This window comes from Bidens hawaiensis, unplaced genomic scaffold, assembly GCF_021521415.1.
Source record: "Bidens hawaiensis isolate Kalapana, Puna unplaced genomic scaffold, B.hawaiensis_p1.1 tig00011868_1, whole genome shotgun sequence".
In the NCBI taxonomy this organism is placed as follows: Eukaryota; Viridiplantae; Streptophyta; class Magnoliopsida; order Asterales; family Asteraceae; genus Bidens; species Bidens hawaiensis.
Window position 1 is genome coordinate 288461 of NW_027491949.1, and position 71427 is coordinate 359887.

Below are 71427 nucleotides of genomic sequence, written 5' to 3' on the forward strand. Positions count from 1 at the left end.
TCTTAAGTCAATCATTAGGCCTTATAACTCAATCAATCAAAAAACTAAAAAAAAAAACATAATAATAATTAGGAAATTCGTAAAATCATTCTTTGCCTCAGAGGTAGTGACAATATTTGAGTATCATCATAATTTTTTTTCTGATAATACGTGCAAATAATAATGCATCATTGGCAAAGTATATTTAAAAAAAAACTAAAAAAGTATCAAAACGAAAAACTAGATTATTTTCATATTATAACTCAAAAGTATATTTAATAGCCATCAAAGGCAACGCTCAACAAAATCAAATAAAAACATTTGAAAGAGCTTAGAATTTACAAAAACATATACATTTAAGATTAAGAATTGCATCAGAGAGATTCCCATTATAGACTTGGTCAATCACTGCCCGAATAAAAAATTCGAAATCTGATGTCCCTGTCTTTTTATCGTCACTTGCAATCAACTTAAACAAAATGAATGTGTTTTGAAGGGTTTTGGTGCCTCAGATTATGTTTGTTTCATGGCGTAAAAGCTCAAAGTATATTTAATAACCATCACAGGCACATAAATAAAATAAAATAAACACAAAGTACATCGGCGGCAGATCTATTGATCTAATTCAAAGCTAACCTGTTGTTCAGGAAGCAGAATTGTCTTTAAATAGACGGCGGTGGGAGTTTTTCTTGTGATGTCTGGAATGAACGAATGCATATGTATAGTAGTACTAAAACCCTAAAACTGAAAAAACCAGGCTTTTTTTCTAGCTGGGCTTCAGGCCCATTACCTGAAAATATGGGCAAAGTCATTGACAAATGACAACAGGAGTGATATGTATTGTATCTTGTAAGATAAGATGATAATCTTACTGATTTATATTTTAAAAGTAAATATTTTTTTACAATTATTTTCTATACACATTTTCGTCTAGATTGATAATGATCGAGCAGAATCCTTCATCTCCTGAAGAAACACAAATCGACCCTGGGCAGATTACGGATAATCTGGGGGTTAAATAGATGTTTCCCACGAGGGGTTAGATCCGGCAAAGATGGTTCTTCTGATAACCTGCAAAACAGACACCGTGAGCTCGTCACTGAGAAGGGGGGGTACCTCCTTGTGACCACCCTCCGGCGTGAGAATCAGACTAGATTGCTCTTGAATATAAGTGTATATTAAGAGATTGCTAGAGCAGATATCAGGTATAAGATATAAGATACAAGATAAGATGAGATGATCATACCATTTGGGGTATTTATAGCCGAATGTAGGTTTCCAATAAGGTGTAGCCGGCTGAACAGTATTCCTGTTCTACCAACTGTGGCCTACGCACGTGCCATGCTGGCAGTTGGTGGGTAGGCAGCGGCTGACAGTGACCAGGCCTGCTGTGTACTATTCCTTTTCCACCAACTGCAGGCTATGCACGTGGTATGACAGGAGTTGGTGAGTAGGCAGCGGCTAATAGTGACATACAGTACAAGAGCATGCTGCTCGCCATACTGTTGTCAATGAGCTGTCGTATCTCTGGTCAGATCTTTTGCCCATACCTCGTCAGGTACAGTACAAAAGACCCTCCAGTATCGTACGGACTGGCTCATTTGGGCGGGAGTATTCCCCCTCCCGCCTTTGTGCGGGATTGTTCCCCGCTTTGCTCATTCCTTCAGGTGACACTGAATTATTTTGAGAGCTAAGTGCCTTGTGCGTGTAGCCTTGCTGCGCGGGTGGCCTTCCCTGATGGCTTGTATCCGTAGCTGCGGGAACAGGCGGAGTACTTCACCCTTGGGAGGCATTTCCTGCGGGAACAGCTTGCGTACTGCGCGTAAGGACGTCACGTCTCTGAGCATGGTGGGTCCTGCGGATTCTGCGCAGACGTCTCTCTTCAAGGTGAGTCCTGCGGGTCCAACTGGGCTCTGTTGGGACCTACCTCTTCAAGTCCCCCCAGTCCAATGTTCTTCTCATGAATGTTTAATAAGTGAGGTGAACTTTTGGACTTAAGCAAAAGGGTTTTTGAAAAGGGTTTAGTTTTAAGGTTTTCCATGGGGATTCTTCCCGCGGAAGTCCTAATGTCACTTGCAGAAATTCCCGACTTTCCTGCTTGATCTTTGGGTATGATGCGGGTAGGTCTGTAACCTCCTCGCAAGTCAGGAGCTTTGAGTCCCACTTGTGTAGATTCTCCCTGAGGTTTTGGTAGTTTTGAACATAGTGATCAATTATGTTAAAACCACCAATTCCATCTTGGAGCTTCAAACAATGTAGTTCTCGACGTTCCCGCTATGCGGGGATGTTATTCCCGTTTCCGCAAGCATGGCCCAGAAGATCCTTCTTGGTTTCAATTCCCTGCGGAGCGCTAGGTATGTGAAGGGTTTTGCCTTGACACTGTACCCGCACTCGTCTTACTGTTACTTTACTTCCAAGGTATTCCTGGCGTCAATTCCCTGCGGGTGCTCAGTATGTGAAGGGTTTTGCCTTGACACTGTACCCGCACCCGTCTTATGGTTACTTAGTTGCCAAGGTATTATTGGCTTCAATTCCCTGCAGGTGCTAAGTATGTGAAGGGTTTTGCCTTAACACTGTACTCGCACCTGTCTTATAGTTACTTGGTTGCCAAGGTAAGGGGTATTTTCCCGCTTTTGAATCTTTTTTAAATTTTGAAATTCGAAGAGTTGGTGAAAGGATAAGAACAGTCCAAACTGTTGAAACGTCGTCCGACGGTTTCTTCTGACAGTGTCAGGACGTGCAGGAAGTTATGGCGACGTGACAGTATATGGTCATTCCAGGCGCTTTTTCAGGCGTGTGGGCGCGATTTTTCGGGCGCGTGGCCGCGAAATTAATGGCACGCGTCCGTTCAACAGCTGTTGCCAGCTTGCTCTTTGCCACGTGTCATAGTTTCATTGCACCTGCGATTTCTCTCTCTTCCGCATTAAATTCATCGCATTGATTGCGATTAGTATATAAAGGGGGAGAGGGTCCTTTGTAATCAACACTTTCACTTTTCTCTTCATCTTCAAAACGATTTCCGGCGAATACTCACCTTTTCAGTCGAGCATTCTCTTGAAATCGTTCTCTTCTTTCATACCTGCAAGATGTCTTCTGCTCACGATATTGAGGCTACAGCCGAGGAGGCTGGGGTGTACGCCGAGAACCCGTCATCCACGTCCGACAAGGATGACAAGAGTACTGCTGGCGAGTGCCAGTGTGCTCTGCATGTCGATCTATATCAGTACATCGTCAGGAAGTTCATGCTCGAGTCTTTCGAGCCTGAGTTTCCTGAACCTCACCAGACGGTGTATGATGCCCCCAGAGGCAAGATCGGGGTATATGCCGCATTCTTTGTCTATGGGAATCTTAGGTTCCCCTTGACGAAGTTTGTGTACCGTGTTCTGGAGAGGCACGGTGTACACCTGACCGAGGTACACCCGATGGCGATCGCGAAGATTCGCCACTTCGAGTGGGTGTGCCGGATTCTGGGCGTTGAGCCCTTCGTCGACCGCCTGATGACCTTCTACTCTTGGAGGTGCATCCAGGGGTGGTATACTCTGATAACCCGGATCAAGGGTTTGAAGATTTGCGCAACCGAGCGCAGTCTTCGTTCATGGAAGCGGGAGTTCTTTTATATCTCCGCTCGCGCCATCCCCCTTGCCATGAAGTTCAAGAATGGGCAAGCACTCCCCAGCCTTCACGCCTCCAACTAACAGGAGGCGGAATGGTTCTCAAAGATTTCCCGAGTCCAATCTCCGGTTTACCGCTTTGCGGAGTCCGGGATGGTGATGCTCGGGATGAGCCGGGTGTGGAAGGATGCGGAGGCGCAAAAGATCCCGATCGTCCTTGAATACGGTTTGAACTCTGTCCCTTACGGTATGCTTCATTTCTTTTTGTTGATTTAGAATCTCTTCTAACTTCTTTCCTGTTTATTTTCAGAGGGAAACGATTTGCAGTCTCTCCTGCAGCCGCGGGAGAGTGATGGTCCCGCTCGGATGGGTACTCGTGCTCTCGATGAGAACGAGTTGCCCATCTTGGAGCAAACGAGGGATCGGTTTGTGGAGGTCTACCCGCCAGGCCACCCTATTCTGAGCGCCACGCGGCCAGGTAAGGCGTTATTCAACCCTCGACCTCTCAATGCTGAAACCTCTGCTGGAATTCCTCTAATTTTGTCATCTTCTGATGAGGAATCCGCAGATGGTCCTCCGTTGGTGCGGAAGAAGAAGGCTGCCGGCGGGAAGGGGAAGGCGAAGGTTGCCTCCACTGCCGATCCGGTGCATCGGTCTGATTCAGAGACCGAAAGCGAGGAGGTGGCGGGGAACCCTGGTGGTGCTAAGACCACTGCTCCGGAGGCTGAGACGACCGTCACCTCCGAGCAGCCCAGGACAACGACGGTGAGCGGCGTTAAGAGGCCGGCTCCATCGGGTTCGTCCCCGCCTGTTCGCACTTTTAGGCTCAAGAAAACCCGTAAGTACAAACTTCATTTATTTTTTAACTTCATATCTTTCCGCCAATATACTTATATCTTCTTTGTACAGGAGTGGATGCTGCCGCATTCCAGGGTGGAGCGGGGAGGAGCACCTCCGGACCCATGACGGTAGGCTTGGTCAACCTACCTGAGGCGATGACCCAGGCGGCTGCGCCTGCTTCAGTTGGTTCAGTTGCTCACCCAGTTGAGCCAACTGTTCCAACTGTGATGACATCTCCGCCGGCTGTCAGTGCCATATTTACTGAATCTTTCACTGAGCCGGCGGTGACTATTTCTGCGGGTACCTCCGCAGCGGCGACCACGGTTGTGAGTTCACCTCCGTTGGTTTCTACCGCGGCGGCGTCTATGCCTCCTCCGACGTCGGCAGCTACGGCCGATCCTTCAGGTATGCTTGGGGCTTCTCGCCAACCTCTGCCACCTTCCCATCTGCCTGACCTCTTGGATGGATTTCCCTTGGGTTCAGGTGATGGGTTTGGCGGCTATCGGCCTGTTGTCGACCCTACAGGTGCGTAGGGTTCTTTTGGCCTTTTTTTTTTTTATATCATCTTTTCCTAAGTGCTTTTTGTTTTTTGCAGTGTCGGATTCCAATGAAGTGTATGTTCCACGATGGAACATCCGCCGAGGAACAACCCTTCGCACGCCTGTGGAGTGCGTAGAGTGGGCTCGTCACGCAGCTCCCAGTGGTGCGTTGGGGGAAGCAATGGCTAGCTACCAGGAGGGTAGGCTAACCAATGAGCTTCGGATTCTCCTGGCCCGGATGCAGCCGCGCGTCGAGCTGCTTTGTCGTGAAAACGACAAGTTAAAATCAGCTCGTATTCAAGAAGTAGCTCAGGCGCGGGCTGTCCGGGAGGAGAACAAGAGGCTTACCGCAGTGGCTGCGGAGAAGGAGAAGGCCTTCAAGGCCCTTGAGGTTGATGTTCAGGCCCATCTCGAGGCCCGTTCCAAGGCTGCCCAAGCTGTTAACGAACAGCTTCGGCTGGCTAAGGAAACCGTACGGAACGCAACCGAGAGGGCCACCAAGGCTGAAGCTGTTGCTGAGCCTCTTGTAACACCCCGACCAAAGGCGGATTATACATCGGGGCGCCACATATTGTTTCATTACTCGTGACACTATTGGGTGTCAATATTTAATAAATATATTCATTCACGCATGCGCAACGTATACATAAGATATAAATAAACCAACTTAAATCAATATATTATAAATCAAAATATTCGAATAGCAATAACTTGTCTTGATACATTTTAATCTAGGTCCAAAAGTAAAAACGTCCTATGTGTCCACAAGCTCCAAAACAGCTACTGCAAACCTGAACATGTGTTAAAATAAACGTCAAACACTTACGTGTTGGTGAGAAATCAAGTTTAATACAATACATAGATAACAATAAATCTGCGCGCAACACGTGTATGTCTGGTGTTTAACAAGGGTGCAATCAGATTGTGATCAAGCCTAGATAGATCATAGCTCATAGTTCATAGTTCAATCCGTGCTCCCAATTGAGCACAAAAACGAGAAAACATCTGTGCAAGTGTAAACAAAGAAAACCGTAAACGATAGGTCTCCCGTGTTCATCTAATGGATCCATGAAAACTTCGGAATAGGCCGAACAAAGCGGTTAATGATACACACATACAAATAAACAGCCAAGTAAACGTCCTCAACACATGGGATACTGCGCGACTAAAGTTCATAAACAAGTTTAAGACTCTAAGTTTGTACGAACACATGAACATCCCAAAACATTAAAAGTAAAAAGGGATTAGATACGAGATTACTCACTTGATAAACGATGCGGTGTAAGATAAAGCAAGAACCAACTTTAAACAAGCACAAGTTAACCTATAAATAAGATTATTGTTTTAATGAATTGATTTAAGTCTTGATTATAAGTTAGCATAATTAATAAGTAAATTATTATATATAATATATATATATTACCGGAAAAGCAGGGCAGAACAGGGAGGAAGACGGAGGCAGAGAGGGAGGCGGCAGAGAGAGCAAGGAGAACAGGAGAGATTAAGTGTTTGTGTGTGTAGTGTTAAGAAAAATAATGTTATTATTTATAGAGAAAACCCTAGGAGACACAATCCCTAGAAAAGGGGAAAGGATCTCAAGACAAACAGAACAAGACAAAACAAAAGATAACAAAAGATATCAAAAGCAAGTAAAAGATATCAAAAGATATGACAGCTGCAGGGGGCAAGATAAAGCTGTCAGGGAACAGTAAAAAGCATGGGCGGGTCAGATAAAGGTACTGGTCAAGCATGGCAAAAGCAGATCTCAAAAGATAATGTCAGTCACTTTATCTGCCAACCAATGGGGTTGGTGCGCATGCTGCGCCAAAAGTGGCTTTTCAGACATAAAGCAGATTAGGTCAACAGCTCAAAAGATAAGACAACACAAAAGCAACGGCTAGATTCAACAGAAGAAAACTCAAAGGGTTCAGCGCGAGAAGGCTAAGGCGCGAAGGCAGACACAGAAGGTCAAGAGAGCGCGAGCGCGAAGGCAGACAGAAACAACCTTAACGCGTCGCGGAAAGAACTACATTCCTAAGCGCGTCGCGGGAAGAATCATATTTCTTAGCGCGCCGTGGGAGGAACTAGAATTCCTAGCGCGCCGCGGGAAGAACTATAATTCTTCGCGCGTCGAGGGATGAACTACGATTCTTAGCGCGCTGCGAGAAGAATTACAAATCCTTAGCGCGTCGCGGGAAGAACTACCGTTCTTAGCGCGCTGCGAGAAGAATTACAATTCTTAGCGCGCTGCGAGAAGAGTTCGTCTCGCGTATCGCTGGAACAGATGGTCTTCACGCAGGCTTCCTTGAAAGGAGTCTGGCGCGTGGAGCTGCGCAGACAACCTTAGGCGGGAAGGAACAAAGGACAAGCAAAGAGTTAGAAGAAAAAAGAGGGAAACAAGGCGGAAAGAGAGAAGGAAGAGGGACGGGACGGCGGAAAGAAAGAGAGAGAAAGAGGCGGGAAGGAAAATATATTATTATTATTATTATTAAAAGTAAAATATAAGTATAAATAAATATTAAATCATAAAAGAAAGAGATCGGGTCAGAGAAACGGGTACCTGGGTCGGGTCGGATCAGGGCAGATGTCACAGTCTCCCCTACTTTAAGAAATTTCGTCCCGAAATTTATCTCGAAGTAGGTTGCGCAGAGAACAGGTGCGGGTACTTGATCTTCATTTGATCTTCCCTTTCCCATGTAAACTCGGCTCCGCGCTTGGACTCCCAGCGAACTTTCACGATAGGGATACGACTGCGCTTGGTTTGCTTTACCTCGCGATCCATAATCTCAACAGGCTTCTCGACAAAATGTATAGTTTCATCAACTTGAACTTCATCAAGTGGAATGTGAAGGTTCTCGTCGGCTAAACACTTCTTGAGATTGGATACATGGAACGTTGGATGCACATTACTGAGCGCGGGCGGCAGGTCAAGTCTGTAGGCAACTTTTCCCACACGCGCGAGAATCTTAAATGGTCCAACATATCGAGGAGCAAGCTTACCCTTCTTCCCAAAGCGGACAACACCTTCTTCCCAAAGCGGACAACACCCTTCCAGGGCGACACTTTGAGGAGAACAAGATCACCAACTTGAAATTCGAGAGGCTTCCGTCTACGATCTGCGTAACTCTTCTGTCGGCTTCTGGCAGTCAGCAGATGATCACGGATCTTGGCGATTTTATCGGTTGTCTCTTGAACAAGTTCGGGTCCTGTGATTTGAGTTTCACCCACTTCGCTCCAACAGATCGGGGAGCGGCACTTACGACCGTAAAGTGCTTCAAATGGAGCCATACCGATACTGGAATGATAGCTGTTATTATAAGAGAACTCAATCAAAGGCAGGTGTGAATCCCAATTACCTCCAAAATCAAGAACACAAGATCGGAGCATATCCTCAAGAGTTTGAATAGTTCGCTCAGACTGACCGTCAGTCTGGGGATGATATGCCGTACTCATGTCCAAGCGAGTTCCTAGCGCAGATTGGAGAGATTTCCAAAAGCGAGATATAAAACGGCCATCGCGATCGGATATGATGCTCAAAGGAGTACCATGGCGGCAGACAATTTCCTTGACATAAAGCTGCGCGAGTTGCTCAACACGGTAGTTTTCACGAATGGGCAGAAAGTGAGCAGACTTAGTCAATCGATCCACTATTACCCAAATGCTATCATGTTTGCTTGCTGTCAAAGGTAACTTGGTAATAAAGTCCATCGCTACACATTCCCATTTCCACGTAAGAATTTCTGGTTGTTCGAGCAAACCAGATGGGCGTTGGTGTTCAGCTTTCACTTTAGAACAAGTCAGACATTTAGCTACGAACACAGCAATATCCTTTTTCATACCGGGCCACCAATAAGTAATGCGCAAATCCTTGTACATCTTATCAGCGCCAGGATGAACGGAATATCAAGATTTGTGCGCTTCACTCAGGATATCAGCGCGAAGATTCTCATCACAGGGAATCCAGATGCGATTGAGATAGCAGAGAATTCCACCCAGATTAGGGACAAAATGCGCTTCCGCGCCACACGCTAACTCGGCGCGAAGGTTACCATTACTGATGGATGCGCGCTGCGCGTCACGAATGCGTGATTCAAGATTGCTCTGAATCGGCGCAAAGTGAAGCTGCGTGCGCGGCAAGATACAGTTAAGCTGGCAGGGTTTTCGGCTGAGCGCATCGGCTACCACATTAGCCTTACCAGGATGATACCGGATCTCACAATCGTAATCGCTGATGAGTTCGTTCCATCGGCGTTGCCTCATGTTAAGTTCCTTTTGATCAAAGATATGCTGAAGGCTTTTATGGTCAGTGTAGAGGATACACTTAGTACCATAAAGGTAGTGTCTCCAGATCTTCAAGGCAAAAACAACTGCACCAAGTTCGAGGTCGTGAGTTGTATAATTCTTTTCGTGAACCTTGAGTTGCCTTGATGCGTAAGCGATAACCTTGCCTCGTTGCATAAGAACACAACCGAGACCTTGGTTGGATGCATCGCAATACACGACAAAATCTTCATTACCCTCAGGTAGCGCAAGAACAGGAGCTTCACACAACAAACGCTTGAGCGTTAGAAAGGCTTCTTCTTGCTTCGAGCCCCAAATATACGGTTTACCTTTGTGCGTTAGAGCTGTTAAAGGCAAAGCGATCTTTGAGAAGTTCGAAATAAATCGCCGGTAGTAACCAGCTAAGCCCAGAAAGGAACGGATCTCAGAAGGAGAGGATGGCGTAATCCAGTTCTTGATTGCTTCAATTTTGGATGGGTCGACATGAATACCCATCTTATTTACAACATGGCCAAGAAACTGTACTTCATCAGACCAGAATTCACAATTGGAAAGCTTAGCATAGAGCTGCTCGGTTCGAAGCTTTTGCAACACCAACCGAAGATGTTGCTCGTGCTCGGCCTTGGTCTTAGAATACACCAGAACATCATCGATAAACACAATCACGAATTTATCCAAGAAAGGCCTACACACCCGGTTCATTAGATCCATGAAAACGGCGGGTGCGTTGGTTAAACCGAAGGACATGACCAAGAATTCAAAATGGCCATAACGAGTTCGAAAAGCAGTCTTCGGAACATCTTCATCGCGGATGCGCAACTGGTGATAGCCAGAGCGGAGATCAATCTTCGAGAAACAAGAGGCACCTTGGAGTTGATCAAAGAGGTCGTCAATACGCGGTAAGGGATACCGGTTTTTAATGGTGAGTTTGTTCAACTCGCGGTAATCAATACACATGCGAAACGATCCATCTTTCTTTTTAACGAACAACACCGGAGCACCCCAGGGCGAAGAGCTAGGGCGAATGAATCCTTTAGCAGTCAACTCTTGAAGTTGGCTTGCCAATTCTTGCATCTCAGCGGGTGTAAGACGATAAGGAGATTTAGCTACGGGGGAAGCACCAGGGACAAGATCAATACGGAACTCGACTTCACGAGCGGGAGGGATACCAGGAAGATCATCAGGAAAAACTTCAGGAAAATCACGCACAACAGGGATATCGCGAAGCTTCTTTTCTTCAGCAGGTTTAACCACATGAGCTAAGAATGCAATACACCTTTTTCGCAAGAGTCTTCGGGCTTCGGCGCAAGACATAAGTTTAAGACCGCGGGAGGGTTTCTCGCCGTAGATATGAAGATCACCATTTTCTCGAGGTATGCGAATCATCTTTTTGGCGCAAATAACTTCGGCGCAATTATGCGTAAGCCAGTCCATACCAATAATAACATCAAAGCTTCCAAGAGGCATGGGGATGAGGTCGATTAGAAAATCGTTTTCGTTAAGGTTAAGCGTGCAATCCTTAATCACGGAGTTAATTAAAACAGTTTCACCATTAGCCAATTCAACTGAAAAATCTTCTTTTAAGTTATCGCGCGGTCGCGCAAGCTTCTGCTCAAAGGCGCGAGAGATAAAACTTCGATCGGCGCCAGTATCAAAAAGTACAGAAGCATAAAATCCGTTAAGCAAAAATGTACCATTAACTACGTCATTATTCGCTTGCGCTTGGTGCGCGGTTATGTTAAAAGCTCGTCCACGCGTCACTTGGTTTGAAATCTGGTTCACCGGATTCGCTTGTGTGATTTGCACTTGTAGTCTCGGGCACGCGTTCCGGAAATGACTGGGATCACCGCAGTTATAGCACGACCTGGGTCGTGGGTTTTGGTAGGTTGGTTGTGGGTTCTGCGGGTAGACTGGTGGTATTGGCGCAATTGGATTGGCGGGAGGGACTCTACAGTATTCGGTTGAGTGACCAACGCGGCCACATCGGTTACATTGTCGACACGGGGTCTGAGTTGGGTGGTGAAGTCTACAGGTTGGGCAAAAGGGTTGGTTTCCTGTGTAAGGTTTCTTAGGAGGCGGGGCAGGGAGTGCGGGATTGGTTAAGGCATAGTTGTGGACTACAGGAGGTGTTGGGTAGGCTGACAGTGGGTTAGGCGCATAAACTGGAGGTTGGTATGCGGGTTGCTGGACTATGGGTGGGCTGGTAAGCGCATAGGCCTTGCGCCTGCGCTTGAGGTTGTTACGGTTTGAGGGTTCTGGTTTGGTTTCTGTTGGTTCAGGAACAGTCTTGGTGAGTTTGGTCTTTTCTGTTCCCCGCAGGAACAGGGTTCCTGCTCTGACATGGTTGTCGCTGAGCACAGCGGCCAACTCGATGGCGTCAGAGAGGGTAACTGGGTTTCTGGCCCATACAGAATCTTGAATTTCCATGGGGAGACCCCAAGGAATTTCTCTATGGCTCGGCGTGAAGGGGTAACAAGGTGAGGGACCAGTAAGCTTAGCTCGTGGAAACGCGTCGCGTACTCGCGCGCTTCACCGCTGTATTGCTTAAGATTCCAAAATTCTTCCTCCAAGCGCTTAACTTCGTTGGGAGGGCAGAATTCTCGCGTCAGAATTTCTTTGAATTCCTCCCAGGGCATGTTAGAAGCAGTTTCTGCGCCACGCGCATGAGCTACTCCATTCCACCATGTAAGCGCTCTAGATTCCAGGACACTGGAAGCATACAGGGTTCGTCTGTCTGAGGGGCATTGGGTGTGGAGGAAAGTGTTTTCTATTTTCTCAAGCCACTGGAGCATCACGGTGGCTCCTTCAAGACCTGTGAACTTTGGAGGGTTACCCGCGTTAAAGGACTTAATGTTGTAACCAGAGGTGTTGGTATTGTTTTGGCTCAAAGCTTGGGCTATTGCGGCGGCCATTTCCTGGGAACGTTGCAGCGAACGTCTGCGCGAGGCTTCTTTCTTCTTGAGATGGCGAGCTGATAGCGGAGGCATTCTATAAAAGTTTTAATTTTAGTTAATATCTTGGTTTTATCGCAAAGTATAACCTCGAAAAGCTTGGTTTCACGGAGTCAGTTACTGTCCAAAGTTAAAGTAAAATAAATGACCCTAAATGCAGACTTAATAAAGGTAACAAATTCGAATCAAGAATCGACAATTCATGTATCACCATGACCTTCCGAATTCCCAATTTAAAATGTACGAGTAAACGAGTATTGGAGATTGACGATTCATGTATCACCATGACTTTTCAATCTTCAATATAAAATATACAAGAAAATGAGTATTGGAGGTTGACAATTCATGTATCACCATGACTTTTCAAGTCTCCAACCTCAGAACATAATCGTAAATGGAAATTGAAAATCAACTATTCATGTATCACCATGACTTTTCGGATTTTCAAATCCAACAAACGAATATGTAAGAAAAATCAATAAAAATCGAAATTCAACAAAAATCGAAATATCGCGTAATAAAACATAAAATCATATACTGCGCAAGCGCGAGCATATTCATAAATAACGAGTAATTAACAATAAGCGCGCAAACATGAGATTTCTCTCATGCGCAAGAAGGGACTCTTAGGTATTCTAGGCCGTTACGTCTAACCACCTATCCTAAAGTCAACGAGCTCTGATACCAATCTGTAACACCCCGACCAAAGGCGGATTATACATCGGGGCGCCACATATTGTTTCATTACTCGTGACACTATTGGGTGTCAATATTTAATAAATATATTCATTCACGCATGCGCAACGTATACATAAGATATAAATAAACCAACTTAAATCAATATATTATAAATCAAAATATTCGAACAGCAATAACTTGTCTTGATACATTTTAATCTAGGTCCAAAAGTAAAAACGTCCTATGTGTCCACAAGCTCCAAAACAGCTACTGCAAACCTGAACATGTGTTAAAATAAACGTCAAACACTTGCGTGTTGGTGAGAAATCAAGTTTAATACAATACATAGATAACAATAAATCTGCGCGCAACACGTGTATGTCTGGTGTTTAACAAGGGTGCAATCAGATTGTGATCAAGCCTAGATAGATCATAGCTCATAGTTCATAGTTCAATCCGTGCTCCCAATTGAGCACAAAAACGAGAAAACATCTGTGCAAGTGTAAACAAAGAAAACCGTAAACGATAGGTCTCCCGTGTTCATCTAATGGATCCATGAAAACTTCGGAATAGGCCGAACAAAGCGGTTAATGATACACACATACAAATAAACAGCCAAGTAAACGTCCTCAACACATGGGATACTGCGCGACTAAAGTTCATAAACAAGTTTAAGACTCTAAGTTTGTACGAACACATGAACATCCCAAAACATTAAAAGTAAAAAGGGATTAGATACGAGATTACTCACTTGATAAACGATGCGGTGTAAGATAAAGCAAGAACCAACTTTAAACAAGCACAAGTTAACCTATAAATAAGATTATTGTTTTAATGAATTGATTTAAGTCTTGATTATAAGTTAGCATAATTAATAAGTAAATTATTATATATAATATATATATATTACCGGAAAAGCAGGGCAGAACAGGGAGGAAGACGGAGGCAGAGAGGGAGGCGGCAGAGAGAGCAAGGAGAACAGGAGAGATTAAGTGTTTGTGTGTGTAGTGTTAAGAAAAATAATGTTATTATTTATAGAGAAAACCCTAGGAGACACAATCCCTAGAAAAGGGGAAAGGATCTCAAGACAAACAGAACAAGACAAAACAAAAGATAACAAAAGATATCAAAAGCAAGTAAAAGATATCAAAAGATATGGCAGCTGCAGGGGGCAAGATAAAGCTGTCAGGGAACAGTAAAAAGCATGGGCGGGTCAGATAAATGTACTGGTCAAGCATGGCAAAAGCAGATCTCAAAAGATAATGTCAGTCACTTTATCTGCCAACCAATGGGGTTGGTGCGCATGCTGCGCCAAAAGTGGCTTTTCAGACATAAAGCAGATTAGGTCAACAGCTCAAAAGATAAGACAACACAAAAGCAACGGCTAGATTCAACAGAAGAAAACTCAAAGGGTTCAGCGCGAGAAGGCTAAGGCGCGAAGGCAGACACAGAAGGTCAAGAGAGCGCGAGCGCGAAGGCAGACAGAAACAACCTTAACGCGTCGCGGAAAGAACTACATTCCTAAGCGCGTCGCGGGAAGAATCATATTTCTTAGCGCGCCGCGGGAGGAACTAGAATTCCTAGCGCGCCGCGGGAAGAACTATAATTCTTCGCGCGTCGAGGGATGAACTACGATTCTTAGCGCGCTGCGAGAAGAATTACAAATCCTTAGCGCGTCGCGGGAAGAACTACCGTTCTTAGCGCGCTGCGAGAAGAATTACAATTCTTAGCGCGCTGCGAGAAGAGTTCGTCTCGCGTATCGCTGGAACAGATGGTCTTCACGCAGGCTTCCTTGAAAGGAGTCTGGCGCGTGGAGCTGCGCAGACAACCTTAGGCGGGAAGGAACAAAGGACAAGCAAAGAGTTAGAAGAAAAAAGAGGGAAACAAGGCGGAAAGAGAGAAGGAAGAGGGACGGGACGGCGGAAAGAAAGAGAGAGAAAGAGGAGGGAAGGAAAATATATTATTATTATTATTAAAAGTAAAATATAAGTATAAATAAATATTAAATCATAAAAGAAAGAGATCGGGTCAGAGAAACGGGTACCTGGGTCGGGTCGGATCAGGGCAGATGTCACACCTCTACGCCTCGAGAATAAGGAACTTAAAGCCAAAATAGAGGCGCTCCAACAGGCTCATGATGCCTTGGCGATGGAAGACGCCAAGAAGCTCCAAGAGATCTTGGACCAGAGGGGCGTGCTTGACCACACTGAGCGGAAGCTAAAGGGCGTTGAAGAGGCTGCTGCAAAGGAAGTGTTGCTTGCCAACCTCAATAAAAGTGAAGCCGAACGCGCCCGTAACCAAGCTCAAGCCGCCCTCCAAGAGGCTCTGGTTGCCAAGGAATGGCTTCTTCGAGAAGCGTTGTCTCAGGTAAGCTTAACTTCATAATGTCTTTACGCTTTTCTTTGTAAATAGAAAAGGTTTTGATACTTGTATTTTTTCTTTTTGTAGGTTGTGCATCGGGTCTTCACAGATACGTCTTATGACGTTGCTCTGAGCGCAGCCCTCAACGCTTCTCATGAGGATGGGGAAAAGGCCGGCTTCCTGCTTGGTCTAGGGTTCGTTGAGAAAGGCATCCCGCCTTCCAACTTCCCTTTATTTGATGTGGATACTGAAGCTGTATATGACCAAGCAGTGAATCAGTATGCCGCCTTCCCGCATCCGGTGGTGGAGAAGGTAAATGAAGTTGCCGCTGCTGATGATGGGCTAGCTATCCTTAAAGCTTTCCTTGAACCGCCACACTCTACTGATGGTGCGGGTCCAAGTGGAAGTGGTCCTGAAGCTTGATCCTGAAGATCCCTTTCCACCATTAGAGTAGATTTTTATTTTTGTATAGCTTCTTTTGTATGCGGGTATGTACCCAGCAATCTTTGTAATATTTGAATTTCGATGGAATAAAGATTATTTGCCAATCCCTTGCCTTGTTTATTTCACGCATATTCTGATTTAACTTAGCAATTTCTTTAGTACTTAGATAATTTAACTTTTCAACGTGGTAGATAATAAGTTAAAGTTTTGCGTCCTCTTTCATGATTGTGCGGATAAGACCGTCACTTGCACTTAGTAGGATGGCTAAACTTTACCTATATCTGACCTGCGTGGAAGTTTTCCTCATCTTTTCCTTTGAAATTTTCTAAGTGTTTAGAATAAGTTAACCTTAGAACGTGGTAGATAATAGGTTGAAGTTTTGCTTCCTCGTTCGTGATTGTGCGGGTAAGACCGTCACTTGCACTTAGTAGGATGGCTAAACTTTGCCTACATCTGACCTGCGTGGAGGTTTTCCTCATCCTTCTGTTAGAAATTTTCTAAGTATTTTGAATAAGTTAACCGTTCGACGCGCGGTTGTCAATAGGTTAGTTCGGTTTCCTCTATCATGATTTGTGCGGTTAGGACCGGCACTTTCATTTAGTGGGATGACCAAAGTTTACCTATGACTGACCTGCGTGAAGGTTTGCCGTTTTTTGGGTTTATGCGGGTTTTGCCGCCTTCCCCACGCAACGACTTTCCAGGTAAGTATGCGGTGAATACCGGCATATCAGTGTTGAATAAATTAACCGTTCGACGCGCGGTTGTTAATAGGTTAGTGTTCAGTTTCCTCTATCATGATTCGTGCAGATAGACTGGCACTTTCAATTAGTGGGATGACTGAACTTTACCTTTAACTGACCTGCGTGAAGGTTTGCCGTTTTTTGGGTTTATGCGGGTTTTGCCGCCTTCCCCACGCAACGACTTTCTTTCACACTTATGTATGCGGTGAAGACCGGCATATCCGTGTGGAAAGTTCAAGTATAAATGTAAAATCATCAGCGTCAATGTGATAAGGAGAATCATTTTCATTAGAAGTGGCTCTGGGCCTTTACAAGTTTTGAATTGATCTACATGCACTGTGTAATTGAGCTCCCTTCCATGTTGTTGGGATGGGAGTGCCATCGAGCCGATATGCACCTGGTTCGGGATCTCGTTGTTTACGCAGTATGTAGTCTCCAACATTGAAGCTGCAGTTTTATTCGTGTTTTCCCCAACTGGGGTTCTACACGCATCAGCCTGCTCAGCGTTCGTTACGCCACGAGGTGCGCGAGCGTCCCATCTCTAACAAATGCTTCGACAATGTCCTTCACGTCTATGCATTCTTCAGTGTTGTGGCCTTTTGTCCTGTGAAAGTCACAGTATTTGCTCCGATCAGCATTGTGACGATGTCGGATTATTGGAGCCTTTGGCCATGGGAGCTCCTCAGTAGCGAATATCTCGGTAATGCTTTTGGTGAGTGGCGTCCATCTGGAGTTCTGGTTCGACTGTACGTTATCCCTTCCGCCTAACCGATGTTGCAAGCCGGATGAGGTGTCAAAGTTTACCCTTGACTGCCAAATGCCTAGCTTCCGCTTTTTGTTTAGTCGGGCGGCAAGGACGTTGTCTTCTCTTGTTTTCTGGGTGTAGAGGTTTGTGCTCTGGGGGAGATCTCTACCCAGTTGCTTCTCCGTTTTCGCAAAGCGTTTAGCTGCTGTCATGATGGCATCCCATGTGGATGGCATGCCATCTTTACCCGTTAAGGTGCGGATGAGCTCTGGGTCGTTCGCGCCCTGGATAAACGCAGCGCGAACAAGATCTTCGCTAATATTACCCAGACTTAGCTTCTTTGAGTTGAAGCGAGTGATGAAGTCTGGCAAAGATTCATCTTCCTCTCGAATGCATTTGAGGATTGTCCATTGCTCTTCGGTATACTTTCTTTGTTGGCTGAAGTGTTGGCTAAATTTCTGCTGGAAGTCTTCCCAATCGTAGATGTGATGGACCGGTAGACGATCGAACCACGCTCTAGCAGCCCCAACAAGCGTCATTTGGAATATGTAACACCACGTAGGTTCCGTCCAACTACTGACGGTTGCCCCCGCTATGAACCTGTTCAAATGATCGTCTGGATCAGATATACCATCGTAAGTGCCGATGTTGGACATCTGTTTGGCACTTTTCAGGACGATTGCTTCCGCAATGTCCCTTGCAAATTTGGACGTTCCCGCCTTTGAAGCAGTTGGTGTAAATGTTTTGGAGAAGTCACGTGGGTTTCCACCCGCGTTTTTTGGTTTGAAAGTTTCTCCAAAACGCCTTCTCGGTTGGGAGTCCGTTTCCTTACGCTTCCCTTTCGCCCTATGAAGAGGGTTTGCATCACTATCGGATTCCTCCGAATCATCGTACAAGTGCTCTTCGAATTCATCAGCCTGTTGGAGTGAACGTAAACGTTCATCCAACTCAGTTTGGAATTCTTTTTGACGTGCTTCCGCCCATGCTTTAACTTCATCGAGTGTTTGGCGGGGGAGCCTCGTTCGTTGTCTCTCTAACTGGGTATCGGTGAATCCCAGTGAGAGATTATTTACTGCACTTGCCCTGGCCTGGGTAACCGGGGTAGTGTTCGTAAAAACTGTATAGTTGCCGGTATTCCCCCCAGTAGCTGGGGTTGTGGTTACCGGGGCTTCTTGGTCACTCGTTGGTTTTGGGACCGGAGTACCTTTAACCATCTTTCCAGAAGTTTGAAAAAACTGAAAAGAAATGAAGTTCTAGCTTTTATGCACGGATGGCGCCAATGAAGAAACACTAATCGACCCTGGGCAGATTACGGATAATCTGGGGGTTAAATAGATGTTTCCCACGAGGGGTTAGATCCGGCAAAGATGGTTCTTCTGATAACCTGCAAAACAGACACCGTGAGCTCGTCACTGAGAAGGGGGGGTACCTCCTTGTGACCACCCTCCGGCGTGAGAATCAGACTAGATTGCTCTTGAATATAAGTGTATATTAAGAGATTGCTAGAGCAGATATCAGGTATAAGATATAAGATACAAGATAAGATGAGATGATCATACCATTTGGGGTATTTATAGCCGAAGGTAGGTTTCCAAGAAGGTGTAGCCGGCTGAACAGTATTCCTGTTCTATCAACTGTGGGCTACGCACGTGCCATGCTGGCAGTTGGTGGGTAGGCAGCGGCTGACAGTGACCAGGCCTGCTGTGTACTATTCCTTTTCCACCAACTGTAGGCTATGCACGTGGTATGACAGGAGTTGGTGAGTAGGCAGCGGCTAATAGTGACATACAGTACAAGAGCATGCTGCTCGCCATACTGTTGTCAATGAGCTGTCGTATCTCTGGTCAAATCTTTTGCCCATACCTCGTCAGGTACAGTACAAAAGACCCTCCAGTATCGTACGGACTGGCTCATTTGGGCGGGAGTATTCCCCCTCCCGCCTTTGTGCGGGATTGTTCCCCGCTTTGCTCATTCCTTCAGGTGACACTGAATTATTTTGAGAGCTAAGTGCCTTGTGCGTGTAGCCTTGCTGCGCGGGTGGCCTTCCCTGATGGCTTGTATCCGTAGCTGCGGGAACAGGCGGAGTACTTCACCCTTGGGAGGCATTTCCTGCGGGAACAGCTTGCGTACTGCGCGTAAGGACGTCACGTCTCTGAGCATGGTGGGTCCTGCGGATCCAGTTGGTTTCTGCGCAGACGTCTCTCTTCAAGGTGAGTCCTGCGAGTCCAACTGGGCTCTGCTGGGACCTACCTCTTCATCTCCCAAACGATGCAACTCTTTGGTTGAGAAAAGTTTAAAGTATGTAAATAGTAAAACGTTTGACTAGATTGTCTTGAAATGTAGTATAGATGAGTGAAAGTGAACATTTGATCTCATGTTCACCCATCTACGAAATTCGTGACAAAACCCTCTCATCACTTTGTTTCATAATTAAAAAGTTAAATAAAATATTATTTGGAGTTTTCTCCAAAACATTCACCCAAATCAAAACATTTCAATTACCAGCAGCAGCTACTATGCAAATCACCGGCGGCGTAGCCACCACACTCTTCCACCCGTCTTCATTGGGCAGTAGGTGCCATGACTTCCGGCACCTCCACACCTTTTCCTCCGACTCTAAACCCCTTCCCTTGCTCACCTTTACCTTTATTCAAGTAAGCAAGCAAACATTCAATTATTCTCTATTACGCTAAATTCATTCCATTACCTAACCTATCCTATCCTATATTGGACCGCATTTATTTGATCACTTCAGATTTCTCTATAATTAAATATTGTTTATCCAACTAATTTTTTATAACCAAAACCAAACTTCACTTGGGCTAGAAGATGAAATGTTAAGTATAAATACATGAAATTGAGGTATAAAAGCTAGAAAAATATCAATGGCTTGGTTCTGTTTGGTTAACCGAGGGTACAAAATAACCGATAACCGATTTTCGGTTAATTCTGTTCAATTTTGTTAGTTTTCACTTATTTTCTGTTAACTTAATCCACATACACTTAAAGATGAAAATTCACATGAAACAACTAGCAGGAATTGACCTAATGAATTATAGGGCTCGAGAGTCGAACCATCACGAACATGGAGCTGTATAGCCAAAGCAACATCCGGTTCAGGTTCTGGTCGTAATCTGGTACCGGTAGCACCGCTTGAGCTCGAGTCCCCGGTTGGTCAACTCCTGGAACAAATTCTGCAAACTCATCCTCATCTGCTCCCCGCAGCCATCGATCAACAGCTCGAAAACCTTCAAAATGAAAGAGATGCTCGAAAACAAGAGCCTGCTCCTTCATCTACCGATAGCCTTTATAAGTTAGTTTCTTTCTTTACTGTCATATAAATCGAAATCAGATAATATAATATGTAGCATTCACGAAATTTCAGGAGAATAGCCGAAGTGAAACGTAAAGATAGACAAAAGATACTGCAAGAAATAATTTATTGTTGGATAGTTCAAAGTTTTATTGACAAAGAAATTTCAATGATCCCAAAATTAACCGCCACATCAGATCCTACTGAACGGGTCGATTTCTGGCCAAACCAAGAAGCACTTGAGATGATACAGAATCGTATAAAAGCTGGAATCCGTGCACTCACCCGAAGCACTTGAGATGATACAGAATCATATAGCCCTGGTCCTCGGGGACCGCCTTGTGGATCCACTAGACTCGCTTGTCCAGATCAGCAAAGTCAAACTTGGAAAACTATACGCTGCTTCAATTATCTATGGATACTTTCTGAAACGCGTTGATGAAAGGTTTCAACTTGAGAGGTCCATGAACACGCTTCCGGAAGGTTTTAAGAAGGACCAGTCTAGTTTTTTGGAACCATCACCAGGCCCACAAAACCCGTTTTTGGATCCGGATTCGTTGATCCGGATCCAACCAGACTATGATGATGAGGGGTTAATGGGTTCATATGGTGATGGTAAATCGTATAGATTAAGATCATATGTTATGCATTTGGATGTTGAGACACTACAGAGATATGCAACAATAAGATCAAAGGAAGCGGTTTCTTTAATAGAAAAGCAAACTCAGGCTCTGTTTGGAAGACCTGATATTAAAATATCTGATGAAGATGGTTTGATAGGTGCAAACAGTGATGAAACGGTGTCTGTTTCATTTTCTGGATTGACAATGTTGGTTCTTGAGGCGGTTGCTTTCGGATCTTTTTTGTGGGATGCTGAAAATTATGTGGAATCTAAGTACCAGTTTCTGAAAAGCTGAGAATATTCATTTTGTTATAGCATGTAGTGATGTTTACTTGTTCAATTTGTTGTAACAAAAAGCACTCCAAACATTTTGATAGTCTAGAGTGTTTCCTTGTCCCATTCATTAGGCATGGTAGAATGACATCTAGATGCATACTTTTGATGTGTGAACCTAAAACACATGTTTGAGGTCATGATTCCCATTTGTTTTACCTATAAACGACTAAACGAGCCTGTATAAATATGCTATGCAGTACCCTATCAATGATATATTGAGGTACCATTGATTTATGATCCTTTTGGCTTTAGCAATCATATGTTTTAACCTGAATGTATGTTCCACCCATTTTGCAATTTTCCAATATAAATGGATTCTTTTTAGCTAAACAAAATGTATAACAAACGTCTTCCAACAATGTTGAACAGGTACCAACAGCATATTAACAAAACAAAACGTATTATCGGATTTACAAAACGATTCTCGGAAACAAACAAAAGAAAATAAGGGTTATTTCAAAGTTTCTAGCAAACCCGAAAACAAGTTTTGTTGGTTTTATTTATACGGCACGTGTTTGGGTCAAACCAGAAGAACTATGACCACAATGAGAATCACAATTGCCATAATCACCAAAAGAAAGCAAGTCTGCACAAAAGCAAAAATGCATAAGTGTGAAGAGAAAAGTAAAAACATGAGTCAAATATCTAAATTACCCAAATAATCACATGAGTTACGATTTTAATAGACGATATAAACCAAAATCATCTTAACCAGTTCTAACAAAACTTTACCATGGAAGAGTTTGACCTTTGAGCCTTCGATGCTTTTGCAAGATGAGATTTTGCCTGTGCAGTAGCAGCATGTGAACTCTCAATGTTGGACCCAATATCATCTGAAAAAAAATTACTAAAGTGTAAATAATGTAATGCACAACCATATTATAAGCATTTATAAGTAAAAACTAAAATTAAAGATAAACATACCAATCATAGTTCCTTGTTCGTGAACCAAAACAGCAAGATCTTTGAAAATTTCATTCACCTCACCGATTTGATTCTGAATTTCTTCAATTCCTTGATCTCTTTCTTCAATAATTGCTTCATTGAATGCAATCTCGTTCTCCAACAGCAAAACTTCCTGCCTGCAGAATACAGATCAAAAACAACTTTTTACTACTTAAGACTGCAACTTGTAACACATGAATCTCAAATAAGTTTAAAAAAGTTGCCTTTTAGAGTTCACAAGAAGAACTTGCTGTTCTTGACTTCCGTCTGAGCTTCCATCTGCTTCACTGGCTGGATCACTAAACACAAATAAACAAAATTAGCTAAAAATGGTCTGCTGAAAACTGAAATTGGGTTGCAAATTGCGATTAAACTACTATTAAACTTACCGTGATGGAAGAGAAGATTGAGGAACAAAAGGCGTATAAGCTGTTTCTCTTTCAGCCGAAAGGCGTTGCGCCTTCTGATATTCTTTTAAAACTGTATGGAAATCTTTTGCAAGTTTTGCATCTGTGATCTTTTTGCTGGCCTGAATAAAACAGAATCAAGAACAAGGATACTTTATGATCAACTGAAGGGTCTGTGTGTGTAGGGCTGTAAATGAACTGAACCAAACCAAGCAAGGCCTTTTTCATGTTCGTCTGTTAGGGGTGAGCACAAAACTAAATTAACCAAACCGAAACCAAATTAACCGAAAAAACCGAACCGAAGGCATTAACCGATGGTTATTTTTTGTTTTTTTTTTTTTTGAAAAACCAAATTTTCGGTTTCGGTTCGGTTACCCAATTTTAAAAAACCGAAAAAAGCAAACCGAACTGAAAATGAAGATTGGGACTAAACTTTTAGAGTTTTTTCATTAAGAAATTTGTTGAATTTTAAACTTTACTATTCTAGCAACTTTGTATTCGTATGGTCCCACGTAACACGTGTCTATTTTTGTTTTTTGAATTCAATATATATGCGATACTCTAATAAGTTCTTACAAGATAATCTACATTTTCATTTTTTGAACTTTTTTTGCAATGTCTACACAGAATTGAGAAAAAAACCCCGACTATAACCGAACCGAAAAACCGATCGGTTGGTATATTAAAATAACTGATGATTTCAGTTTCGGTTTTCACCTAATAATTGAACCGAACTGTGCTCAACCCTATTGTCCGTTAAGCTTTTATCGGTCAAACCAACTGTTCACGGACAACTAACAAAACAAAATTTCTTGTTTGTGTTTGTTCATTAAGGAAATGAACTTGCTCATGAACGGTTCATGAATACAAACGAACAAACACAAATGAACACAAACAGTGTTTTATTCGATTTGGTAAAGATTAAAAACTTCATTAAAAAGTGTTAAAAACCTTTAATGAGCAAACATAAACAAACAGACGTAAACGGACACGTTATCAAACATTTATGAACACAATTGAATGAACATCGCCTCTGTTCCTTATTCATGTATGTTCATTAATTAAACAGACCGAGATAAATGAAGTAATGTTCGGGGAGGAGTGACTTACACTAACACCAGCATTATGATCAGTTTCACTAGCTTGTTTAAGTTTATCAGAAGTATCCTTCACCAATTGCCCTATATGCAGTCTGGTTTTATGCCTACAGTTCTCATATATATATAAACAAGCATGCATTAATTAAATTCAATTTGTAACCCTAGATATTATTAAGTGAATCAAAACAAAGCGTATGTACGTACAGTTTCTCTCTAAGCTCGGGTGTGTCCTTAGGAGAACCTAGGGAATTGACTAGCCTCTGAAACGTAGCGACTGCCGTGTTGATCTGGAAGATTCCGGAAGCAACGGCTTGAGTCGGGTCCTGTTTTCGTAAGCCGTTTCCGCGTCTGGAATTGAGCGGACGACCAGCTTCAATGTCCTGAAAACTCATCACCAATAATAATATTGACTGATTGATAGCGATCGATCGAAGAAGAAGGTGGTGAAATTGGGAACGGAGAATGAATTCAATTGAATTGAATTGATCGGAAAATACGAAAATGGATGTGGACACATGGAAATCGGACACGTAGGTTGTATGTTTGAACTGCAAGTGGAGATGAATTTATTGTAACTTTGCATGGTGATATGCATCGAATTTTCTTTCCGTTAAATTTTAAGGATGTATAATAACCAAACAAACTTGGCATCAATATATTTATACTAGTCAGGTGGATGCAGTAGGCGACAACACTCTAGCTCAACTCGAACTTTATACCGACCTTGACTCATGTTCGTTTTAGATATTTATGTAACTTGAATACTTTTAATCCCATTTATATAAAACACGTAAGAAGGGAAAAAAATTAAAGTTGAGTAATATTTGGATAAACCTGAAGAGTCAAAGTTGTAAATATTACTTAAATTTTGAATTGAAACAAGTTAAAAAGATAAAGGGTTAGATATGTAATTATATGAAAACATGAGCTTGTAAGCATTTGTCCTTTAAGAAACTTGTACATTCATGCAGTAATGACTTGTACATTTAAACCGTCGATCTGTTTTGAAAAAAAATTATATTAAATATCAACAAAAATAAGCTCGTTTAAATAGGTATGTTCGGATTTTAGTTAACCGTATTTTTGTAAAACATATATGAAGAAAACCAAAAAGAATAAAGTTAGAGTAAAAAATGGGTAATCATAAAGGATTAAAGTTGTAACTAATTCTTAAATTTACAAAATATAAGTAAAGTTGAGGTATTATACTTGTAATTATTTTTATGGAAATTAAATGAATGTGGGTGACATGTGTAAAAGACAAACTTATCCCTCCTTGAACATTTTGAACATGTACTTTATGCATCATAACTTGTAAAACTCTTAAATTCTGGCGTCTTAATTTGCCCACCACTTACATATTATATATAGTATTGATAAGTGCCGAAAATGCTTGATTGTTAGGCCGTTCGTATTGGATCCTCAGTCCTCACGATCTAGTAGTAGAGGGTTTGGGTTCTTTAATAGAGATTCAAGTTCGATTTCCACTTATGTTATTTTTGGGTGGATATTGGCAATAGAGGATTTGAGTTAGGCCTTATATAAAGGTTGTCAGTTTGAACCCCAATCCCACCCAGATTTTCGTCAAACTGTGTGTTACACTAGGGAGTTCTGTTTTTGTGATGACATAACGACTGTCAATGGTAGCCGACGGTATGATTTACCAGGGGAACGCCCAAGCCAAACTCTGAAAGCCAACGTGGATCCGATTAACACAACATAGTCTGGCCAGAGTGGAACAACGAGGCTCTCAAAATTTGAAGAATAAGGTAGCCTAAATACAAGAAAGTCGTCATTCTAAAAAATAATAATAAAAAAAAAATTAACGATTAGAACGGGTTATCCGCTACAAACTTTCATTAAATCGGTTTTTAACAAGTATAAAATAATGATAATAATATTAAATTATTATATTAATAGGTTTTAATTCAATGGTATTTTTTAATTATTATGTTAAATCAAATTTTCACTTATTTATTACACTAGGTTAAGGACCTATGTATTACATGGGCGAAAAATGTAATAAGCTACAAATATTTAAAAATATTTATAGTATAATAGCTTTGGTAGAGTGACACTTACCATTGGTAGTATATATATATATATATATATATATATATATATATATATATATATATATATATATATATGTATTATAAAATAAAAATTAATGAATATAAATAAATAAATATTTTTAATAGCATAATTGAAACACCAATCTCTCCAATAACTAACATTCTTAACACCGGTACTTCTCTATGGTTCAAATAGTAATCCATTTTAATGCATTTATCAAATTTTCTAAAGACTCGGTTATAAAATGGGGGTTTGCCTCAACTAATGCAATATTTATCATTTATACTTTTTCATAGTTTGCACTTTTTGGTCTACTTTAACATAAAGCTCTTCATAAACTGAGCTAGAGCCGTCTCGAGCTCAAATTGAATATAAACCAAGCTTGTTCGTCTTGAGCACGAGTTCTGAACCGAGCTAAAATTGTGAGTTTAGCCTTGGCTCACCCTTAAAGAGAACCAACTCTACTTCACTCTTTTTGGAACAAATATTAAGAGTAAAATTCAATGTGAGGCTCTCAAATTCAATTATTTAATTTAACTTAACATGCAATAATTCCAATAGACATGCAAATAAGTTAAACCAAATTCATAACACAGGTCCAAATCAAGTTTAACCAAATACAAAATAAGTTTAGCTGCCCTAAATAAGTTTAAAGTTCAACAAACTATAAAATACGTTCAAAGACTTGACCCAAAATATAACGCCTTGTACTCCCTCCATATTTTTTGATGGAAATATAACGCCAGTGCCCGTTAGTTTTTTTCCTTTTTTTTTTTCTTTTTTTTCATTGGTATGAATATTAATTATCCATAACTGAAGATGAAAATAACAATGAAAAGATATTAGTTCAAAAGCCAAACGAAATATGAGAACGTAAATTTAGGAAGGATTATTTGCAGAAAACAAAGCACCCTGCATTAGGTATGAACGTTTTCGGTACGGGTACCGATTGGTACCGGTACCAATAGGTACCGAATTGGTACCGAATCGGTACCAAGTTTTGAGTTTTCGGTATCGGTACGGTAACGTACCAACAATTTCGGTACCGGTATCGGTACCAACAATTTCCGAATTTCGGGATCGGTACCGGGTACCATCCCAATCTCATCCCTACCCTGCATAAAAAAATAAAATCTAAGTCCTATGTTTAACATTCATTCTGATTCAAAAGACTAGATAGTGTTTGGTATAAATGAATGAGAGGTGGAATAAAATGATTTATTCCAAAGAAATAGAAAAAACCATGTTTGATTGTCATGTGATAATGGAATGAACCATTCCACAAGGAATGAAATTTCTCAGAAATATAGGATTTTTGTTCTTTAAGGTTTAGATGTTTTTTTTTCTTTCCTTTAAGGAATGGAATCAATAATAATAATAATATATTATTATTTATATTAGGATTATTATATTATATTATTATTACATTATCAAGGTTATATTATTATTATTAATTTTATTATATTATCATTATTTTTGTATATTATAATATAACAATTATTATATTAGACTTATTATCGTATAAACAATATTAGTATTATTATTGACGACTCAACGCTTCATAACAAGTAGGCATGGTTCAACATTTTCATAATTGTTTTTATTCTTTTAATGGTCTCGTTGAAACGCACAGGTCTTAAAAATGAGTTAATATGAATATTCATATTATTAATACTTATATTAATATTTATTATTATTATTATTATTACTACTAATGGTAATAATAATTATAATTAAAGGATGATCATTCCATTCCTATATGTTAACCAAACACAACAATGAATGGTAATGACTTATTTAATTCCTTTGTCTATTCCATTCGCACGTCCATTCCATTCGCTCATTCATTCCATTACGCCCTACCAAACAGACCCTAAGGGTATGTTTGATTGGAGGTAACAGAATGAAGAGGGAAAGGGATGTAAGAAGTAATGGAATGGTCAAATGAATGAAATGGATCATTTCATTCCTTTATCTTGTTTGATTAACCTATGTGAATGAAATGAATTATTACTTAATGTTGTTTGGTATAAAAAAAATTATAGGAATAAAATACAAATAATAAAAATATTCCTATCCCAAAATATTTTTTTTACAAAAAAAAAATCAATGGCGACTGTGGTGGGGTTAGCTCCGGCGACGAAAATGGTGGTGCCAGTGGTGACGGTGATGGTGGGGTGGCGATGGTAGCATTGGTTGTGATGGCGGCGATGGTGGTGGTGGTCAGGCATCGAAAGTGGTGGTGGCGGTGATGGTTAGGCGGCGTAGGTGACAATGTTAACGGTGACGATGGTGGCGGCGACGGTGAGGGTGGTTGCACTGGTGGTGGCAACAGTGGTGGTCGGGTGATGGTGATGACGATGGTCAGAGGGTTGTTTTTTTAATCTATATGTTTCTACTTTTTCCAAGTATGCATATACCTTGAACTAGTGTTAAATATAAATCCCATTCATTATCTTAAACTTTATAATTCATAAACAAAGACGTTGGTCGGTTAATTTTAAAAAAAAATTAAGTGTGTATTTTCGTAAATTGAACTCCTTTTTGAAAACAAAATTGTAAATAATGTATTTTCATATACGAAACACGACAATCAATAGTAAATTTTAAAAAATAAAAGTTAGAAGTTCTATAATTTCGTGTATAAGGGCCTCAAATTTCCCTTCGCTTTAGGCCCCCCAAAAGTGTTGGGCCGCCCCTGACCATTAGAACCATTACGTCCAGATTGAACTTTGAAGGGTCCTAACGTTGAGCTTCAGACCAATATTCCCATATTCATGATACTTGTACTATGAATTTCGAATCGATCATGACAATATTTAACTGCATAAACGTTAGTATTTAATGAAAGGTACTAGCATATAAGATGAAATATAGGGAATCACCTAATGAGCCATGACAATAGTTACTATGCATCAACACAAGACTCCACTGGTGATCGAATGGATCTTGTAGATAAAATAGTCGCTGACACAAAAAATAAAGAAAAAATGTAATGACATCTCGTACCACATTTTATTTGTTACCCAAAACATAACCACTATATATAATATACAATCTTGACAACCTAAAAAAAAGTTATCATTGCATTAACTAGTCGTATTCAATAACCTTTTTTAAGCAAAAAATACTTTCTAGAAAAATACCTTATCCATATGACAAGACTGATAGTTGTGTAACCCAAAATTGAAAGCCCATGCTCACCATCCTATCACTTTCACCATGGTTACAATACTCTTTAAAGTTATATAGGATTGTTGATAGCAACGACAAATTTTTAATAACAAAAACTGATAAGCGTCTATTGTTTGGTATTTTTTTAACACATATATTTATTAGCTTTACAAATATATATATTCTTTATGGATACAGAATTTTAAACATATTATTTTTTTAATGACCAACAAAAGAAAATTTATTAGGGATTTTTACATATTTTCCCTTCCTAAACATTTGAAATTACATATTTCCCCAGAATATAAGTTTTTAATGCACAATGCACAATACTTTTTAAGCATGGTTTAGGAAAATATGTAATTTTAAAGTTTAGGAAGAGGAAATATGTAAATGCCTCAATTTATTATAAAGAAACAATTGGGTTTAACAACACGCTAGCTACACCATCAAAATAATCACTCGATATTCAAACAAAACACGCCTATAACACCCATCCAAAACAGAACAGCTCCCAACCTTCATACATAGCAAATTACAAATTAAAAACACTTCACCTTTCCTCGTCAAGCTAATGGCGTTGATCACCCCAACTACACGGCATAAAAGGCCCGGCTTAGAATAAAAAAATATCGTGTTTCTCAACTTCTAAATGCACCAAATTATCATAAGACAAATCACATAAAACACTTTTGCATTCTTTTCTGAAAGCCGTAAATACCAATGCAATTTCAAAACATTCCAAGTAGAGAAAGCAAAAAATGTCGGTTCCTTACACCATTGAGTGATAACATAAAAGTCCAAATTGATTGAGCAAATTTTACTATTCTATTTTTTGGAACGACAAATTTCTTGTGTTTACGCTACCACACTCCTTAAATGGAGAGCCTCGTTGCCCTACTCTGGCCAGATTATGTTGTATTAACCGGACCCACACAGAGTTTGGCTTACACGTTCCCTAAAAAACCATACGCCGACTGACACTTAATAGCCGTTATGTCATCACAAAACTAAAACTCTCTGGCGTAATTGCCGTAACACATAGTGACCCGATATAATATTTAAACATATTACTTGTTATTTATATTTATTATACTAGCTTTTGAACCCATGTATTACACGGGCTTTGTCAAATAATAAAGATAAATAAGGTCAGTTATTTCAGTTGTGGTTCTCCAAATACTTATAAAATTAATTTAATGTAGACTTAAAGGAAAAAACAAATGGCGTTAACGAAAATACTAATATAGCATGATTTTGGAAGCGCCAGGTGTTGATATGCAAGAAAATTTAAATAATATACTAAAGTTGCGTAGTTGGTCAAACCTCATTTATAAAAATGACACTTAATTCAATAATAAATAAAATCCACACTATGTTATAACCCATTTGATAAAATGGTTTTGACCCATGAATAGCTAGAATGAGGAAGAAAAGATATTAGGAATTAGGATGAATGTGAGCTTGACACCTGAGCTTCAACATTTCTTTTATTAATGTAATAAGATAAGATTATAATATCATCAATGAATAGCTAGAATGAGTGAAAAAAGAGATTAGAAATTAGGATAAATATGAGCTTGACGGCTGAGCTTCAACATTTTCTTTTATTTGTGCAGTAAGATAAGATTATAATATTATCAACTAGATTTTATCCCCCGTATTACGGAGGTTGTTTTACATTATTCGTTTTTAATATTTATATATGTATATTTGGATTTTAATTTTTATTTATTGTAAAAAAATTAATTAATATACTTGAGGTTTGATGATGAAATGGTTTCACAAATAAATGATATGTTATAGTCCGGTTTAAAAGCTATCTGGGTTTGGTGATACCCATTACCCATTTATTTTTTTTATTATAAAATTGTTTCTTAATTATAAATAATATTTTTTTAAAAAAATAAAATAGGATATTAATTTTTACTATATCCCTGTTTTATAGGATTTTCATGTCAAATATTTTATGAGATTAATTTTTAATATAATGAGATGTTATAACCCGTTTAAGAGCTATATGGATTTGGTGAGACCGTTACCCGTGAATTCGAGTCAAATGCGTGACAAACCTTCATTTACAGATAAAACAATCTGATGGCTTGAGAAAATGGTTGTTTTACATTTTTCAATTTTTAATATTACCTTTTTGGATTTTAATTTTCTTTATTATAAGAAAGTTAATAATATACTTAGGGTTTCATGATGAAAGGTTTCATAAAAAATGATATGTTATAACCCGTTTAAAAACTATCTGGATTTGGTGACCCATGACCCGCTTATGTTTTTTACTATAAAATTGTTTATTAATTATAAATAATATTTTTTTCTTTTTAAATTGGATATCAAATTTTAGTATATCCCTATTTTATAGGATCTTCCTATCAAATAATTGGTAAGATTAATTTTTAATTTATTGAGATGTTATAACCCGTTTAAGAGCTATCTAGTTTTGGTAAGACCCATACTCATAAATTTGGGTTAAATCAATGAGAGACATCTATTTAAAAATCAAGCAATTTGGTGGCTTTTATAAAAAAAAAGAGCGACCACATCGCGACACGTAGGATTTTAGGGGTTTCATTTATATATATTATAGATTTCAGAAAAAAAAAAAGTGAGAGCACTACAATTCTCGTCCAATTAGATCCACCGTATGTCACGTCGCGTTGCAATAACACACGTCAGAACTTGCCTCCACGTCTTCTTCCTACGTACAAATACGTCAAAGCGTACCACGCATCACAACTCGTACACTAGGCAACAAAACTTATACCTTCCCTTTATATAAATTCTCCAACTCAATAATCAAATCACAATTCTTCAATCTTCACAACTCCGTCAACGCGTGAAACCCGTTCCAAAACCCCTCATCCTTAATTTCCGGCCACCGTTTCCGTCCGTCGAACTCGTTCGTCCGTCTTATTTTTGATCTTCTAATCAAGCAATCACTATGTCGGTAAGTATCAATCTGTTAAAATGCTTATTTATCTGTTCTTCTTTGTTATTATCGCTGACTTATTAGAGCTTGGCTTATTATATTATTTTGAAACAGTGTAGATCTGGTTAGTTAATTTGATTATGTTTAGTATTTGAAACCCTATAAATTAGTCAAATACAAGTCAAAGACTGTTTTTAAACCAGATTCGTTTTGAGTCCATATAACGAATTGAATCTTATGTAGAGTATTCAAAATCATGGTTGATTTAATTATCATCAGGATCTGATTTAGATGTTTATTGTTAGGCGTATTACAAGTTGCTGTTGAATAACTTTAATTAACATAAGTTTGATGTATAAAATTTGATCATATAGATTCAAGTTTTGGAAATGGAATCTGTTAAATAAGACAGGCTCGGGCTCGGCTCGTGAGTCGCTTTTCTAGCTCAAGTCTGGCTCGTTTGTTATTTTTTAATTAGTTATTTTACATTTTAATTGTTTTTGTATATTTTGAGAATAAAGTAAATGAACCTAAGCTTAGCTCGAGCTCGGTTGTGCAGCGCGGAATTAATACATGGAATTATCATTGCAGATTAAAACTGTTAAAGTAAGCAATCTTTCACTAGGTGCTTCTGAACGAGATGTAAGGGAGTTCTTTTCGTTTTCTGGAGATATTGTTTATGTTGAGACACAAAGGTTGGTATATAAAAATAGCCTTTATCTTTCTGTCTTTTGTTTAATAATAAAGTTAAGACCATTGTAATTCTCTTGTTGCAGTCACAATGAACGTTCCCAAATCGCGTATGTCACGTTTACAGATAGTCAAGGAGCCGAGACTGCTGTTCTTCTCTCGGTAGTTTGCTTTTTTCCTTTAGATCTAGTCAACAGTTGATCTTCACTCATGTTTCACATATTTATATTGTGGTATATATTTTCTTCTTTAGGGTGCAACAATAGTTGATACGACTGTGACTGTAACTCTAGACCCTGAATACCAGCTTCCACCAGCTGCAACAGCCGCATCTCATGTAAGCTCACTTTCTACAAACCTTTTTTTATGTTATTTAAAGTCAATGATAATAGTAATATTTTTGTAGCCAGTTGGAAGCAACGCGCCAGCTGGAAACGACTCTGCCTTACGTAAGGCAGAGGACGTTGTAACCAGCATGTTTGCAAAGGGTTTCGTGTTAGGTAAAGACGCGATCGGAAAAGCAAAAAATTTTGATGAGAAACACCGTTTAACTTCCACAGCATCTGCTAAAGTCGCTTCCTTTGACAAGAAAATCGGGTTCACCGAAAAAGTCAACGTGGGTACGTCAATCGTGAGTGATAAAGTCAAAGAAGTTGACCAGAAACTTCAAGTTTCTGAAAAGGCCAAGTCGGCTCTAACTGCTGCTGAGAATACAGTTGCCAATGCGGGGTCTGCTATTATGAAAAACCGTTATGTGTTCACGAGTGCTTCGTGGGTGACAGGTGCGTTTAACAAAGTGGCAAAAGCAGCTGGGGAAGTTGGTCAACAGACTAAAGAGAAGGTCGAAAAGGCTGAAGATGAAAAGAGAAGGAAAATGGTTGATGATTATGCAGAGGTTCATTTGACCGAGTCCCCAACTGCTCCTGAAGAGCAGCATCACTCTTCCAAGCCTGCACCCGTGACAGGTTTGGTTCTGTAGGGCTGGTTATGGTTTGGTTTACATATTTTTATTTGGGGAATTGGATTTGGTACGCCCGTGATTAAGTGGTGATTATAGAACTTTATATTTGTTAGACTGTTGCAGTTGCAAGACAGGATTATCTTTCTGTTTACATTGTCATGAATTTGGCCTATGTGAAACTATTTGTTCCATATTTTTTATTGGTTTATTAGTTGGTGTTTATGGAACATGATCTTCATGTTATTAGTTCATGATTCATGTGGTTCATGGGCTAACTGAGGTGAACCAAACATATTCATGTGGTTTTCTTAATTTGGACTAGCATTTTATGCAATTAAGACGTGGCTAATTAGTTTATTAGCTAAATCTTATGTTACAACTTTAGGTGCTTTAAAACAAGTATCACATTTTTTATTAAAAAACATTTCATGTTACTTTTTTAAACTTTTGACGTTTGTTAGTGAACATTGCAAATGCTAAAACCAATGATTTATCCATAGATATTTTATTCAAGCTAGTTTGATTTGTCGTCTTAGTTGGACTATTGAGTTTGTCACGAGGGTTAGGCTTTGGCAATCCTTTTTCGTGAAAAAAGGTTTGATAATGTATATGTACCAAACCAACCCACTATTACGAAAAAGGTTTGATAATGTATAGCAAATTGAACGAGGTGGATCTTGAAATATCTTTTATCTACTAGTAACTAGACAAACAGATGTCAAATAATTTTCAATTTAAATTCAAATGGCGGACTTAAAATATGTCATCTTCGTTCAAAAATAAAAAAGTCATCTTTTTTGTATTTTATGGATATTCTTAATCACATTTTGTACTCGCTTTTCTCCTACTCGTGTATTTATGTGTAAATAGATTCTGTATTCATTTCAAATTTTCAATGGACACCTTCATAACAACATATACAGGAAGACTTTATTGCTGTTCAAAAGAAAAATAAAAAAGAAAGAAAATATTCAAATAAGAGAATTTTTTTTAAAGAACAGTGACGCTCTTGTATTTAGGTCACCGCACTCTGCAAATTCGAAGAGCCTTGATGCCTCATTTTGGCCAGACTATGTTGTCTTAACCGGACTCAAGCTAGTTTTAGAGTTTGGCTTGGGCGTTCCCCCGAGAAACCATACCGCCGACTGTCACTTGGCAGTCGTGCCATAACAAGAGAAGAACTCTCTGGTGTAACACACGGTGAGATGAAAACCCGGGTGGGCTCAGAATTCGAACTGACAACCTTTGATGCATATATAATAAGTTCAAAAAAAAAAAAAAAGAAATAAGTAGAAGGAACTTTGAACAAGTAAGATGATATCGTAATAAAATTTGCGCAAATCTCTAGTAATTCTTAAAAAATAGAAGTCAATCAAGCAACTTACCAAAAATATTGTAAATTGCAATGTATCTTTAATAATTTTAATGCCCGTGTCTTTCGCAAGGACTTAGTAAACTTTTTACAGACCATTGAATGTGAATTGACGAGAAATATTGGGGTAATTTCAGTTTTGGATTCCCGTAACTGAACAGTTACTCTTATCATGGTGTAGATGTAATATTTCTATCTTCTCGCTAGCTTTGTTAATAAAAAAGTTTCATTACCTTTAAAACAAAAAGAAGCAAAATGAAAGCGTCCTCTTCCTCTTGCATTCAATTGATTGTGGTTTAATAGTTTTGATAGATTCAAGTTTGATTCGTTAGAAGTTTGAATCTGAATAAACCCAACTCTAAATTATAAAATTATATCTTATTTAGTAAACAAATTCAAACCCATTTTGATTAGATTTGTAGCAAGGCAATTAATTATATAAATATAAACTTTTTATATAATAGAATATACAATTACATAATATATATAATGTAATATAATATATAGAGGACCTCTCTTACGTAAAACCACTCTATATGAGCTGTGGATTCTTGAAAACAAGACTTGATACTACATAATAGTAGATGATAATTATACGTCATTTTGTCTCAAGGAGATGATATTTGATAAAAGCTCTTGTCTTGAGAAGACCGGTGTAAGAAAAATCCATAATCATACATATGAATAATCTACTATGCTGTTAAAACAATAACTCTTTCCATAAATAATATTTATTCTTATAATTTCTTACTAATAAAATAATTTAAAATTATATAAATTACATTTAACTTAATTACATTCAACACATTCTATTATACTATAATACTATATTATTAATAACTAGATTTTATCCCTCGTATTACGAGGGTTGTTTTACATTTTCGTTTTCAAAATTTATATATGTTTATTTGGATTTTAATTTTATTTATTGTAAGAAAGTTAATAATTAATATACTTGAGGTTTGATGATAAAATAGTTTCACAAATAGATGATACGCTATAATCCGGTTTAAAAGTTATCTGGGTTTGGTGATACTCATTACCCGTTTATTTTCTTTATTATAAAATTATTTCTTAATTATAAATAATATCTATTTTTTAATAAAATAGGATATTAATTTTTAGTATATCCCTGTTTTATAGGATTTTCATATCAAATATTTTATGAGATTAATTTTTAATATAATGAGATGTTATAACCCGTTTAAGAGCTAACTGGGTTTGGTGAGACCTTTACCCGTGAATTCGGATCAACTGCATGAGAAGCCTTCATTTACAAATAAAGTAATCTGATGGCTTGAGAGAATAGTTATTTTATATTTTTCATTTTTTAATATTTATTTTTGGGATTTTAATTTTTTTTATTGTAAGAAAGTTAATAATATACTTAGGGTTTGATGATGAAAGAGTTTCATAAATAAATGTTATGTTATAACCCGTTTAAAAGCTATCTGAATTTGGTGACCCATGACCCGCTTGTGTTTTTTACTATAAAATCGATTATTAATTATAAATAATATATATTTTTTTAAATTGAATATTAAATTTTAGTATATCCCTATTTTATAGGATTTTCACATCAAATAATTGGTAAGATTAATTTTTAATTTAATGAGATGTTATAACCCGTTTAAGAGCTATCTGGTTTTGGTAAGACCCATACCCATGAATTTGGGTTAAATCAATGAGAGGCCTCCATTTAAAAATTAAGCAATCTGGTGGCTTCTATAAAAAGTCCCTCATCGCGACACATAGGATTTTAGGTTTTGGTTTATATATATTTTAGATACATGTGTTCCTTAATGAGTTTGAGTTTTTCTTTTTCAAAGTTTCATTATATTATTTGTTATATTTTATTTCATTATGGTTTTTTGTTCGGTTTTAGTTTTTTCTAAATTTGTTTTGTTTCGGCTCGATTTTTTTTAGTTTTGTTTTAGATGGGCTTAACTTTATTCAGTTTTTCGTTTTGGTTTTTTATTCGGTTTCAGATTTACCGGTTATAGTTTTTCAGTTTCATTTCGATTTTTATTTAGTTTTATTGGTATTTGTTTTTTTAGGATTTCGATTTTGATTTTGTTTTAGTTTTTTTTCAATTTAGTTTCGTTTCAATTTGTATTTAGTTTGTTTGATGTTTTGTTTTAGTGTCTATTGAAAAATGAAAAAGAATATGGAGGGCTCGCAAATAAAACTCACATGAGTTTCAACTTTCAAGTGTGTTGTAGTAATTGTAGCTTTATATTTTTTTGGATCTTCATAATTAGTAATAATGAACTCGCATTTGATATAAAGGATTTCAAAAGCTAAGAGCGTTGTATGTGTTACTCTTCATTTTTCTTCTTAGTCTTCAAGTGTGCTATTTCAATTTTCATTTATGAAAATGGGTCATTTAAGAAATGTTTTGATTTGCTTTGGCTCGGATCAAAATGGGTAATTTTAAAATGGTATTAGTTTAGTTCCGGTCAACGAGTCAATATAAAAAGGTATCGATTTCGTTCGGCGGGTCTTTTTAAAATCATATTGATTTGGTTCCGGTCATAACAGGTCAATTTTAGAAGATATCAATTTGGTTTGGGTTAAAATTGGTCATTCTCAAAATTAGGGGTGTTCATGGTTCGGTTCGAAACCGCGAAACCGCCCAAACTGGCCATCGGTTTGGTTTCGCGATTGGATTTTTTCTTTACTCTCGGTCGGTTGGTTTGAAAATTTCCAAACCGTAGTGAACAGTTTGGTTTACGGTTTGAACCGAAAACTAACCGTGTAAAACCGGACCGGACCGTATGATTTATTTATATGTATTTTTTAAATATTTCATACTATATATGTTTATATAAATTTATAACTAGACATATATAGTATTTTGTTATATATATATGTGTGTGTGTGTGTGTGTGTGTGTGTGTATATACACTACTAAATATTAACAAATATTGATAGTAAACAAAAAAAGCGAGCTAAGCCCAAATCGGAAATGCAAGAAACATTAATTAGCCTTTTATTTTCTTAAATGAGATCTTAGAAAGGTAAAAATAACTTGTTTGTTAAAATATATAAATTATTGTGAGTTGTATAATATTTACATATCATGAATTATTTTGGACATATTGTATAAAGACCGAGCAAGATCAAACCGCGAAACAAAACCGAAACCAAACGGTTTGGTTTGGTTTAAGAGTTCAACGGTTCGGTTTTGGTTTATGATGTTCGGGTATTTTGTATATATATTATTGTGTTAATTATGTAGTTTTGTTTAGTATATTGTTAGAACTTTGGTACTTCATACGTGCTTTTGTATTTCAGGTCAATGATCGTTAAAGATGCTAAATTGAAGACTTGTACGAGCATGGAATGATATCTTGGGAAGACTGAAGCATAAATTGAAGTCTTAGGAAGTGTTAGAAGGATTCAGGAAGAGTTTGGATGAGAAACCTAAAGCCGCCGCTAAAACTGAACAAGATGGGTTCACAAAAAGCTACCAGGAAGTAAAACGAGCATATCCTGGGCTAGAAAATGAGTTACAGAACCCATAATATATGAATTTTGGGTTTCTCGACAAGAGGAATCTAAATATGAAGTTGTCTTTGACCATCGCGTCCAGGGTGAGAAACCTACGCGATGGTCCCCACCGACGGGAAAGTTAGGGTTTGATGTTATATCTTGTTTTGACGACCTTAGATGCCCCCATTCGGTTTCAGGTAGTTTCTAGAGCAGCAAGAGGAGAAAACCTACATTCCTATTCGTCTCAAGGCCACATATATGATCCAAATCATCCGAATCGAAGACCGAGAGATGCCGAGACGCGGCTAGACCCTTCGAGTCATACCCGGGATGTATAGTTTGTTATCTTTCAGTTTATTTCTCATGTACTAGAACAACTAATTGTAATTGTTTTGATGTTAATCTATGAGTATTGATGTTTAGTATGTTCGCACAATCAGTCGGTTTAGGTTTATTTCGATCAGAACTATTAGTTTGTCGATTGCTATAATAATTGCTCATAGGATTGTTTGACCTGTTAATTGCAATAAAGCATACGTTTGCCCTTAGTTGAGTCACACTGACAAGGACCGTTTGATAACCAGTGCCGTGTGTTAGCGAGCGTGGATGCCTAAGGCTTAACCGGTTAGTCAGTCTGTAGTTGACACAAGATAGTTAATCTGTTAAGTTGCATGAGATTGCTGTTTGATTGCTTACTTGGATTCCCGGGTGTGATTTGCTTTATTTGATTGACTGAATCTTGAGTACTTGTTCGTTTCTTATACAACTAAATTGTTTGCTAGTGTGATCAGCACTTTGATAGAATTCACTTCATAATGTTAGGAATCGATTTCACCGCACACTGACCACATACTCCTCGTGGTTCGACACCCTACTTACCCTAACTAGCTTAAGGTGATTAGGACATTGATTTACTTGTTTTTGACTAGATAGCGACAGTCTAGCATCAAAATGGCGCCGTTGCCGGGGAGTTAGCGCGCTTAGTATTTTTGTGATTAATTGATTTCTTAGTTAATTTAGTTTAATTTAGTTGTTATTTTTATTTTTAGTTTGGTTTTATTTTCCCATTTTACGCGGGGTGTATTGTTTGTGTAGGTAACAGGTTTATGCACACCCGCTATTCAGGAAGAGGTTCTCCACTGATTTACGAGCCAGAAATTGAACGTGTAGCTCGGCAGAACCAAGCTCAGATCAAACAGCCAGATATGGAAGGTCAGAACCAGAACCATAATCAAAACCAAAACTCACCACCTGAGATCAATGTTTTCCAACCCGAACAAAATCCACCAAATAATCAAAACCCACCTAATACCCAAAATCCACCAAACAATGACCAAATGCCACCTATCAATACAAACCAACAACCATAAAATTCAGCCCGACAATCCAGAAACCGAAACCGAAACTATGACAGACCCGAACCATCAACCCCGAACAATACCCCTCGCCACCGAAAACCGATTATTCAAGATTGTGATCACGTTAGTATTCATACTGAAGATGAAAAAGAGGGAGATGAGGAAGAACAAGAACCGATGAATGATGGTAGTAATGGGGCTGATTGGAGGATTAGAAGGAATGACGGGTTTGGGCCGAAAAATTCAGATGAGGGCATACGGATTGAGGAGGTTGAAAAGGTAGAAGAATCGGTTAGAGTGAGAGGTAACGGGTGGAGAAACAGAAACGCAGACAGAGGTGGTATTGGAAGATATCGTGAGGAACGAAGACAGCCGATTCAGGTTAACTGGGGAGGTTTTGAGGAGCCAAGGGTCAGACGAAGGAATTATGGGCTACCGGATCAGGGTGTTAATAGTCGGTTCAGACCGGCTATTTCAGATGGTGCCTCACCGATTGTCCCACAGGCTTATGTACAGGGACAACAGACATTCAAATCCCGTCCGTCTTACATTAACATAGTTTCTCATTTCCATAGACTGGGATCTGAAGACTCGTATTTACACTTGTCAGATTTTTCAGCTATTTGCGGGTCTATCGGTGACGGTACATACGATCAGGATGAGGTTCGGTTGCGGTTGTTCCAGTTTTCATTAAAAGACAAAGCGAAACACTGGTTTAACTCGCTACCCGATGCACAATATTGAGAACTGGGGTGAGATGCAGCAGGTTTTCCTTAATGAGTATTATTCGTAGTCGAAGACAAACGAAGCCCGGATCGAGATTCGTCACTTTTCACAGTTACCGGGTGAATTATTTCATGAGACATTTACTCGTTTTAAGGAAATGATTAGAAAGTGTCCGCACCATCAGATAGAGTTGTTGGAGTTAGTTAAGAGTTTGTTGACGGGTTGACATATGAGGATAGGAAGTATTTGAAGGCATCATGTAATGGTCAACTGTTAAACCAACCCGAGGAAGATGATTGGGATTTCCTCGAATTTATGTGCCAAGATTCAAAAGCCGAAGCCTCTACTGAAAGAAGAAGAAAACACTTGACAACCAAATCAGTAACATCAACAGCGAGTGAATTTGAACGTATAGCAGCTTTGGAACGAGAATTGGCAATGTTGAAGAATGATAAGGGTAAAAAGGAGGTTGGTAAAGTCGGGGTAAATTTCCCAGTTTGTGAAGATTGTGGGGAACTGGGACACACAGCAGATGATTGCCCCGAGTATGAAGATGAAGAAGAGCCCGAAGAGGTTAATTATGCTTATAGGGATTTCAAAGGTCAGGGGTTTAATTCAAACACCTATCAACCCCGCCTGAGGAACCACCCTAATTTCATATACGGGAACGCCTCGAGTCAGTCGAACCCGAACTTTCATGGGTCCAGTCAGAATCGACAGCAGAACAGCTACCGCCAGGGCGGTTATCAGCAGGGTTCGAACAGTCAGAGTGATAGTCGGGGTTATAACAGAGATGGTTACCGGGGTAACAGTTCGTTGGGTAATCAGAATCAGGACCAGCAGAAGGGTAGTTCAGGAAATTCAAACGAGTCAATACATTCAAAACTCGATGCTTTGTTGAAGCTTGTGTCAGATAATCAGAAGGAAACGCAGAGACAGTTCGAGTTGATGGATAAGTCTTCAGAGGCAATATCAAAGCAGATTGGTCAGCTCGCAGCAGACGTGGCGAGATTTCAGAAGAATGCGGGCCAATTACCGAGTGATACTACAGTAAACCCGCAACATGCTAGTTCAAGCTCTAAGAAAGGTAATAGTGTGCACATCAACGCGGTAAGTCTTGTAACTTATTTTCAAATTACCTGTGTTGAAGTTGAGTCACCACCTCAGTTTGTTGAGGCGGTGGTAAATGATGTTAGTGATGAGAATGAATGTGTTGGTCAAATGAAATGGTTTTCCAAAATGAAGTGAAATTAAAAACAGATGAATCAACTTTTTGTGAAAATTGCACTTGTGAAAAATGTTTAAATGCCAAATTGACCAACACGGGAGATGAAGAGGTGGAGAATAATACCACTTCAAGTAAACTCCAAGACTCGGGAGTGCCATTTTTATCAATTCAAATTGGTGATTTTAAAACTGATCGGGCACTTCTAGATTTTGGAGCTTGTGTTAGTGTCATGCTCGACAGTTTATATGATTAGTATGAGTTTGGCACATTAGAAAGTGTAAACACCAGCGTGGTGTTGGCGAATCAAACTCATACACAAGCCCGGGGCATAGTCACTAATGTAATGGTTCAAGTGGATGAATTTAGTTACCCAGTTGACTTCCTTGTACTTGATTATGCTAAGGGTAATATTAAACAATCTGAAGTCATACTGGGTAGGCCATTCCTTGCAACAGCACATGTGGTAATTGATTGTGTTGAGGGATTTTTGGGCATTAAGTGCGGGAACCGTGTTAAGCGGTTATTATTGTTTGAAAATGCTACTAACCCTCTAGTTGACAAGTGTGTACCATCATGCACAAATCATACAGGAGAGGGATGTTTTGTAACTGACAGGAACGAGCTGAAAAGTAGCATGAAGAGAAAAGGATGGAATGAGAGAGTCATTAAGATGAAAGATGGTGAGAAACCGACAGAAAGGATGGGAAGGAGAGAAAAGGAATTGATGAGTTCCATGGTGACCTCATCGGCTTATGAAAATACTTAAGGCATTCGAGGCATTGTCGAGCTGTAGACACGCAATTCAGCGCTGACCGGGAGGCAACCCGGGGTTTGTAAGTGTGTTCTAGTTTGTTTTATTTTTGTTGAGTTGTTGTTTGACTTTTTTCTTGAGTTTTGTGCAGCAAATCCCAAGTGTGGGGAGGTTTTAGTGAAGTGAAAGTCATGGAAGTTTGGTAAGCATTTGGTTAGTTTCATGTCTATCCAGGTACGTGTATATTTTGTTGTATTGGAACTTTGTGGGTGTGGTTCACTATAAACCCTCACGAGATATCACTTGTCCACCTTGGCTACCGGGTGGTTTAAAGAGCTTGTTGCATACGCTAAATGCAACCGTGATTCCTACGAAAGTGAGTTAGGTCTTTTCTTATTTTTAATTAATTAACACGGCTTTTTATGGAACTGACTAACTCGGCTCGGTAATGATTTTTATAATATAATAATATTAACTCTCAAAAGACCTAAGTATGTATACTTGTGAGTGGTTTCTTATACATGTCTCGAGATTTGTGCAGATGTGGTTAGTCAGTATTGATAAGTTGTGGAGACGTGTGTCACGAGTATGTGAGAGTTGTGGGCCGAGTTTAGCATTGCATTGTCATTATTATCAGGTGATTTCGGTTTCATAAACTGTTTTGTTATTTTTTATATTTTCTTTTTAGTTTTTTAGAAATGTAATTGTAGAATTTGCGTAAACCTATTACATTTGTTCCCCGAGTTTTTAAGTAGTTAAATTGTCAGTTCAACCCCGTCCCTAAATGTTTATTAATTGTTTTATTATTTTAACATTGAGGACAATGTCAACCTCAAGTGTGGGGATGGAGGAAAATTGAAAAATTTTAGCCCGATAGTATCTCAAACAGTATTCAGAAACTTAAGTTATTAACTGTCACTTATTGCTATTAATGCCAAGTTAGAGGTTTTTGGTCATGGTTGGTTTTTCAACTTCTCGATAGTTTTCCCGACAAATGTCTTTAAAAATGAGAAGTTGAAAATGGAATCGTTTATGCGGGGATAACGAGTCAAGGGGACGGGTATACATGTTTCATATCGGCAGCCCTTATTTCTAGACATATTATGAGATTAGCCCCTATACTTAATACACATATTATATAGTAAATATAAAACATGTCTTGTCATTTATCGAGGGAAACCGATATGTTTTACAGAATTAGACCTTGTTTGTCTGTAACATCCTAAAATTTTAATGTTGAATAAAGAAAGTTATGTTTAGTGATTTCGCGTTAATTATTGGATATCGAGTAAGGAGCGGATCATGGACTTGGATTAATTGAGATGGGTTAAATGAGAATGGGCCTTAGGTCCATTGGATTTAAGGGATATAAATATCCCCTAAACTCTAAAATATCTTTCATTTCACTATATTCTCTAACACTCCAAAACACACACACCACACACCAACACCGCCGCCGGCCGAGGGAAGAACCGAGCCAGATCCGAGAGAGAGAGCGATTAGTTGTGATAACAAGTTAAACAAGATCCAAACAAGCTCAGAAAGGTATGATTCTTGATCTTTGAAGTTTAAAGATCCAAGTTTTATAGTGTAGATACGACCAAAAATGGTCGGGAAGCGTAGTGGGTGATGTCGAACCTTAACAAGGGTGTTAAAATCGCTAAAATGCTCAATAAAAACCAAAACAGCGGCTGATCTGGGCAACTTCGCCTGCAACTGGGCAACTTCGCCTTCAAAGCGATAACTTCGCCTTCAAAGCGATAACTTCGCCTGAGCCCAAGTTCGCCTAATTGATAACTTCGCTTACGGCTAAGTTCGCCTGATGACAACTTCGCCTAGAGCTAAGTTCGCCTGAGGCTTAACTTCGCCTAAAGCCAAGTTCGCCTGATGACAACTTCGCCTAAAGCTAAGTTCGCCTAAGGTTTAACTTCGCCTAAAGCTAAGTTCGCCTAAGGTTTAACTTCGCCTAAAGCCAAGTTCGATTAGAAAATAAATTAAAAAAAAAAAACCTAATGAAAAATGTGTTAAGACAGTTAATGTAAATAAAATTTTTCCAAGCTGACCTGGCAGCTCGACCCTAGCCAGGAGCTCTGCCCCTTGGACCCTGCTAGGGGCTGCCGCCCCTAGACCCCGCTGCCATGGGCGCTGCCCCCGGACCCCCGTTCGTTGTGGGTAGTAGTTAAGACTAGAAAGATGATATGAGTAGTGATAGTTGTTTGATACGTATGCTTGTTATACAGTCAGCCGTGCACAACTGAAGAAAGGGATTACGATTAACGGTGAACGTAACCGTGTTCAGGTGAGTTTCTAGCCCCATTCCTTGTTATGTTTTCGGGGTTGTGTGCATACTTGATGTGTTGATTAATACATTTATCCTAAGTGATAAGTGTATGCCATATGTGATATATGTGATATGAATGAATGATTGCTTGATGGTACGTGAACGATCTTCGGATATTGCACGTACTGTCAGGTTGTAACGCTAGGTATAAGGTAAGTATGTTATGTATGCTTATGTGTATGAATGTGATAAAGTTAATAAAAGAAGGAAAGGATGGTTGTATGGTAACGAAGAGGGAATCGAACCCTACTAATATTCGAGAACTAGGGAACCGAACCCTACTAATATTCGAGGAAGGAGGGTACCAAGCCCTAATAATACTCGAGGTATGATGTATGGTTGTATGGTAACGAAGAGGGAATCGAACCCTACTAATATTCGAGAACTAGGGAACCGAACCCTACTAATATTCGAGGAAGGAGGGTACCGAGCCCTAATAATACTCGAGGTATGATGTATGGTTGTATGGTAACGAAGAGGGAATCGAACCCTACTAATATTCGAAAACTAGGGACCAGACCCTTATAATATCTGTTATGTTAGGGACCAGACCCTTATAATATCTGTGATGTTAGGGAATCGAACCCTTCTAATATTCGAAAACTAGGAACCAGGCCCTTATAATATCTGTGAGGTTATAGGGCGAAAGGCTCTTTAAAACGTATGATTATGTATGTAAAGAAAGTATGAAGGTAAAAATGAAAGTAAAAGCACTTAGGTGTGTATGAAAGAAAGTTAAGAGGTTAAGTATGAAATGTAAGAATGTATTGTATGATTATGTGATTAACTAGAACTCACTCAGCGTAGCTGACTTTTAGTATGCACGCAGGTGAGTAGGCTGAGGCAGCTCGCTTGAGGAGACACGTGGCACGGAATAAGAGTCTGGCATCTGAAGACTTATGATGTTTTAATTTTAATGCTTTAATGTTGAAAGACAAAGGATGTTTTGAGACAAGTTATGAATTATGTAATGTTTTATGAAAGTTTTATATTCCGCGTAAATGTTTTAATTAACTCTGATATTTAGAACTGTGTTTAGGAGTAAATCCAACACGAAAGTAGGGCTACCGGTAAGGGGCCTTACATTGTCACATGCTTTTCGAGATCTTAATACCACCACCTGCATGGAGATTAGGACTTTAGAAAACCCGTTCCGTACATATTTTCCTCACTAAATAAACTCCTTACCTGACATTATCCCCTAGGAGCCCATTTGGACCTTATCCTTTTTCGTTTGCTAAACTGAACATTACACACCATTACAGCCTTGGCTTTTATTTTATTTTAACCCGTGATGAAATCCAGTTCGTTATCGAGTCGTATATATATATCGGGTTGTATTTAGTCAGACGAGTTGTAAAGCTGTAAAGTTCTGAGCTGTAACTATTAGTTATTGGTACAAAAAAAAAGAAAAAAAATTTGAAAAATCAGCAAAAAGACAAAAAGAAGTTATCTGTTTAGTTTGTTCAGTTGTAAATAGCAGTGACTGTGTAATTAGTTCATTTGTATTTGTGAGTCTGTTTATTGGTTTGCTTAACTGGGTTTCATCCACCCGAGTCACTAAATAAGCCTGATCCGCACCCGAACCTAAGCTTAAGCAAAAACTTAGTCCGAGTCTTTATGCAACCGGTGGTTAATGGGTGGAGATAAGATTGACTTGCAAGCAAATTAATTTGTAACTCATATTAGGTATTTTGAGGGCAGAGACATATACTAGCATATCTTTTGTCAGTCCAGATATTAAACCGAGTGGAGTGTTGATAGTGTGAAGGGTATAAACATGTATGTCCTAACCGGAAACAAAGTACACTTGTCTGGGCGATTCTATAGTTTTATTGTAGAATTAACTTTATTTGTGGGTTGTCATTCTAGAAAGTGTCAGTCTGAAAAACTGGGTATGACCTTAAACCTTGCTAGTATTAATGGTGATAATTGATATATCTATGATGGAGGTTGATGTTTGCTTTAAGGTTTTGCTTGAGGGCAAGCAAAAGATAAGTGTGGGGATGTGATGTTCGGGTATTTTGTATATATATAATTGTGTTAATTATGTAGTTTTGTTTAGTATATTGTTAGAACTTTGGTACTTCATACGTGCTTTTGTATTTCAGGTCATTGATCGTTAAAGATGCTAAATTGAAGACTTGTACGAGCATGAAATGATATCTCGGGAAGACCGAAGCATAAATTGAAGTCTTAGGAAGTGTTAGAAGGATTCAGGAAGAGTTTGGATGAGAAACCTAAAGCCGATGCTAAAACTAAACAAGATAGGTTCACAAAAAGAGATCAGGAAGTAAAACAAGCATATCCTGGGCTAGAAAATGAGTTACGGAACCCATAATATATGAATTTTGGGTTTCTCGACAAGAGTAATCTAAATATGAAGTTGTCTTGGACCATCGCGTCCAGGGAGGGTGACCATCGCCCCACCGACGGGAAAGTTAGGGTTTGATGTTATATCTTGTTTTGACGACCTTAGACGCCCCCATTCGGTTTCAGGTAGTTTCTAGAGCAGCAAGAGGAGAAAACCTACATTCCTATTCATCTCTAGGCCACAGATATGATCCAAATCATCCGAATCGAAGACCGAGAGATGCCGAGACGCGGCTAGACCCTTCGAGTCATACCCGGGATGTATAGTTTGTTATCTTTCAGTTTATTTCTCATGTACTAGAACAACTAATTGTAATTGTTTTGATGTTAATCTATGAGTATTGATGTTTAGTATGTTCGCACAATCAGTCGGTTTAGGTTTATTTCGATCAGAACTATTAGTTTGTCGATTGCTATAATAATTGCTCATAGGATTGTTTGACCTGTTAATTGCAATAAAGCATACGTTTGCCCTTAGTTGAGTCACACTGACAAGGACCGTTTGATAACCAGTGCCGTGTGTTAGCGAGCGTGGATGCCTAAGGCTTAACCGGTTAGTCAGTCTGTAGTTGACACAAGATAGTTAATCTGTTAAGTTGCATGAGATTGCTGTTTGATTGCTTACTTGGATTCCCGGGTGTGATTTGCTTTATTTGATTGACTGAATCTTGAGTACTTGTTCGTTTCTTATACAACTAAATTGTTTGCTAGTGTGATCAGCACTTTGATAGAATTCACTTCATAATGTTAGGAATCGATTTCACCGCACACTGACCACATACTCCTCGTGGTTCGACACCCTACTTACCCTGACTAGCTTAAGGTGATTAGGACACTGATTTACTTGTTTTTTACTAGATATCTACAGTCTAGCATCAGTTTATGAAAATAAAAAACCGTTACTAACGGTTTGGTTCACGGTTTGACCTAAAAACCGCGAAAACCAGACCGTTAACACCCCTACTCAAAATGTAGCGATTTGATTATGGTAAAAACATGTAATTTTAAGAAGGTTTCGATTTGGTGATGCTTTTAAACGCGCTTTGGGTATGCTTCAGTTTATTAGGGTGCAAGACTTTTCACATGAAATGTAAAAACAGTTTTCGTTGTTAGTTAGTTGCAATGTTTGTTAGATTGGTGTATGATTGTTTATGTCATTAACTGTGTTCCCAATCAAGTAATAAAAGAAGCCCGAATCATTATTGAATGTTTATTGGGAATCTTTCATAGATGCTTATCTTTTAATTTGCTTGCTTTCCACACTAATATTAGTGAACTTTGTTTGTTTTATGATAATATTAGTTTTTAAAGTTTATGAAGTTTATGTTTTAAAGTTTTAAATTTTCTTTGTAAAGATTCTACTATGTAAAATTATTCTTTGTAAGTTTATGTGTTTCAATACTTTGTTAGCGTATGAATATGAATTGCAATTAGAAATCATGTTGATGTCTCAAAAAATATATTAAAAAATAACTTGTCGTTTAAAATTATATATTTATTTACTTGACGATTTCTATATTTCCACCCGTGTCGTAACGGGTCAATAACCTAGTTCACACTATAAAACCTTCAGGTTTTGTGAATAAACATTATATTTGTTACCTGAAATTATTATCCTTTTGTTTTCATAAAAATTTTAAAGTTCATTAATTTGATTTAAGTCTGCAAGGTAGTGATTACATCGGAAAAGAAGACAAACGAGCAACAAGTTGCACCGCTAACCCTTCTTGAATTGCAAAATCCAATCTTTTAAAAACCAAATTCGCTGATATTGGAGTCATAACATTACTATGCATGACCTGTTGAACTCGGGTAAGTAACTCCACAGCTTCAGGCATGAGGAAGCCAAAAGTGTCAAAAGCAAAAGGAATAAATACATGTTGGTTGTCAAGACACGCTCTCATGTTTATCCATCTTGCCTGAAAATTTTGTAAACCAATGGACATGAATAAAATGAGTTGTCACCATGGTTTGGGCTGCAATGCTGCATCATGATCTGCCAACGCATATGGACCGGGTGAAAATTTTTAATTTGTCTACACAAATGGGCCGGGTCAAAATTTATCCCCAAATTACAAACTTTTTTTCATATGAATTCTTGGCGTATTTGTCTTCATTGTTCAATTCAACAACTACGTGAACAAAGAAAGATCTGGAAGCCCGCAATCTGAACCTTCAACAAAAACCCCAACATTTATAATCGGCAAACAAGTAAGTTTCTATTATTCCTTTCGTTATATTTTGTAAATTGATATAAAAATTATTAGGGTTTTGTAATTGAAGTTTCAGACATCACAATTGATTAATATGATATTGGGCTTAATTTTGTGACAGTTTCATGTCAATATATATTAAAATAATTCGGAAATTTGCTTTACTGATGATGTTGTAAACAGACGATAGAAAATTATTATTATTACAATTTTAGTACTTACTAAAGTATACTTGATTAGTTTAAGTATTCTTTACAAACAACACTAGGGTTGTTAAATGCTAGCGGTTCGGGTTAGGCTGGTTTTGACAAAAATGGCAAACCAAACACGCCGGGATAGTTCTATCATCTGGACCGTTCAGTTTGGCAGTTTGAACATTTTTTTCCCCTTCTATTAAGTTTTTAAAAATGATAAGAGATGAGCTATGAATATTATACATATGCATAACTGCGTATTCCTAATATGAAAAGACCACGTCTAGTTAGCGCTCTTATTTTCTCTTGTAATTGTGAGAATGTGTCACTAGAAAATTCACGGGACCGGGCAGTACCTTGCTAACGTTTTTGAATTTAACTTTCAGTTGGCCTACAAGTGGACATACAATGGAATTGACAGACAGGGCGGTTGGGTTCATTTTAGCAAGCATTAGTGTGACCATTTTCACCTATTACACCTTTTGGGTGATCATCTTGGTTAGTTGTGCTCGTTTATTAGCTTCATTCTCTTGTTTACTTCATTTTTTTGTGATTAACTAAGTTTTCTATTGGTTCTTTCAGCCCTTTGTTGATAAGGACCACTTTGTACACAATTACTTCTTACCTCAAGAATATGCAATCCTGCTGCCTGTTTATGCTGGTGTCGCGTTGATCTGCTTCTTATCGGTCTTTATTGGGCACGTGATGCTTAAATCCAAGAAGAAGAAAGCTTGATACAAGATTTTCACTGGATTTTGAGGTACTTAGGATCTCCCTTACTGTTCAACACAATGGTTTCTAGTGGTGTTATATGCCACAATGTTCACTATTAGCATCTATGTTTTTGTTACTTCCAACGCATTTGAATTCTGAATGAGTTAACAGCATGTTTGACCATTGTACTTTGCATGTGATATCCAAAGTTATATGTATGTAATCATGAAAAAGAGTTAACGTTTGCCATTTTCTTTTTTCTCATTGGACCCAATCTCTTCATGAAAATGAATTTATATAGCTATAAGAGCTAAATTTAGAAGAAACCTATCGTGATGAAGCGATTGTGGATGAAACGACTGGTGTCTGCATGCATTTGTGGATTAAACTGATTGGTGGCTCTAAACATCAGTGTATGCATCGTAATGCTATGGTGGCTCTGAACATAATAGCAGACGCAATATAGACCAGAAACATCTGTGTTAAATAAATGCGAAATGCCAAATGTTTCCCAACATCAAGTTTTCTTTCCGGTTTTACACACAATGATTATGATTTGTATATGTAATACTTATGCATATATGTGTGTAAGAAAGGCATGGGATTCGCTGTGTATACACAAGATGAGTTGAACATTTCAATAGCAAAACACTTTTCCCACTGGTTCAAGGCTTCAAACCACATATATTAACTCATTTGGCTATATTATTGATCTACACATCACAATCAACCTCTCAGTTTGGAATTGAGCATGTCATTCATATCAATTAGGCTGATTACATGCATATGACCTATAATTTCAAGTCAAACTATCAAATTGGTTGATTACTTTGTAACTAAAGTTTAGATTGTTACTAGGAGCGATAAGTGCTCACCTTGGCTACTTTAAGCTTTTAACCGTAAGTTTTTATCCTAATACAGTTGACTAAAGAGTCAACCTGACCCAATAAGTGTGTGCTTAGCCTAGTACCAAGTCATCTATTGACCAACTTTTTAAATTTTATGACTAATTCAACTCGTAATTGTTTAATTAATTTTGGGCATCCATTTGATTATTACATAATGCCTAAACGGAGATTTTAGCCTTATTGACTTAATTTTAACCAGATCCAATATAGGAATGAACCGGTACTAGACCATACTACCTACCAGGCCATTTTCGGTACTCACTTTTTGTGTTTTTTGGGTATTGGTACTACTGATACCGGTTTTTTGGGTTTGATTTATCTTCCAATATAGGAATGAGCAAAGGCCTATTTTAGCAAAATCCTTGTATGCACAGAAAATCGCTATTTTTGCTGTAAAATTTGGATTATGATATAAATCAATTTCAATGAGGATTATAAACAATTTCGATTAGTTAGGGTCACAAAAAAACTTCATATAAATTTCATAATAGACTAAATATGGTCAAAAAGTCAAGACCTCACAACCAATTCTTGGTTAACATATAAATCAAAATCAACTCTCTTAACAAGTTTAAAGCATCGTACATGATTATTATAAGCTTATGGGTGTTAGATAGCTATAATTATAAAAAAGTAATAACCCAAAGCTCGTTATTGTGGTAGCCACGTTGGGTATACACACTATGTATACAGCTCGATGTGAAATCCTATTGTAAACAGACAACAGATAATTATCACAACTCTTAATTTTAAATGGGAAGTGATGTCCGTAAATTTGGTGCCATTGTACCCGTCATGAAATTGATAATCCGTAATGAGTGACAATATACAATCAGCAAGCAGAAAACCACTTGAGTAAGCCTAGGGCAGTCAGAGACATGCTCAAACACATGAGTTCATACTGCATACCTTTTTGGGTGTGTGTTGAGTGATCTAAGTATTAGGACACTCCACTGATAAGTTCATTATATGACAAAACCAATAAACTCATGATCACTTCGAGCAACAACTTAATTCTTATCTAAACAAACCAAAAATAAAAAAAAATCAATTATTAAACCTTTTAGGAAAAACAATTATCAAAGGCAGCGGAAGTAATCGCCCTAGAAAACTCCTGAAAATTAATCCGCCCATCCCCATCTGTATCGGCCTCCTTAATCATCCCGGTCAACTCCTCAGCCGTCAACGCATGCCCAAGCTTAGCCATGGAGTGAGCCAGCTCAGCCGCCGTAATAAACCCATTCCCATCTCGATCAAACATCTTAAACAGCTGCGTCAATTTCTCATCCGTGTACGGCGACTTCGCCGGCAGCAGCTCCGGCGCCACCAACGCCACAAACTCCGAAAACTCCACAAACCCGTTACTATTCGTATCGGCTTTCTGTATCAACGCATCCAGCTGGTCTGGGCTCGGTGTGAGGCCTAAGGATCGTAGTAATGAGCCTAGTTCGAGTTGGGTCAGGCTGCCGTCGTTGTTCCGGTCGAATGATCGGAATATTTCACGGAGTTCGGTTAGTTGCTCGTCGTCGAGTTTGATTGCTTGTGGTTGGTTGTCAGAGCTCATCTCTGTGGCTAATAAACGATTGCAGATCTTAAAATTATTTCATGGGGATTTTGGAATTGGTTCTTAAGGCTTTCCACGTTTAATGGATCGATTGAATTGTGGAGAGGACTGTTGAATGGATTATATATCAGACAGATAAAATGTCATTATCGGTAATGCATTCAATTTTAATTAAAAATAATAATAAAGAGAGATTATGAATAAATAACTTGCCATGTGAGATGTGGTATGGGTGTAGTTGTAAAAAATATGAGTTTTTTTAATGGAGATTCAAGTTTAGTAGTGGAAAACTGAGAATCTTTATGATCTCCAGTTTGATTCAGAGATCGTTCGGGTTTTGTCACCAGTAGGCCTTCGGGCGAATGGGTTTTCCCAAAACTGGAGATAGCTAAAGTCTTCGTACGGTTGGGTTTGGCAACTGACGATAATCTTTTGCCATTATGTCACCCCGTACGAAATACCTAGACAGTTCTTTGTTTGTTGGTCGTAAAAAAGAAATATTCCTGTCATCTCATTTATGATTATTAATCTCAATATGTTGTAAATTGATTTTTTCAATCAATGAAAATCTTCAATTTAGTTAACAATGAAGATTACTTATTGTAGTTTGATATTCACCATATTATTATAATTATATTGATATGCTGTATTATTATAACTTAGATAATTTTCCACTATGATGCTTATTACAGGTGACATGATTTTAGTTTGAGGACCTTGAAACAAGTAAATAAAAACTTACAAAATATTCAATGAATCTTCATATGAAGTATAACTCAATCAGGTCCAGTTACTTTTTACGAATACATGGAAAGGATAATTGGTCTTCAACGGGGACTGTAATTTGGTTTTAATGATTAGGGAAAACATTGCAATTAGGCAAAATGTTGATGAAAATGGAAATGATTTTAATTGAATAGTGGATTTATATTCAAAATTACGTAGTTTTGATATGTTTATCGTGCACGCTTATACGACTAACAATACCGTATTCACTTTCCCCACTCATAATTATAACACCTACAACAAATAAAATATGATAACTTACGTACATTTCATCATCGATATCAAATGTTTGAAATACTTAAACATGTACGTGGTATTATAATATAAATCTTTAAAGTAAGTTTATAAATTATAATATACAACATTATAAATAATATCATAAAGTACATAAACCAAGTGAAAAAGTTATTTTTCACGTAATGAAACAAGTAGAGATTGTTACCATAAATAAGTATATGGTTTAGATGATCAAAATCAATATAATCTAATACCATACCAATACCCAACCTCCTAAATTGTTTGTCATTCCTAGTTGTTTCAAATTTATTCAAATCATGTCAGTAGTGTAAAATTTTGTTCTATTTAGGTCACTTAACCTTTATTTTGTGTTCCAAGATATTTGACCTGAATAGTAAGTTATCTATGTTTCTTTTATTTCCAAATATTTTGATATTACATACTAAACGCTTGTTAACTTAAGAGTAAGACATATTAAACACCTGCTAACTTAAGAGAAATATATAAAAATTAAATGACTTAAATAAAACAAAACTTTATACTAATAACGACGTGAGTAGAAATAATATGATTTGTATAGATAAAGAAGGCGTCAATCGCGTGAAGCCTTGCACGTCTTTTTTGACTTTTTAGCTGGACTCCGTCAACTTCCTTCTAAAATTAAAAAGTTGGGCGACCTATACATACATATACATGTATTACCACCTCCACCTGTCACTCGTTTGCCAATCACAAGACTTTATCTACCTTTGACTTCATAAGTCACAACTCAATGATAAATTGTTTTTTGTATTGTCAACATGCATAAATGACGTTTCTAGTTTGTTCCATTTTGTGTTCTAGTTTCGTTGCCAGTTACTTACTTTATATTAGTTAATTATTAAATTAAAAGTAAAAATGATAAATAGTTTTAAATGAATCAAAAGACCTCAGAAGCAAGGGCGTTTAGTGATTTGAAAATACTTGTAAACAAACCCATGTTATGCTAGCAATCATTAACTTGGTTCATGTACCGCTCATTTATTTATGAATATAATTTGTATGTTTGTTTATATTTGTTTAAGATTTATACATCTTTTTTTGTTTATATTCATTTACATACTCTTTAGTTGGTGTCCGTTCGTGTACATTTATGTTCAGTTGGAATTCATTTCATAATTTTCAAATTCATATATCCATATTGAAATATATACAATAAATCACAAACCATGATGAGTATCACAAAGAATGCACAACAGTGTCGATGATCCTTCGCTCAGTTGGCAAATTATAGCCGGGTTAAGTGCGAGATAAGGTGGTAAAGGTTCGAAACATACATGTGCCAAGAATTTTGTAGAAATCTTTTGTGGGTGCCAGCTCGATTTCAACAAATATATGTCACTAATAGGGGAACACCATTGTTTCATGATTCAAACTCTGATAAGATGGGTTGTATGTGGTGGTATGTCTTTCGAAGTCCTGTAAACCCGTTACACTAAATGTGTTAAAAGAAGGATGTGTATGAGTGAGCAATGCCTATGATTGCTACTTTAAAACATTAGAAAATAATAATCCACGGGAATTAGGAAAACAACGAATAATAGTTTAACCTGGGTTCCTGCCAAAATGCAGTTGCCGTCCCGAACACTGTGTGGGCCCACACGGTCTTTTGAAGTTACAAAGTTACCCTTCAGTTTGTACTCAATTTGTTGACAGCAGAACTGGTTTGACCAATTGGCATGTTGAGTGTCCTATCCATTTTCATGTACATTTTAAAGGGGACATCCTTGTTTTAAAAATATGCGTTGGCAATCGGCAAGTCTAACCGGTCACATTCCTACATATTTTATGATATCTGGCTTACAAAAGATATTTGCCTTTATTTTGTTGTTAAAACCGAAACGCGACACACCCCAACCTACGATGAAGATGGCGGGACGCAACCAATTACACATTATCTCACAAGACACTAGCATTAATACAGTGACAATAACTAATTATCTAATTTAAATAATTCAAGCCCATCACATAATCAAAAATAAAACATTATTCAAACTTAATAAAATTTAAAATAAATCATAAATGTTTTAGTTGATATCCTAAAGGTAATCAACTACTCGTTTGCCTTAATCTAACTCAAGTAAGTATATGCAACATGTATGAGAATAATTTATCAAAACAAGGTTGGTGAGCAAAACACAATTAATAAATATAATAATAAAAACCAAATCTTAGCCCACCTTCAATGGGGTGATGTGACAAATGTTTGTGAGGGTTTTTCAAGAAAAGAAGATGAGGTGGAGGTGAGAGAAGATAAAGAGAGAAAGAAAAATCTTTGGTGGAGTGCATGCATTTGTAGAGAGAGTATGATGTTTATGAGTAGTGAAATATTAATTGAAGAAAGAGAGAAATGAAAGAGAGTGAATTGTTATATGATGTGGCAAACACAAATGCAAGAATTTTAATCTTGCATTGGTGATAGTCTTATGCGTAAACGTAAATACAACAATTAAATTGCAGCAATAACAAATAATAAGTCCGTTCATCATGACTCTAGGTCAAGCTACTAGGATGACGTGAGATCTTACTGACGAGGGTGAGGATGAAGATGAGGATGAGGTCACCAAACAAATAAAATATTAAACATTTAAGCACTTTACATGTTAACAAATAATTGAGTAATAACATAAACGCATAGATTAAAATTGTAGTTGAGGTTGTAAAATAATATTTATGCACTTTATAATATACATATTATCCTCAAAACATTTAAAATTAAAAAAAGGATGTGAATTTACTAACCTTACAAATTGGCGAGTGAAAGGGAATAAGAATATAGAAGAAATCGACTTAAGCAAGCTGACCAAACCGAACTTGGTAAACTCCTAAAATTCAAATAAATATTATAATATTAATATAAAACTAAAATGAATAAAAATTAGCAATAAAATTTGAGTTTAAACTTAAAATCAAAGAAAACGAACTTTAAGCAAGTGTTTGGGTCGTAGTTGGTCTGAATGTCGTTATGAGGTCGAATTCCAATTCAACACATCCAAAACTTAATTATAATCATAAATTATTGAAAAGTCAGAACCTAATTCCGGTTAGTTCTTAACGAAATTGAAAAGCTCCAAATTAGTTACTAACACAAAACCCTAGCTTGATTTTGATTAAATTGAACATAAAATCCCTCAATTCCTGTAAAACTCTCATTTTTTTTTAGATTTAGTTTAATTAAATAATACGAATTATTCTAGTCTCATGTCGTGTAACGTCATTTAAATTAATTAAACAACAATTGTAAAAAAGGATAAAGAAATAAGGTTAATGGACTTGAAAGTGATAATGGGCCTAAAAGTTTTTGGGCTTGCCTATTTAAACTCCTAAAACCCTAATTCCATCCTTATCCTCATCATTCCTCAATCATTATCATACACACATCCAAGCACACAAACAACCAACTCTACACAATCCATCTTTCCATTTATATTCAAGATCTAGTTTATCCATCTTTAAGGTATGTTTAAAATTAAAGATTCATCCTTCTTTCTCATCTCGTTTCTATTTTAGATCTAATAACAAATGAACAAATGGACCTCTGAAAGTTGAACACAAACGAACCAAGTCAAACCGACATAAACGAAACCGATATAGATGAGCTTCAATCGAATCAAATAATAATAACAATAACATGGGATTTAACAAAAATACAGATAATAATAAGGAATTGCAAATAACTTGAGGGAGGGCACGGCTGTAGCAGACGTTCGGTGCAAACTCGGAATGGACCCCAACTGTTCCCGGATCCATTGCACTGGTATACGTTACCAACGGCCCACGTTGTGTCCTGGGTTCGAGTTCCAGCAAGGGTGGGACTCGGCTCCGATAATCAGAATGCAAGCACGGAACCCGAGGTGCGACGTAATTGAACCAGATGCGATTTTAGTAGAACATGTGCGAACCGAACCTATGCGACATACTCTGGACTAATCGCACGAACCCCTGTGCGACTCGATTAAACCAATCGCACGACATGCGATTGGTTTTGGCATGCGAAATGTTTTAGCGTGCGAATTATTTTGGCGTGCGAATCGTTGAGAGCAAATCGTTTGGTGTGCGACACAAACCCCTGTGCGACTGATTTCCCGATGCGACTTGTTTTCCTAGTGCGACTTGCTTGCAAATGAAGGGAAGCTCCGACACCCCTTTTCTTCTTTCTTCGTGGGTCGCGGCTGCCGGAGTTAAGGTGCTCGGGGTAGCGGCGGTTGCAGGTTACAGGAGAGAGAAGGAAGAAGATGCAGAGAGTGGCCGGGGGCCCCGGGGGGGGGGGGGGGGGGGGGGGTTTCTAGGTCACGGTTTTATAAGTAAGATGGGGAGGGGCATTATGGTAAATTCAGAATAAGATAATAATAATAATAATAAATAAAAGATAATAATAATAATAATAATAATAATAATAAACATAAATGGTAAAAATAAAGGATAAAAGGTAAATGAAACCCGAACCCAAGACCCGACTCGTTTAGAACCCGAGAACCTTGAAAGCTCGTTAAAGGAGCTTAAACGTATGAACTCGTTTAAGGAAACATTAACCCATAAACGTGTTAAGAATGTGAATTTATAATAAAGAAATAAGTATTATATATATATATATATATATATATATAGTAATAAAGATCCTTAAAAATGCAAATTAATGAAGTCGGTTCGTTAATAAAATAAGTTGAGTATATTAAATTAATGTGATCGGTTTTAAGAAGGTTACATGTCGGTTTAGTTAACTTAAAAGTTAACCCCGCTAACTTATGAAAATAAATAACAAGCAAATATAGAGATTAATACGTGTACGTTATTAACAGTTAGTCGGGCACAGTTGAAGAAAGGCATTACAATTAACTCCGAGCGGAACCGACTACACGTGAGTTCTAGCCCCTTTTATGTGTTATGTTTTCGGGCTGTGTGCATACTGCGATGTGTTAGAATAATACACTTACCTTAAATGGTAAGTGTATATTAGATATATGTTTGCGTATGAAAGTGAACGATATAGATTGATTAATTAGTATGCACGTAGTTTGATATATTAGTTATGATTGAAGGAAGTAAAAGGAAATGTAACGAAGGTATGGTTGTATGGTAAATTAGAGGGCACCGAGCCTAATAATAACCGAGGTATGTAGGATGCCGGATCCTTATAATTTCCGAGGTATATAGGATGCTGGATCCTTATAATTTTCGAGGTATGTAGGTTGCGGGATCCTTATAATATCCGAGGTATGTAGGGAGCCGGCCCTTATAATATCCGAGGTATGTAGACAATATGAATTATGAACACATGTATAAATGTATGTATGAATGTAAGTATGGACGTACAAATGATAGATGAACATGTAAGTATTTAATGCATATCTTCGGACGCGTATTAGTAAGTAAGTGAATGTAATGTATGTTAATTAACTAGAACTCACTCAGCGTCGCTGACTTTTAGGATGCACGCAAGTGAATAGAATGAGGCAGGTTGCATGAGGGAGACACGAGACAAATAAACGAAGACTGGCATCGAAGAGAAGAAGAGTCACGTGTTATTAATGTTATGATTAAGACTTATGTTATTTTATTTTAAACAAGTACTTATGCTATGTAAGATGGTTGACTTTTATTCCGCAATATGTTTTAATTAAATCTGATTTTTCAAATTATGTGAATGAATAAATCCAACTCGCATGAAAGTACGGCACTCGGGATCGGGGGCCTTACAATTCCTTTGAAATTGATTGAGGGCTTTCATTCTATGGTTTATAATAAATCATAAAAACTAATACTTACCTGGAAATTAGAAGTATAACTTGATTAATTAAATCTACACCTGTTTGACTTTGAAAGTCAACCTTGAAGAACCTTGACAAATTAACTTGAAATCGTGAATAAGGAGGATGTTTTGAGAGTGAGCAACATGCTATGAACGATCTATAGACCTTGTATTTATAAGAGTAGGATTTTAACTTGTGCTTATCACAAATTGGTTGATAACTTGATTAAAATTCAAAATGAAAGAGATAAATAATAATCTTTGATATAAAACTTGAATTAGATGATAGAATTCGGAGAATTAAGATGAGATTCACCTAGGATCATTCTAGAACACTTAGATTTGAATTAGAGTAAAGTGTTATTTTCGTCCTTGTGGTTTGGCTATGCGAATTTAGTCCAAAAAGTTTATTTTTTGCATATGGATCATCCACATTTCCCAATTCTTTCCAATTACATCCAAATCACTAACCCTGTTAAATTAGATTGTTAAGTCAGGGGTAGAAATGTCTTTTCACTTTCTTTATTATACGAGTACAGTGCCAAAATCGTCCCTGAAGTTTGGTCACATTTGCGAATTTCGTCCAAAAATAGTTTTTTTCGCTATTAGACCCTCGATGTTTCTCTACCGTTACCAATTTCGTCCAAATTGTTAATTTGGTCTAAATTTAACGTTAACTTAAGGGTGTTACTGTCCTTTTACATGTTTGTTTACATGATTATTATTATTACAATGAGCTAAACCCTTATATGACTAAAAATAAAGAAGACTAAACAAATGGATACCATATTGGATTCAAACATAGGAATCCAGAGATGTTATATATATCATTGAACAAACACATAATAATAATGATGATGATGATGTAAGCAAACATGTAAAAGGACAGTAACACCCCTGAGTTAACGTTGAATTTAGACCGATTGACCGAGTTAACAATTTGGACGAAATTGGCAACGGTTGAGAAAAATTGAGGGTCCAGTTGGGAAAAAAAATACTTTTGGACGAAATTCGCAAATGTGACCAAATCTCAGGACGATTTTGGCACTCTATTCATATAATAAAGAACGAGTGAAAAGACATGTCTACCCCTGACTTAACGAATAAATTTAACGGGGTTAATGATTTGGATGTAATTGATAAGAATTGGGAAACGTGGATGGTCCATATGCAAAAAAATAAACTTTTTGGACTAAATTCGCATTATTTGCCAAACCACAAGGACGAAAATGACACTTTACTCTTTGAATTATAACATGGTTTAGATAAAGTTTTATGGTTAAACTAGCTGAAAATCAACTTTAACGAGCTGAACACGAACTAATGCAGCTCCTGATGACCCAACAATTTTGATTTTTCCAATAATAGTCCCCTGCAGTTTATTCATTTGTCTCTATTTGCTATAACTTGATTTTTGAGATACTTTAATGAGTTGTGATGATATAAACACATGACAAATGAACAAAATAAACTTCCGCTGATAATATCAAGGCCCGAATTATTATACGGGTCGCATACAATGATAATGAAAAATAACGAATGTTACAAAACAGGCAGGTTAATCGGATGAGAAACCGAACCCCTAGCTGGTTCGGTTGGGCAATTGGCATGAGATGAATCGAATCTACTTGTATCATTCGGTGTTTTAATGAGAGGATGTTGAACTAGCGACCTGATTAAGTGCTCAAAACAATTTAGAGTAAATTTAGGTTTTTACAGAAAATATCCTCTTTTAACTTATAACATTTGAACTGTTATATCTCATACTCAAATAGTGTTTACAATATATCTCGTTTATTATAACCAACATAAAAATATTGAATTTAACTTTGGCAATCTCTATTATCTTCAATGTCTACACCAATTAATACTAGAAACGGTTCAACAAAGAACATTGATTATTCATATAATCTCTTAGGTGATGTTTGTTCAATAGAGATAAAATGTCTTTAGTATGTGGATGGTGGGCGGTAGACGGTGGTGGTGGCGGACGGTGGTGTTGGGTGGTGGGCGATGGTGGTGTCAGACGATGGGTGGGTTGTGGGTGGTGGTGAACGGTGGTGGTGGCGAACGGTGGGTGGTGGTGGTAGACGGTGCTAGTGGCGGGTGGTGGATGCTGGTGGTGGTGGCGAACAGTGGGTGGTGGTGGTGGTGGATAATGGGTGTTGATAGGGTGTGGTGTTTTAACATTTTGCAGACCTTAGAAGATCTCAGAAGTGGATGAGCCAAGTCTGCACCAAGAAGAGCTTACGCAGACGCTTTTTAATGAAACATCTTCGAGAAAACAAACAGTCTGCAGATATCAATGTCTGCGCGACACAAACAAAAAGTGTCTGCGCAGACCTTTTTTTCAGAAAAAACAAACAGCACCTTAGCCATCTTGAACTTCAAATGTTTTTATATACTAATACTGATCATATCGATTACATTCAACAATTATGAATCAATTAATAAATAATCCGTTTATTTTAAGTAAAAAATTGCTTATTAACTTACTTAGGTCTAATAAAATTATACAATGGATTAAGTGGGTTTTGTCGGTCGAGCATTGGGTGTTACCTACTAGTCATTGATGTCACCCCTCACCCCTGTTGCCACCTCCATCGTTGACATATCCATCACTTTTGTAACATCCTAAAATTTTAATGTTGAATAAAGGAAGTTATGTTTAGTGATTTCGCGTAATTAATTAATATCGGGTAAGGAGCGGATCATGGACTTGGATTAATTGAGATGGGTTAAATGAGAATGAGCTTTAGATCCATGGGATTTCAGGGATATAAATATCCCCTAAAACCCTAAACTATCTTTCATTTCACCTTATTCTCTAACACTCCAAAACACACACACCACACCACCTACATCACCGGCGGCCGAGGAGAGGGAAGACCGAGATCCGAGAGAGAGAGAGAGAGAGAGATTAGTTGTGATAACAAGTTAAACAAGATCCAAACAAGCTCAAAAAGGTATGATTCTTGATCTTTGAAGTTTAAAGATCCAAGCTTTATAGTGTATAAACGACCGAAAACGGTTGGGGAACGTAGTGGGTGATGTTGAACTATAACAAGGGTGTTAAAATCGCCCAAAATGCTGGACAGAAACCAAACAGCGGCTGATCTGGGCAACTTCGCCTGCAACTGGGCAACTTCGCCTTCAAAGCGATAACTTCGCTTACGGCTAAGTTCGCCTGAGGCCAAGTTCGCCTAATTGATAACTTCGCTTACGGCTAAGTTCGCCTGATGACAACTTCGCCTAAAGCTAAGTTCGCCTAAGGTTAACTTCGCCTAAAGTCAAGTTCGATTAGAAAATTAATTAAAAGCGATAAGTAAAAGTAAGCTAATACTAGGCCACCAGATTAGATCAGGCGAGTATTGATACGTATATTTGTTATACAGTCAGTCGTGCACAACGGAAGAAAGGGATTACGATTAACGGTGAACGTAACCGTGTTCAGGTGAGTTTCTAGCCCCATTCCTTGTTATGATTTCGGGCTGTGTGCATACTCGATGTGTTGTTAATACATTTATCCTAAGTGATAAGTGTATGCCATATGTGATATATGTGATATGTATGAATGATTGCTTGATGGTACGTGAACGATCTTCGGATATTGCACGTACTGTCAGGTTGTAAAGCTAGGAATAAGGTAAGTATGATATGTATGCTTATGTGTATGAACGTAATAATACTCGAGGTATGATGTATGGTTGTATGGTTACGAAAAGGGTACCGAGCCCTAATAATACTCGAGGTATGATGTATGGTTGCATGGTTACGAAAAGGGTACCGAGCCCTAATAATACTCGAGGTATGATGTATGGTTGTATGGTAACGAAGAGGGAATCGAACCCTACTAATATTCGAGAACTAGGGACCAGACCCTTATAATATCTGTGATGTTAGGGAATCGAACCCTTCTAATATTCGAGAACCAGGGACCAGACCCTTATAATATCTGAGATGTTAGGGACCAGACCCTTATAATATCTGTGATGTTAGGGAATCGAACCCTTCTAATATTCGAGAACCAGGGACCAGACCCTTATAATATCTGAGATGTTAGGGACCAGACCCTTATAATATCTGTGATGTTAGGGAATCGAACCCTTCTAATATTCGAGAACTAGGGACCAGACCCTTATAATATCTGTGAGGTTATAGGGCGAAAGGCTCTTTAAAACGTATGATTATGTATGTAAAGAAAGTATGAAGGTAAAAATGAAAGTATAAGCACTTAGGTGTGTATGAAAGAAAGTTAAAAGGTTAAGTATGAAATGTAAGAATGTATTGTGTGATTATGTGATTAACTAGAACTCACTCAGCGTAGCCGACTTTTAGTATGCACGCAGGTGAGTAGGATGAGGCAGCTCGCTTGAGAAGACACGTGGTACTGAATAAGAGTCTGGCATCTGAAGACTTATGATGTTTTAATTTTAATGCTTTAATGTTGAAAGGCAAAGGATGTTTTGAGACAAGTTATGAATTATGTAATGTTCTATGAAAGTTTTATATTCCGCGTAAATATTTTAATTAATTCTGATATTTAGAATTGTGTTTATGAGTAAATCCAACACGAAAGTAGGGCTACCGGTAACGGGGCCTTACAACTTTTGTCGTTGTCGTCACCACCACCACCATCACTAGGAGTGGACTTAAGATTTTTTTTCATCTTGATCGTTTTTTAAGTGATTTGTCTATGTAATTAGTAAAACTATGACTCTCTGAGTTAAAATTGGGATTTTTAGGTAATCATAACAACAAAAGGTTACGTATCGTCCAATATTTATTTAGAAAAAAATATATATTAGGTACTTAATTGAATTCATATTCATATTTTTCGCATTTCATATTTTTTTTTCTCTATAGATTGATCTTTTCTTAGTAAGTTAAAAAACTCAAGGGTCGGTTAACAAACTGTAACAAATGTTGCATATCATATAAAAATACTACGGGCCCCCATGGCCGTCACTTCAATTCAACACTATGAGCCACCATAAGAAAAATATAGCAGGTGAACACATGTAAAGAGTGACATATTTATTTAAGTCTTCACATTTAAGAAGTCTCTAAAAGACGTAGATGAAGGCCCTTTGTTTCTTCTGTTTGGCGACTGCCATGCCAACTCACCAGGCCCATACCCTGGGCCTCAATCTGATCCCCTACACAACTCATCACCTTTTAATATTTCAGTTCCTAGGTCCTATTGATAATTAACATTATATATATAAATATAAATACTATATAATAAATAAAAGTTTTCTCTTAACACATGTCATTCCCTTATATATTCTTATTATTTTTTCCCGCATCTCTCTCCTATTAATTATACATTTTTAAAGTTCTTTTTTATATATTTTTTGTTTAATGATTTTCTCTAATTGCTTTTACAAAAAATATTTTATTTCTTAAAAACGTTAGGTTTGCTTATAAAACATTTTTATAAACTGAATATTTTCATTATTTAATTTGTCTGATATAAATTATATCATTTTTATATGTTAGAAAACATTTACATGTATATGAAACATCTTAGCTCCTAAAACTTACTTAGCGGGCTCGTTGTTAAAAATACGTGGATCTTTAACTGAACCTAGACCGCCTTCTTTTCCCCTATAACCGTAATCTCTTTCTTTTTATCCATATATTGTCAATCAAAACCTTATTGATTCTCTTTTACTGCACATTTTGATTGACTGAAACCTTTCTTCTATTGATGACTGGTTCGTATTGTTCCGATTGTACCGTTTATGCTCTCATAATTCTATTTTACTTTAGTTGTTACCATATTTTTAGTGTATCGTCTACTGTTGTATCGAAAGAAGTATTTAGAGATTTATGATTTATTTTTAAGATTGTGAATAGTAGTTGTAATCTTCATACTTATTAATGTATTACTCAACTTTATTTATCAAAAGTTATCACTTACAGAATTTAAGTCGTCAAGCCCATGTATGACATGGGTATTTAACCTAGTATATACATATATATATATATATATAGGCTAAGTATAAAATGAAAACCATTTGAGTTATGAAAACTTTAGAAACCCATTCTCAACCACATGTTTTTAATTAATGTTTAAATCTTGTGGTCTACAATTAAAGTGAATAAAAAATGTAAATATAAATATAACTTTTTCTCTCTCCTGAAAATATATATAAAAATTAGTAAAAAAATGTTAAAAAATAGCAAAACATTTTCTTTTTGACGTTTCGATGTTTTGTATTACATGTTACAACATATATTACATGTAACAAAAAAAAACGATGTTACATAGGGTTTTCACAACTCAAATAGGTTTTCATTTTAACCTTACCATATATATATATATATATGTATGTATGTATGTATGTATTAAAAACCAATATCTCATCCACTAACACATTTTTGACTATTCATGAAAAATACAATTCAACCAAAATATGTTACAACCAAGTATTACACTGATCATGTTCTATGCATGAATCATTATAACATCAATGTCTCTTGCTACCTCAGCAACTAAGTCCAAAAAGCCTTTTATCTTTCTCTCTCGCTCATCACTTCCACTTTTGGTAGCGTTAGAGTCGGGTGGCTTTATCGTTGACTATTTAAAATGAACGCCCGGCAACGTGGGGCAAATAATAAACGGGGCAAATAATAATTAATCACATTAATTAATAATTATACGCAGCGGAATGTATACAATTAATCAGCACCGAAACTAAACTCGACAGGATCCGGTTACAGACAATACGAGTACGAGTCAAACACTAAATATATAATTATAAACTAATGATATATTTAAGTTTACCTCGGTTAATAAATAACCGGTTGAGACACCGAAGGCTAACGAACCGAGCCAGGTGACACAATGAGATTAACGACCAACGGTGGCGGTGCACGACAGCAACGGCAGCAGTGGTGGTGTACGACAGCGGCTGTAGGCGCAGTCAGCAGTGGCGGACAGCGGTGACAGGCTGCGGATAGGCAGCGGTGGCTGGTTAGGCGCCGGCGTTGAAGCAGGTGGCCGGCTACTAGGATGGAGGAAGAGAGAAGAAGAACTTGTTAATTGGATTAGGGTTAAGTTATGTCAAAATCATATATTTATATAACCTTTAATTAGGTTTAACTAATCTTATTAGTTATAAACCCAATGGGCCAATAAGTCCACCTCTTGCTTCAAAGCCTGTTCCATGTAATTATATCTGGTTTAAAGTATCTAACCCGGTTAACTAACTTAAACGGGTTAATGGTTCGTTACCTCACCGTGTAACGCTCACGGGTCATAACCCGGTTGGCCGTATTGACTTACCTGAACTGGTCCATAATTCCAACAGTCTCCTACTTGGACTATTTCCGGTTAAGTTACTCAATACTGACAGCCAGCGCTGCTCTAACTACACATAGCTGCTCCCAACAGGTTATAACATTTTAAATTCATTAACCAAAACTATCTTGGAATACACTATTGCAAGATAATGAATTTATGGTAATCGTTGTCATCTATCCTTTCTGCATAAGACATCAATTGAACAATGAGACTTGGATCAGGTTCAATCTCATATGTCGTTCAATCATTATAGTTCTCGATCTAGAATCAAAGTGGTCCAATTAAACACACAGTTAGTTTGGGTGAGGCCTCACACTTTACCAGTTTGAATCAATGAGGGCGTCAAGATGTCTAACTGTTACATATAATGTAAGAGTACAGAATCCCATCTCAATTACATACAACTCCTACTGAACTTCAGATAATTCCCAACCAATGCCTTTATAGCTGGCAGTTATGCGACAGCAGTTGACAATGATCAAAGAATAACATTTAGTAAACGAAAATTCTAATATGTATCTCAGGTCTAAGGATACTAAATGAGTATACTAGTATCAAAACATCTTATGACTAAGATCCATGAAGATGATTTGATGCGAGTTACATCCAACGTCATTCATAATGAGGTCTGTGAGTTTGGAAGTCAACTCCTTGAGTCCAAAGTCAGAATAGTCTTAATTCAGAGTCGTTCCTACGAGTCTGACCGACTACGGATAATTTAGAATACAATATTCACGGATTAAACGTATTAAAACCGAACATAATTATATTATTCAACATTTGCATTTAACCATTAAATCAAAAGAGAACTTAAAGTATAATTGTTTGAAATGTTCACACATCCAAATACTAAATCAAAACAAACTACTAGCTAATCTAAGACTGATAGCATCTCTGTGATGATCATGCTTGTCCTGAGTCATCGGTTTAATGAACGGGTCAGCTAGGTTTTGATCTGTGTCTATTTTGCTTATTATGATGTCTTTTCGTTCCAGTATATCTCGCATATAGTGGAACTTACTTAGAATGTGCTTGGCCCTGTAATGAGATCTGAGCTCTTTGGCTTGAGCAATCGCTCCTGTGTTATCACGGATTACGTCGATCGGTTTCTGAAAACTTGGAACCAAATCGAGGTGGGCTATGGATTTCTTCTTCTAAGCAGATTGTGAGCGAGAAACATCTCGGTCATCTGGAAGCTTGCATCAGTTTAACACCTTACAGTGAGCTCTTTTTCCACTCCTCCAAACACTAAGAACATGTATGTCGTCCTTTTCAGGTACCTCAGAATGTTCTTCAAAGCAGTCTAGTGGGCAATGCCAGGGTTCTGCTGAAAACGACTAGTCATGCTCAGCGCATACGAGACGTCAGGTCTAGTACATAACATAGCATATATGATAGAACCAATCGCTGAAGCATATGGAATTGCTTGCATGTGCTTAGTTTCAATGTCCGTTGCCGAAGATTGCGATTTGTTCAACACGGTTTCTTTAGTCATGGGAAGAGCTCCTTTCTTGGAGTTATCCATAGAGAAGCGTGCCATTACTTTGTCTATGTATGGACTTTAACTCAGCCCTAGAAGCCGCTTAGACCTATCTCGGTAGATCTTAATTCCTAGAATATAAGCAGTTTCACCAAGATCTTTCATTGCGAAACAAGATCCCAACTAGTTCTTAAAAAACTTAAGCATAGGGATGTTGTTTCCAATGATCAGTATATCATCCACATACAAGATGAGAAATGATATAGTGCTCCCACTAGCCTTTCTGTAAACACAAGGCTCATCTTCATTTTTGATAAAACCAAACTCTTTGATTTTCTCATCAAAATGAAGATTCCAGCTGCGAGATGCCTTTTTAAGTCCATAAATGGACTTATTCAGTTTGCACACCATTTTTTGATATTTGGGATCTACAAAACCTTCAGGCTGAACCATATAAACATCTTCAGAAAGATGTCCATTAAGAAAAGCAGTTTTGACATCCATTTGCCATATCTCGTAGTCACAGTCTGTGGCTATGGCAAGTAATATCCTTATTGACTTAGTCATAGCAACAGGCGAGAAGGTTTCATCATAGTCAATACCCTGAGTTTGAGTAAAACCTTTCACGACTAGCCGTGCTTTATAAGTCTGCACATTTCCATGCATGTCGGTTTTCTTCTTGAAAATCCACTTGCTTCCTACTGCTCAACACTCGAGGGGTAGCTCAACCAAGTTCTAGACTTGATTGTCACGTACAGATTGCATCTCGGCATTCATGGCATCTTGCCATTTCTTAGATTCCGAATCTAAGATAGCAGATTTGTAATTAGTAGGTTCGTCGCTTGACTCGGCTACTAAGAGGACCTCGGGACCATCCAGATGCCATAGGTATTTAGAGTTTAGTACGCAACTCCTATTACTTATGCGAACGCTTGTGTTCATGTTCGATGTATCAGCAACAACAACTTGTTGATCAGACGTTCCAACTTCCTCAACGGTAGTTTGTAGTTCCTGAATTTCTTCAAGATCGACAATATTATCTCCAGTTCCTCGATCGAGAATTTCCTTCTCGAGAAAGTGGCCCTTCCTTTTGATAGAAATCACATTTGTATCAGGATGGAAGAAATAATATCCGCTTTGGTTATAGTATCCGACGAAAACAACTTTTAAGCCGCGAGGATCGAGCTTATCGTCAGAATCACTAGTGATATAAGCATCACATCCCTATACTCTAAGGAAAGACAAATTGGGTTTTCGCCCATGCCATATCTCATATGGGGTTTTGCTTACCTTTTTAGTTGGAGCCAGATTGACAATGCGGGCGGCGGTCAAAAGGGCAAAGCTCCAAAAGGAGTGAGGCAAGTTAGTTATACACATCATTGATCGGACCATGATTAGCAGGGTTCGATTTCTCCTCTCGCTCACGCCATTGTGTTGGGATGTTCCGGGTGGAGTGAGCTGTAAAACAATTCCATGCTCTTTCAGTTGATGTATGAATTCTGAGCTGAGAAACTCTCCGCCTCGATCTGATCGAAGCATTTTAATAGTTTTCCCGAGTTGGTTTTCCGCTTCGTTTTGAAACTCTTTGAACTTTTCAAAGGTTTCATGCTTGTGTTTCAAAAGATACACATAGGCATATCAACTGTAATCGTCAATAAAAGAAACGAAGTATCTTTCATGATTCCTAGACATGGTTCTGAAAGGACCGCATACATCGGTATGTATGATTCCAAGCAGATCCTTTGCTCGTTCATTGTTATGAGTGAAGGAGCCTTTGGCGAGTTTGCCAGCTAAACAAGATTTGCAGTCATCAAAAGAGTCCGGTCCTGTGGATTCAAGAATCCCTTCGGATTGGAGTCTCTTGACTTGTGCCTTGCTTATGTGGCCAAGTCGGCAATGCCATAGAAATGTATCATTGATGCCAGATCTGATATGTTTAGAAAGATTATTATACATTATTGTTTATTTGAACATCAACCTCATAAATACCATTTCGAGATTTAGCCTCAAAATAAAAGATATCATTCAAGTTGGTAGAAATAGCAATACTATTAAAAACGTACTTAAATCCTTGTTCAAATAGTAAAGAAACTGAAATAATGTTTCTGGTCAAACCAGGTGCAAACAAACAGTTATCTAAAGTAACTACAAGGCCAGACGAACAAGAAAAATGATATGTGCCAGTTGTAAGAACTGGGACTCTCTTCACATCACCAACGATGAGTTCCATGCTGCCTTGTTTCAGCTTCTTCCAGTTTTCTGGCTCCTGCAAGACATTAACGATGTGGTAACCATATCTGGTATCAAATACCAATGTGCTGCAAGACATTACCTTTAGAGGAGCTTTCACCATTGGTCCTCTGCTTTTTCAGCTCAGCAAGGTAGCCGGGACAGTTACGTTTCCAGTGTCCCATTTTGTTGCACTTGTAGCACTGGCGCTCCTCAGGAGGCGGGTGGCGGTACCTTTGCAACACCTTTGTTAGTGTTGGTGGCAGACCTGGCAGCAACAGTAGCCTTCTTCTTGCCTTTACCGTTATGACCGCGGCTCTTGGGTTTAGGCTTGATGACACGAGCAGATCGAACCATAAGAACTTGATTGTTTTTAGCGGGAATATTCATCTCAGCCGTCTTGAGCATTCCATGAAGCTCCGACACTGTTTTCACCCAGCCATTCATATTGAAATTCATTACGAACTGGTCGTGAGAGCTGGGAAGAGAGTTCAGGATGAAATCCGCTGCCATTTCATCTGACAAGGGATAATCAAGTTTCCTTAGTCGTTTGATGTACCCTTTTCATCTTGACGACATGCGCACTAACAGGTGATCCCTGTTCCATTCTTTAACTGATAAGCT

The 71427-nt window shown here is 38.1% G+C and overlaps 5 protein-coding genes and 3 non-coding genes across 10 annotated transcripts; 3 read left to right on the forward strand and 5 right to left on the reverse strand.

The window, feature by feature from the left end:
- Positions 1-93: 93 nt before the first annotated feature.
- On the reverse strand, positions 94-176 carry LOC143539413 (small nucleolar RNA snoR122). The gene has a single exon (XR_013136434.1). It is a non-coding gene; the product is annotated as a small nucleolar RNA snoR122 (small nucleolar RNA).
- A 171-nt stretch (positions 177-347) lies between these two features.
- On the reverse strand, positions 348-445 carry LOC143539412 (small nucleolar RNA R44/J54/Z268 family). Its single transcript, XR_013136433.1, has one exon. It is a non-coding gene; the product is annotated as a small nucleolar RNA R44/J54/Z268 family (small nucleolar RNA).
- A 34-nt stretch (positions 446-479) lies between these two features.
- LOC143539411 (small nucleolar RNA Z267) lies at positions 480-552 on the reverse strand. Its single transcript, XR_013136432.1, has one exon. It is a non-coding gene; the product is annotated as a small nucleolar RNA Z267 (small nucleolar RNA).
- A 19502-nt stretch (positions 553-20054) lies between these two features.
- Positions 20055-21421, forward strand: LOC143539401 (UV-B-induced protein At3g17800, chloroplastic-like). Its single transcript, XM_077032734.1, has 4 exons — positions 20055-20111; positions 20229-20482; positions 20555-20717; positions 20749-21421. The coding sequence occupies exons 1-4, from the start codon at positions 20055-20057 to the stop codon at positions 21397-21399; spliced, it is 1125 nt and encodes a 374-aa protein (XP_076888849.1). The 3' UTR covers positions 21400-21421.
- Positions 21422-21826: 405 nt separating this feature from the next.
- LOC143539382 (syntaxin-22-like) lies at positions 21827-24284 on the reverse strand. Of its 3 annotated transcripts, none has more exons than XM_077032717.1 (6): positions 24097-24284; positions 23903-23996; positions 22775-22914; positions 22365-22684; positions 22189-22273; positions 21827-22026 (listed from the first exon to the last, which is right to left on the reverse strand). In XM_077032717.1, exons 1-4 carry the CDS (start codon positions 24282-24284, stop codon positions 22597-22599), a joined length of 510 nt encoding a protein of 169 aa, XP_076888832.1. In that variant the 3' UTR covers positions 21827-22026; positions 22189-22273; positions 22365-22596. The 3 variants fall into 3 exon arrangements, with proteins under 3 accessions (XP_076888832.1, XP_076888830.1, XP_076888831.1); XM_077032715.1 differs by having other exon boundaries at positions 22173-22273; XM_077032716.1 differs by having other exon boundaries at positions 22173-22287.
- An 8343-nt stretch (positions 24285-32627) lies between these two features.
- On the forward strand, positions 32628-33978 carry LOC143539384 (binding partner of ACD11 1-like). Its single transcript, XM_077032718.1, has 4 exons — positions 32628-32778; positions 32860-32935; positions 33027-33110; positions 33180-33978. Exons 1-4 carry the CDS (start codon positions 32657-32659, stop codon positions 33750-33752), a joined length of 855 nt encoding a protein of 284 aa, XP_076888833.1. The 5' UTR covers positions 32628-32656; the 3' UTR covers positions 33753-33978.
- A 16185-nt stretch (positions 33979-50163) lies between these two features.
- LOC143539385 (dolichol-phosphate mannose synthase subunit 2-like) lies at positions 50164-50542 on the forward strand. The gene is made up of 2 exons (XM_077032720.1): positions 50164-50283; positions 50368-50542. Exons 1-2 carry the CDS (start codon positions 50194-50196, stop codon positions 50518-50520), a joined length of 243 nt encoding a protein of 80 aa, XP_076888835.1. The 5' UTR covers positions 50164-50193; the 3' UTR covers positions 50521-50542.
- A 1928-nt stretch (positions 50543-52470) lies between these two features.
- On the reverse strand, positions 52471-53026 carry LOC143539386 (putative calcium-binding protein CML11). Its single transcript, XM_077032721.1, has one exon. The coding sequence runs from the start codon at positions 52969-52971 to the stop codon at positions 52471-52473; it is 501 nt and encodes a 166-aa protein (XP_076888836.1). The 5' UTR covers positions 52972-53026.
- Between the last annotated feature and the right edge of the window lie 18401 nt (positions 53027-71427).

What these genes read in the sequence shown, in the direction of transcription:
- LOC143539401 (XM_077032734.1), top strand. Translation starts at nt 20,055, where the DNA reads ATGGCTTGGTTCTGTTTGGTTAACCGAGGGTACAAAATAACCGATAAC. An exon ending in TCTACCGATAGCCTTTATAA is followed by an intron (nt 20,483 to 20,554) that starts GTTAGTTTCTTT and finishes ACGAAATTTCAG; the next exon opens with GAGAATAGCCGAAGTGAAAC. An exon ending in ATTTCTGGCCAAACCAAGAA is followed by an intron (nt 20,718 to 20,748) that starts GCACTTGAGATG and finishes ATCGTATAAAAG; the next exon opens with CTGGAATCCGTGCACTCACC.
- LOC143539382 (XM_077032717.1), bottom strand. Translation starts at nt 24,284, where the DNA reads ATGAGTTTTCAGGACATTGAAGCTGGTCGTCCGCTCAATTCCAGACGC. An exon ending in CCCGAGCTTAGAGAGAAACT is followed by an intron (nt 23,997 to 24,096) that starts GTACGTACATAC and finishes TGAGAACTGTAG; the next exon opens with GCATAAAACCAGACTGCATA. An exon ending in CAATCTTCTCTTCCATCACG is followed by an intron (nt 22,685 to 22,774) that starts GTAAGTTTAATA and finishes ATTTGTGTTTAG; the next exon opens with TGATCCAGCCAGTGAAGCAG.
- LOC143539384 (XM_077032718.1), top strand. Translation starts at nt 32,657, where the DNA reads ATGGAATTATCATTGCAGATTAAAACTGTTAAAGTAAGCAATCTTTCA. An exon ending in GTTTATGTTGAGACACAAAG is followed by an intron (nt 32,779 to 32,859) that starts GTTGGTATATAA and finishes CTCTTGTTGCAG; the next exon opens with TCACAATGAACGTTCCCAAA. An exon ending in CTGCAACAGCCGCATCTCAT is followed by an intron (nt 33,111 to 33,179) that starts GTAAGCTCACTT and finishes ATATTTTTGTAG; the next exon opens with CCAGTTGGAAGCAACGCGCC.
- LOC143539385 (XM_077032720.1), top strand. Translation starts at nt 50,194, where the DNA reads ATGGAATTGACAGACAGGGCGGTTGGGTTCATTTTAGCAAGCATTAGT. An exon ending in CCTTTTGGGTGATCATCTTG is followed by an intron (nt 50,284 to 50,367) that starts GTTAGTTGTGCT and finishes TGGTTCTTTCAG; the next exon opens with CCCTTTGTTGATAAGGACCA.
- LOC143539386 (XM_077032721.1), bottom strand. Translation starts at nt 52,971, where the DNA reads ATGAGCTCTGACAACCAACCACAAGCAATCAAACTCGACGACGAGCAA.